The following is a 52694-nucleotide window of genomic DNA, read 5'->3' as shown; positions in this document are numbered from 1 at the left end:
AAAAAGGGGAAATGTTGTGGAATAATCTTTTTGTATACTTTGAAGATGTATCACTCAGATTGGTTTAATGAAAAGCTGAATTGCCATTAGGTAGGCAGGATTTGAGGGGCAGAGAATGCTGGGAAGAAATCAGGCAGAGTTGCCAAACAGATGGAAAGGAAACCTTATGGGCAGTACAGAGAAAAGGTAACCAAGCCATGTAAAAGAACATAATTTAAAGATATAGGATAATTTAAGTTGTAAGAGCCAGTTGGAAACAAGCCTAAGCTAAGGCCAAGCTTTTATGATTAATAGTAAGCCTCCATGTAGTTTTTGTGTGTGTGTGTGCTGGTGACCCAAAGAAACAGCCTGCTACAGATGGGCAGTACTTTTAGGTTTGAAAGGCTTCATTTTAGCACTATTGTGCCTTATTAACAACTCCTTATTAACAAACCTCACATCACCAGCCTGAGGTCTTAGAGCACAGAGGTTTTCTGCAATATGTTCATGTGTGCTTGTCTCCATGCCACAGTTGGTTTTTGCTGTTTGTTTTTTCTATCGCATTTACAAGAAACCACAAGAGCCCTCTTTTAAAAGTCACAATTTAGGTAAGTGTAATGGTAAAAATAATGTTAAAAGCTCAGACATTATGAATTATTTGTTTGTGAAGCTGTTTGAAAAGTTACTGTCCCTAAATTTTTCAGCTCTTTGAAAGGATTTGAAAAGGGGCAAAAAGTTAGACATCGAGGAATTGTTCATATGTATCTCCGTGGTTTCCATTTAGTATGGGAAAGCATTTTTCAAAGTTTTCCATGCCTTTGTTTGATTTAATTTCATGCTCACTGAAGCCCATTTCCATCTCAGTTATTGACACCTTGAACTTGTGATTTTCCTCTGTTAGTAGACCAGATGGCATTTGATAAGACTTTTGGCTTTTAAGCTCCGTGGATCAGAAACTGCATTAGGAAGATTCCATGGCATTCTTCTTACAGATCCCACTAAGCCCCTGAAAATATACTATGACCACTACAATTTTCGGGCCTTAGTCTGGACCCAGAATAAAAGAAGCCAAAGACTTGGAAGACTCTGATGGCTGGAGTACGGAATTTATACATCATTAACCCAGAACAGTCCCACCCCACCCCCACCTCCCAGTCCCCTTCTCCCTCTCTTTATCTTCCCATCTGGGCCTGGAACCAAGACTGCTAGGACCCTGGGAAGGTGGGACAGAGCCATCTAAGATGCCTCCCAGGAGAAGCTGTAGACAACCCCCACCCTTTCTCTGCTGCAGGAATTTAATCCCATCCCTCCCCCTCCTCTCCTGGGGAGAGTGGCCTCTCTTTGTAGCTAGGGCAGACTTTGAACTCACAATCCTCTGTCTCCATTTCCTGCCAGCTGGGATTATAAAGCACTTCACCAGCCCACCACCCCAGCTTCACTTTCTCTTTTGATTCTGTTCCTGGCTTGTTCTAACCTCAGAGTTTAGATTCTCAGTATGGGAAAAGTGATATTTGCTGGGCGGAACAGTGAATGGTGGTAGAGTGGATGGAATTTTGGCTTTGAATTTACTGTTGGGATGCCTAGTTAAGTGTAGTAGTGTTCCTTTTGTAGTGGTGGATATGTTCCAAGCCCCCTAGTAGATATCTAAAACCATAGTGTGTGTACATGTATGTCTGTGTGTCTGTATAAATAAAATAAAATATATTTTATATATTTATATATAAATAAAATAAAGTTTATAAAATAAACTTTGTGTGTATAAAATAAAGTTTCATTTAAGGGAAGTACTTTATGGCTTCTCTCTGATACCTTAACTGCCTGATTGCTGTGTTTGCACTTTGGAATTATTAAGTAAAATGAACTATATTACTACAGTTGATGTGTGATGATCCCTGGCAGATAGTATATACACACAGTGTAGAAATACTGGATTACTGAGTGGCCCATGGGCAGGTAGTATACACAGCTTGCAAATGCTAGATGAAGAGGTGATTCATGTTTGGGGTGGAATGGAATAGGATGGTACAAAATTTTGTTATCCTCAGCCACATGCAACTGGAACTGTCTGTTTTTGAATTTCGTATATCAGAAACTCAGTTGACTGCTGGCAACTGAAACCACAAATAAGGGGACTAGTGTTTTTGTGCCTATCAGGCCTCAGTTTCAGTACCCATCATTTCAGTGGGCTGTTGGAAGGATACAATGCCATGGAAGAGAATGAAGGTGATACAGATGGCAAGAGCTCACCCAGGATTTGGTGTGTGGCAGGTTTCCTTTATATCTGAGCCCCTTGCCTTTGCCTCCATCCTCCCTGCAAAGCAAGTTGAACAGAAAGGCTCTAAAACTGGGGAATAAACAAAAACAAACCCAAACGGAGTTTGACCTCCTTTAGGTATGCAAGCATGGAGGGTTAGGAGCTATTTGAGGGGAGTACACACTCTCTCTGCCCAACAATAGCAGGTGATGTTTTGCTGACCTGCTTTTCTTAAACAATTTGCACAGACCGGGAGGTGCGAGCCAGAGAAGTACTGATGCCAGGAGCCTGCCAGTTGGACCAGGACTTGTATCAACTCTGGAGATCAAGTGGTTAGTGGATCAAAGTCCCGCAGTGTGTTTTCTGTGCCCCATCTGTGTGCTCATGTTTCCCTACCTAGAAAGAAAAGAAGACAGAAAATCCTGGAGGAAGGGAAGAACCACTTCTTACTATTGTTTTCATTCTCTCTACCCCCTTTAGCACCCTCTCCCTCTCCATCCTTCTTCTGCCTTTCCTCACTCTTGGTAAAATCTCAAGCAAAGTGTCAACTTGGAAGGCCTAGCTTCTTGACTTTGTCACTTATGGTTTATATGTCACTGAATTGAATCACTTAACTCTTTTGGCTTTGAAATCTTTGAATTGTTACTCAATTGTGTGTGTCCCACATACATACCTATTAGAGGGGGGGAGTATGTGTGTGTTCTACATGTGTTCATGAGAGAGAGAAAGAGAGGGAGAGACAAAGAGAGAGAGGAGAGAGAGAGAAAGAGAGAGAGAGAGAGAGAGAGAGAGCACCTATTACACATTTGGAGATCAGAGGTAACTTTTCAGGAGTTGGTTGTCTTTCTTCTGCCTTTTTAAATATGTATTTTATTTTATACATATGCCATATATGTTTAAAATACTGTAGGTGGTTTGCCTCCTTTCAGTGAACCACATGTATGTCTGGTACAGCAATTTTTATCAGATTCCTTCTTTTATTCCTACCCTCTTTGAAATCTCTTGCTCAATACAGTATGTACAGTGAATCTCAGAATTTATGACAGTTTTAAAAACATATTTTAAAGTTTTTTACAAGTGTATATTGTATGTTGAACACATTTCTTCTCCATGCCCCAGCAATCCCCTTTCTCCCCTTCCTCTTCCCTTTGTCTCCTAGTGAGCTGGTTTCACTTGTACCCTTATGTAAATTGCACATGTTAAATATCACACAAACATGGGAAAATATACCTTAAAATTGTATTTAAACATTTACTACTTCAGTTTGCTTTTTAACTTTCTTTTTAGTTATTCTTTGTGTCTTTCACATCATGTGTCTCTATCCCATTCATTTCCCCGTCCCTTCTTATCTGCCCTCTGCTCTTGCAGCACCCCCTCCAAATAAAATAAAATGTAAGAGAAAAAAGAAAAATCAAAAGGAAAAATCAGCGTCATCATGGAAGCTGTTGTGTGACACAGTGAGTCACACAGTAAGCCCTTTTATACCTATATCATTATTTGCAAGAGTTCATTGCAAAGAGGCATTGGTCTGGTTTGAAAACTCTGGTTTCTGCTACACTATCTATTCTGGGCCCTCACTAGGACTCCTCTTGAATATCCTGTGCTTGCTCTGTGTTGTGGAGATCCTACAGCTTTGGGTCTGCAGGACTGGTCCCTTCACATGCTCCAGCAGATCAGAGATGGGGTGGATACTGAGGTGGGCCAACTCATAACTCTGGTTTTGGGTCTGGGTAATTGCAAGGTTGGTCAGCCACCAGCTATCCCCTGTCCTCACCACCAGGGGGAGCTCTCCAGCATTGCCCTGGCTAGTTTACCCCTTGCAGCAGGGGCAGGGCCAGTTCTCCTGCTTTCATCCCTCAGGGCCAGCTCTACTGTGTTGCCCTGGTGAGGTCAGCGGCCACTCTCCCCAGTGCAGCTGCAGCTGGAGACGGGCAGGGACAGCTCCCTGAGACTATAAGTTTTAAGACTAGAAGAGACTTTAACTCTTCTTCTCAAACCTTCAGTCTAGGCTGGGTCTTGGCCCTCCCTGTCCTCTCTCCCACTCAGGATACCAGGCACTCGTGGGCACCTTCTTCTAGTCATTCATGACAGAAGATTCTGTTTCATGTAATTACTAGGCTAACTCTCACATCAAAGCTTGGATCAAATGCCACCTTCTTGTAGATGTCTTCAATGTCACCTTATTTAAAATTGCAACCTCCAGTTCCCAATCTGCCTGTCCTTTTCTAGTTCTCATTCTTATCAGGTACATTTTCTAAGAGCAGTATCCCTCAGTTTCCAAGAGGAGACTGGTTCCAGGACTCCATTCCAGATATCAATAGCTACTAAAATGCTTTTTTACAAAATGGCACAGTATTTACATATAACCTACCTACACCTTCCTATGCACATTAAACTATAACTAGATTACTCATATACTTAAGATAAGTATTACATAAGTAATTGTTATACAGCATTATTTAGGGAACAGTGACTAGAAAAAATTCTGTACATACTCAGTATAGAGACAGCTAATTATTTAGGGAACAATAACCAGGAAACAAATTCTGTACTTACTCAGTACAGATACAACTTTTTTTTTCTAAAAATCAATTTGTGGTAGATTGCCCTTTGGCTATAGAACCCAAAGTTGTTTATTGTATTTATTATCTGTTTGTGTGTCTGTGAATGCTTGTTTCTTCTTTATAGAATGACAGCCCCTGAAGGCAAGAAGTTTATCTTTTTCTTCACTGATACATTGTCCAGTAGCTAGGATAATGTTTGAGTTGTAGTAGGTACCAAATATTTGTTGACTATAAGATGCTAAGCTAGATGTGGTCTCGAGTGTTCTGTAATCCTATCACTTGGGAGGCAGAGGCAGGATTATTCAAAGTTTGAGGTCAGCCTCATCTACATATCGAAATTCTATCTCAGAAAACAGCATCATCAACAATAAAACAAGCAAACTAACTAAACAAAAATAGAAAAAAAAACTAGATGAAGAGTTGAAGCCAAACACATTTCTGATGATATCTGAATATTGTACTTAAGGCAAGGTTAATTTAGACTTTCAAGCTCTATGAGTTTCTGATGTCTGAAGTCATAGCTCCCATGGGGAACTAATATCCATAGGGAAAACACAAAAGACCTCTGTGGCCAGTGACACTAAAGCTGACTCTTTCGGGAAGAATTTAAATTGGACAAAGAAGGTGGTGGAGAAAGCCAGTGCAGGGGCCACTCCAGAATGAAAGCTGGGAGCCCTAGGGCAGGCAGGAATTGAAAGGTGGTCACTGAGGCAGAAACAAAATGGAATATTGGTGTGATAACAAGCTAGGAAGTGGACCGAGACCCAGTTACAGTGGCAGGTGGAATTTCTAATGGGATTCTGCCAGCAGTGGGAAATCGTAAGGGTAAGCTAGAAAGTGCCATGACTTTTTCTAGATGATCACTATGGTTATTGTTTGGTTAATGGAGGTGTGTGTGTGTGTGTGTGTGTGTGTGTGTGTGTGTGTGTGTGTGCCTGTAACTATTGTGAAGGAAGGAGGACAGGTTCCAGATAGGACGTTACAGTGTTCAGATATGGGTAGCTGTCATGGAGAGAAACACATGAAATAGGGATGTATTTTGGAGGTATAATCAATGAGGTTTGATAATTGATTGGCTGTGGGGGCAAGGAAGAGGGAGGCAACAAGAGTAACTCACAGATTTTGGCCAAAGTAATGTGAAGGATGCAGGCACTGTTTGCCAGGATATGGAAGAGTGGAGCACGAGCAGACTGAAGAAGTCCATGGTCAGAGCAGCCTGCCTTGGAGCAGTGCGATTTTGGCTAAGCATTGAAGACATTTCCTACCGCACTCAGACATCAACATATCCTATGTTGGAAGGCAGTTTTTTGCAGCATGTTAATCTCTCTCTTTTTTTTTTTTTTTCATGAGGGACCAGCAAGGCAGTGCTGCCTTGTTTAGTCTATTTTTCTCTGCAGTTACTTTGGTTGTAGTAAATTCTCAGTCCACTTAAGAACTGGGCCTTACTGGGATCATGGTGTAGGTAGCACTTGTAATTTTTTTTTAGGATTTATTTATTTATTATGTGTACAGTGTTCTGTCTGCATGTTGCCTGCAGGCCCGAGGAGGGCACCTGATCTCATTACAGATGGTTGTGAGCCACCATGTGGTTACTGGGAATTGAACTCAGGACCTTTGGAAGAACAAGCAGTGCTCTTAACCACTGAGCCATCTCTCCAGCCCAGCACTTGTAATTTTAAAGGAGTATTCAAGGGATAGGCTATTGAAGAGCTTCCAGATGGTACTGTCACAGGAAGACTTGGACTACAGTCTTAGTTTTGTTTTTGTTGCTGTAATAAAAGAACATGGCCAAAAGCATCTTAGAGAGGAAAGTGTTTATTTGGTTTACACATCCCAGGTCACAGTCCACTGAGGGAAGCCAAGGCAGGAACTCAGGGCCGGAACCTGTGGGCAGGAACTGAAACAGAGGCCTCAGGGGAACTCTGATTCCTTGCCTGCTCAACTTGCTTTCTTATACTATCCAGGAACATGTTCCCAGAGGTGCACCACTTTCAGGGGGTTGTGCTCTCCCATATCAATCATTAAGTAAGAAAATGAGCCCACAGACTTGCCCACAAGTGAAACGATGATGGGATTTTTCTCAAATGAAGTTCATTCTTCCCAAATGACCCTGATTTGTGTCAAGTTGACAAAAAACCAGCCAGCACAGACTACATAATCTTTGAAGTCCTTTCAGCCTTGGACCTCTATGATTTAATAGTTCAGCCAGTAGGAAGGTGCTATAGAAAGAGGTCCAAAACTGGAATAGATAGAGGAGGGTCCTAGAGTGAAACAGGTTCTGAAGTGGCCTCTGTGACTTCATTCCTGTCTTTAAAGTGAGAATTTCCTTTCTCAGGGCAGTCTGGATTTTGGAAGCACTTCCATAAGCTTATTCTCTCCCCACTAATATAAAAATGTTTATGTGCCAAAGGAGACTGAGATTTTTGTAGTGGCATACTATTTTGAGAGTATAAGACTATATATATATATATATATATATATATATATATATATGTATGTATGTATGTATGTATGTATGTATGTATGTATGTATATATGTAGTCTCAATGTTGGCTCTGCCTTGCTTTTCCAAAATATAAAATGCAGGGCTTCATAGCTGCTAATTCACAGGACTGTTGTGAAGACAAATGAACTCCTGGATCCCAGCACAATGTTTTATTAAGCCACCAACATTCTTGAAATTGCATTCTCATTGTCTGCTCTCATTCTTAAGGTGGGAGGGCATAAGAGTACTTTATTTATAAGCCATAGACCAGGAACCTATCACAGGTCATGGCTCAACAAAAGGCTCCCAACAAAGACTCATTGAGTGAATGTCTTATATGTAAGTTTGGGAAAATTAAACATGTTCTTTTCAATATAGGCAAGAACACATGTGAGGAAGAACATAGCTAAAGTTGGAGGCTGTAATTAACTCTATTGCTGCATATGAGAGTTCTAGGGAGCCCAGGGCCTCTCTGCAGTGTTTTGTCCTGGTGTCCTCAACAGTTGGTTCTAAACCAATTGAACCAAAGAGAAAGAGATGAAAATATCAGATCTGAATTGAGAATGTCGCCTTGGCCTTTGGCAAAATTGGCTTCCTGAGGCATAGTTGTTCAGTCACAGGTATTCAGTCACTGAGGCAAGCTGCCCCTTCTGAGAACAGCCATTTGCCTCCCAAAAGAGTAGGAGGCAAATATTCTCAGATGGCACAATGGGAAAGGAGGATAGCCATGTGGGAACAGAGGTCCTTGCCCTGACCACTTCAGCATTGCTGGAGGTAATGCTGCAACACTTGCTTCTGGGGAAAAATAGTGTCAAAAAATGCCAATTTTTTCCTATAGTAGAGTGTTACTGTTTAATAACCCAAACGAACACATATGTATGCATAAAATAGATAAGGGATTGTTGTATACATCATATTTGCAGAATATATTATTTTATATGTATATATAATGTATGTGTATCTTGACATGTTGCATATTTTAGTCTCTATGTTTTAGGTAGTTTGAATTAATTACAGTCATCATAATGGGAAGAAAAATGCCGTATTTTGACCTAATAGGCTTTCTTTTATACCTCTGTGGCCTAAGCAGCAAAAATTATTAGAAGCAGTATAATAACTAAATAAAACAAATCAGACATTTTTAATTTTAAAAATACCAAAATAAAAAATAAACAAAATTTAATAAATTAGAATAAACATTTTGGTTCAGCTAAATATAAAATATTTAGTTTAAATATATATTTTGTATATATATTGTTTAGCTGGGTGGTTCTTAGAGCCTTCCTCATGGTAGTTATGGAGGCGGCATTTGGCTCTGGCATCTTTTGAAGATGTCTCATTTGGAGTTAGCACCCAATGGTGGAGTTTGGATGACTCCTCTGTACTGATAGCACCCCTCCTCCCACTGGTTCCTCTACTCTCTCATATGAAGTACTAAGGGCAATCAATCTTTTCTATAGCAGCTAGCTTTCCCTATAACTCATTTTCCTAGGGAGCCAGGTGAAAACTACAATATTTCTGATGACAGCTCTGCCATACCTCAAACATGACTTCTGTTCCATTTGTTTGGTCAAGAAAGTGGCTAAACAGTTTAGAATCAAGGAAGAGAACTAGACTCCATCTTTCCATAGAGGAAGTGGGAAAAAGCAAGTTATTTTTAATTTCCTTTACAGAAGTTTCACCATGGAAACATGAGAACAGACAAAAGCAACTAATAGACTTTTGAAGGATTATGTCACATGTACATTTTTAATATCATATGGTTCTCACAAGGACTCAAAAGAGGTGTTATTATCCCCATTTTAAGTAAAGAATTTAAGCCCCAAAGATCTTGACTTGCTAGTCAATAGACTAAAAAAATCAAATCCATTTATTTCTGATTCTAAAGTCTTGTGTTCTCTCTGGAAACTACACAACTTCTCACTATTATAAAATTTTCACTTATAGAATATAAATTTAGGATCTTTAAATGCCTAGGAAGTAGTAAACTTTGAAAATAGTTTTTACAACAGCTTCAGTGGTCCTGTTTAGGTTCTTAACCAGTATTTAGCAAGCTGGTCTCAAGAAAAACACACCCTGCCTGGAAAGTCCTATGTCCTGGTCTCTGCCTTATTGATGTGATTAAATGCCCCAAGTAAAGCAACTTAAGAGAAAAGGGACTTATTTTAGCTTCCAGTTCTACATATATACAGTCCACAAGGGTGGAGAGGACAAAGCAGAAGGTAGGAAATACTTGGTAGCCATAATTGGAAGCTGGCGATCATACTGCATACACACTCAGGAAGCAAAGAGTAAATGGAAAGTAGAACCAGGCTACAAAGCCTCAAAGCCTGCTCCCACTGACCAGCTCCCCCAGAAAGCCTCTGTGTATCAAAGGTCCTATGATCTTCCCTAACAACACTACCAGCTCAGGACCATGGGGACACTTCACATTCAAACCACAACATCCCACAGGTGGGAGAAGCTGCTTTCAACCAAAGGCTCATCAATGGAGCTTTCACTACTGCAGATCCAGGTGCGTGCCAGACAGCCAGAGGATGTGACTTTAGAGGATGATGCTACAGTGTTCTCATTTGGGCCTCGTAGCATGCCCACTACATCCTAGAGTCAAACCCAGTCTTTTTGTCCACAGCATTTTGTAGAGAGCTCACCTAGCATGCACAAGGCTCTAGGGTCCTGTCCCTAGCACTGATAAATAAATAAGAACAAATAAAATATGTAGCTTAGCAAAAACACTGTATATTTTGTCTTAACTTTGCAGCATCCACTTTCTACAAAATAAACATGTTTTTATAACAAGTATTTTATACCTCCTTTAGGAACCCTGAAATGGAAATCATGTGACCATATGAGACTGAAATATGATCATAAAAGAGAAACAAGAGGAAGGTATTTAAAATAAAACAAGAGCTTAATAAGTATATGCTGGAACACATCTATATAGGATGACTATATTAATTGTTCTCAAACTGTGATGACACTTCAATTCAACCTTAAAAATTGTATTACTAATTATTACTTATATAAAAATACAATGAAACACTCCTGCAGAGGGCAGCTGTTAGAAAGTTCTAAAAAGGTCAGCATCTCTTTCTGCAGGTCACTAATGAAGTGGTTCAGACAACTATGGACCAGCTCTGGCCTCAGACCCCAATTTGATTAGCACTGTTGCATTATCCAGTGTAAGAGCATCCCTGAGGTTTTTCTGAAAGAATATCAAGGCTCAGCTTCAGACCGAGGTATTTTAGCATAGGGCCTGTGCCAGGCTTCACAGGGAAACCCAGTAAAGGTACAGAATAAGGTCTAGTACCATAAAGTGTTGGACGTATTGGAAGAAACAGAAAAATAATGCATTAATCATTTTTAAGATCTTCATAAAATGTTATTGTGAAGTAAAACTTCAGGAGAAATGAGATCACCTCACCGAAATTGCCCCAGCCTCTAAAATTCCCTGTCATTGGATCATAAATTGTCTCACTTTACCACAACACGAACAGCACAAGGTTTCAAGCCTTCCACATCTCATTCTGACTCTTAACTAGACTCAGAGAATGGGGCAAATGGCATCCCCTCATTCCCAAGTTCATCTTTCCAAAAAGCCAGTAGATGGTTCCCTGCTTCTGTAGGAGTCCAGATGGAACATGATGATATAAGAACTTAATTGGTGCAACTGTTCTCCTGTCTGCTGGTGAGGAGCTTGTGATCACAAACAACTCACTCGGGGCCATCAGTAGTCTCCGGAGAGGTACCACCCCCATACCATTTGTGGACCACACACTGGTGTGTGAGTCACCTCCTAGGATGAGTGATGGTTGACTCAGCTTCGGAGAGCTTCCTATTGAGCCAGCAGTTGTTCTGAAGTCTTGGAACGAGAACAGAACAACTTTGGAAGGAAATGATCACCATCCCTCATCAGCTGTGAGGCTGTTAAAGCTGGAAGAGGGTCTCGCTGATCACCAGCAACAGATTCCGGGTTCTAGGGGGTTCAAGGCTCAGATCGGTGTCTGCTGGAGGGACAGCATCCTGGGTTTCCCCAATAGTGCTACCTAGAGGTACTGAGAACTACTTATTCAGGAATGACATCTTTTAATCACTTATTATATACAAAATGACACACATGTGCTATTTCTCAAAAGAAGCATGGAGCATGTTCCCGGAACCCTTCTGGATGTTCGTTACTACAAGCACTACTGAGCCCTGTGTATGCTGTGTCTTCCTATACATATGTTCTTCTGCAAGTTTACTTTATAAATTAGGCACACACAGAGAGACTAGTGATACCACTAATAAAATAGGACAATTATAAGAATACTACAAATACTCTTAAAACGTATGAATTTGTAGGCTTTTCCACTTAATATTTTTGAACTGCGGCCTAATAACACCAAATAAAATTAAATTCTTGGGTAAAGATGACTTCTATAAGAGTTATACTATCCTGATGTCTACTGCATAATTGATTTAATTTAGGTACAGCCTGCTTAACAATCTGTCAAAAATCAGGGGTCAGTAAGCAGAGAACTGGCTTCCGCATACTTGCCTTCAGGCACTGATACTCAATGAATACCTGATGTCAGGCAGCTGTCTGGTTCTTCCATGAGAGTGTTCTTGTCCATGTATTGAAAATGTACACTTGCCTCAGTTCTATGATATGTGCACAGAATGTGACGTGAAGGGTGAGAGGCACCACCAAGCTCCAGTGCTTGGTCATACACCACATTATAATGGGTATTTGATACATCCTCTTAGATTTGAAAAGGGTCCAGAGAAATGCTCCTTGCTTTAACCATGATAGATGCCTGATGCACGCTATCCATCTGCCCTTCTCAAAGCACACATAGGCAATGGACACAGAATGAATACATGCCCAGTAATAATTACAGCTCTCGTGGGAGTAGCTTAGGCTTTAATATGGCACAGGTAAGATTGCAATGAAATTTTAGAACTCTTAAAACGCCACACACCATTATATCTTACGGGATTTCACCCCAACGGCTTCATAAATTTAGTATTATTTTTGCAAGCTGAATAGGTAAAGGCATTCTGTGCATGGTGTTGAAGAAGGACATACACCGTATGAAAAGTAGGTGAGTTTCTTTTGAGACATAATAACAGGTACTGTTTATTAATCATTTACTGTATTCTAGGTTTATATTAATCTTGCTATATGATAGTTCATTCTATGGAGGCCTTATAGTGGGTCACACTGAGGAAAGTTGGAAGGACTTTAGGAAACTTGTCTAAAGACCATGATCTAGTGTTTCAAAGGTATAATCATCATCATCATCATCATCATCATTCTTTATCAGTTCTTTGAGAATTTTACCATATATTTTGGTCATACTCCTCCTCTCTTCCAACTCTTCCAAGATCAATCATTTCTGGATTTGTGGAGACAGGGTCTCTATGACTCTGGCTGGCCTAGTACATACTATGAAGACCAGGTTGGCCTAAAACGCAGCGTAGTCTGTTGGCCTCTCATTCTGGGTGCTAGGATTACAAGCATGAGCCACCATGCCTAGCCTCCAAAATCATGTTTTTTTTCAGGTTGGGTCTTCTTCTTTTTTTTTTTTTTCGAGACAGGGTTTCTCTATGTAGCTTTGGAGCCTATCCTGGCACTCGCTCTGGGGACCAGGCTGGCCTCGAACTCACAGAGATCCGCCTGCCTCTGCCTCCCGAGTGCTGGGATTAAAGGCGTGTGCCACCAACGCCCGGCCAGGTTAGGTCTTAATGAACAGAGTTGCATGATAAGCTTAAATGGGCATGAAGTAGTTTGTAGCCATCTATAATGTTATTTCCGTTAAGTAGATTTTATTTTACTTAGACCTCCAGCTGTGTGGTGTCAAATGTACAAGCATTTCTTCTAGAACTTGAGAATGAAGGCAGCTGTGACATGTATGAATTAAAAAGAGTAGGAATTTGACAGTAGGCAAAATACACTATGGGCCCAGTAGGTCTACTGGATGACTGCCACGCAAGGTGAAGATGGGGGCGTGGTGGTGAGAGGGTGAGGGATCCACCCTTCCAGTGTTTCCAGCAGTCTCACCACAAGTACAGCCCTTCTGAATAATAGTGGGTGAAAATGGGAATTTTCAAATCTTGCTCTCCAGTCTTAATGAAGCCAAAGAATGTTCTCCTCTCACACAGCAGTGTGCATTGGACCCAGTCAACACGCAGAAATTGACCATGTGCAAGTTCTAGCATATCTAGTGTGCAGTTGAATGCTTGTGGCATCACATACATCTGTTACCTGGTTATGGCCATGTTTCTACATAAGTAGAACTTTGGGACTTTCAGAAAAGTCCAAATAAGAGACTTGGTGGTGCTATCAAGTCTTTTTACATAGTCACTAACAATATGGTAGTTAAGCTATGTTGTGGCAGGTGGGTAGATATTTTGTATATGAGTTAAGAATCAAAGGACTTGTATGTGCACATGCACAACAAACAAGGCCCTGAACTGTGAGCTGAAGTGCTGAGAGAAGTGTAGGCTGAACAGATATTGGGAGTGTTTGCAGGCATTGAAACACATAAGTTAGTGCTTGGCAAGGCGTTGGTGGCGCACACCTTTAATCTTAGCACTCGGGAGGCAGAGGCAGGCGGATCTCTGTGAGTTCAAGGCCAGCCTGGTCTCCAGAGCGAGTGCCAGGATAGGCTCCAAAGCTACACAGAGAAACCCTGTCTCAGAAAAACCAAAATAATAATAATAATAATAATAATAATAATAATAATAATAATAATAATAATAATAACAACAACAACAATAAAGTTAGTGTTTGTACACTCAACTGGCTAATTCAACCATTATTTATTGAGTTGCTCCTCTATGTCAGGGGACACATTATCATTACAGATTATCAAATTAATGTGTGGCTGTCATCCAGAAACTCATTGCTAGAGGTTGAAATGTATCATCTGAAATCCCTTTGTGGAAGTCTTGATCCCTAATACCTCATAATGTGACTGAATGTGAGAATGTGGCTTTTAATACAGGTAGTATGAAATAAATTGGGTGGGCCTTAGCCCCCAAATGGTGTCATTATAGAGATTAGGGCACAGAGGCAGGTGGTTTGACACAAGAGAAAGAAAATGGATTCAGAAGAAGCCACCCTACTAACCCCATGATATAACTCTTCTGGCCTCCATGAAAGTAGAAAAAATAATTTCTGCTGTTAAAGCTACTGAGCATTTGGTATCATGTCATGACGCCTGGCTCTAGGAAATGAATGTATGCTGGGAATGTGGATTGTGCAAGATGTAGCTTCCCAGACTTCAAACCCCCATGTCATTGGGAGACTTTAGACAAGCACAAATGTTTCCAGGTTGCCATACGATGATCCAACACTTTGCCTTTAGCTGGGGATGGGTGAGTTTGGGCATGACCCTAAACTCTTTTTACATACTGACTCATTTACTTATGGTTCTGCTTCTTCCTCAGGGTAGCAGAAGCGGGAACAGGGTTCAGAGGACTGTAGATATGATGGAGAGAGCTGTCTGGGAGATGACTTCAGTGAATCAGCTCAACTTCATTCCACAGTATAGAAAATATATAGGACTGGGGAGCTGGGGGACAAATGCTAATTTGCATTACATGGCACACTCCTATCCTAAGGTTTCATATATGGAGGCTGGGTCTAATAGCAAAGCTCCTAATACAAGTTTTAGTTACCATATGTGCAGCAGGAAAGCTTCTAGCAGGAAACTGTGCCAAAGGTAATGATAGAGATAAAGCAGGCATCCAGGCTTAGAGACAGCTTTCAGGTAAGGTCAGTCCTCAGGGCCAGCCCTAGAGACATTCTCCAGAGAAGGGTAGATAGAGAGCAGGAAGTCTTGCTGGGGAGGGAGTCCCTCATGTTGCTGAACTTTGGAGAGTGCTGCCAGGCCTTGATAGAATGCAACCTCTGACCATCAAGGCCTCCCAACAATTTACTTTACTTTCATATCACCCACTGGCATCAGGAACCTGACTCTGACACCTGAGAGAGGTGCCTTAGTATGCCATCTGCTTGATATTTCCTCTCTGGTCCACTCAGGGACAACCTGTTGACATTAAAATACTCCTCCATAGTTTTAACCTGTTCTTCCCTGCCACTCCATCTCTTCTGTCTCCACAACACATGCCATTTGTTTTCTTTCCCTATACCCTATATAGCCATATAGACCTACATGTGTACAGGTTGTTTTCACTCTTCCATTATTGTGCTTGCCTTCTGCACATAAATATCTCTCTCACACTCTCTGGTTTTATACTTCCAGAGCTCAACTTTGTGCCCACCACACAGTTTTTGCTCCAGTTCTATTAGAAGTGTAGAAATTGGAATTAGACCCTAGACCCTAGCTTCTTTCTTTGGTACAGTGCCGTGTCCTCCAAGAACAAAAAGTATTCATCCAGGAGAAAAACAGGAAAAGGAATGCCTCTGCAGGCTAGTGTGTACATGGGTTGCATGTTCATGCACACACTAGCATGAGTAACCACGTTATTTTCAATAATGATTCCTAGCTCTGACACCAGACTACTTCCATTGCTCAATTCAGCCTGCAGTGTGATGACCAGTTTTCCAACTAATTAACCAAATGCCTGTTTTGCTCAGTCAAACAGCACAATAAGAGAGAAGGGTGTTGAGACAGGGACAAGAAGTCTTGAGAGCCGAGAAGAAAGCCTCACTAAGCAAAGGACATTTGAGCTTGCTTCGAATTTTGAGCTCCTCTTTTAAGAGAGATGAGCCCGTGCCTCACTATCAGTAGAAGCCATGAGTATTCCAGAGAGAAAATGGGATAGGCCATGTCATGAGACTTGGGATTGTGCAGTAAAGATGAAGTAAGCCTGTTGTAAGCATCGGGGGTAGTGGTTAAATAGAGAATTAAAAGCTATGACCAAGCAACATCTTTATGTACAACATTCGCTTACATTTTAAATAGCCATAGAATATTTTAGGTTTGAGCATTGTTTACAATACAAAAAAATTGGAAATGGTCAAGATATGAGAGCCGATAAAGTACAATGCCTTTACTAGGAGCAATATTATATGATAAAAATAATAATAAGCACATGATTCATATGATTGTAATAAAGATATTGTCATAACTATTTCTTTTGAATAATCATTAATATGTCAGGGTTTGGAATGATCATGTGTATTTAAAAATATAGTAAAATTCTAATTGGAGGAAACAAGTAGAAGGAAGCAATGTTAGTAATGGTTATCGTTGGGTGATGTCCTTCTTCACTCTTAGAGCTTGTCTGTGCTTGTCAGTTATCTACAATGAAGATGAAAGTGTTTCATAATAGACTTTAAAAAACTCAGCAGGGCCTGGTGGTGCAGGACTGTAGTTCAGGATCAGAAGTTCAAGACCTACCTGGGCTTCACGTGAGTTCAACCTGTCTGTCTGGTTTGCAGAGTGAATTTAAGGTCAGTCTGGACAACTTGACATGACCCTATCACAATTCTCAATTTTTTAAAAGTAAAGCACAAAAATTCTGGTGGGGATACAGTTCAGTGGTACAACATTTGCCCACCAAGTGTGAGACCCCTGGTTCAAGGCCTACTGCCACAAATGATTACAAAAGAAAATGCCCATGTCCTATCCCAAAGATTTTTTATGTCAGTCCTTTAGAAGCTATGGTCAAAGGACAATGTTTTTAGGAATCTTGGGTGGCCAGAAAAGAAAAGGTCTCAGTATCACTGAGACACAAAGAAAGGATCAAGAAAGGAAACCAAAGACCCACAGCTGTAAGTTTGCTTATCCTCTAAGAATGACAGGTGGCATTAGTTGCTGGTCTTCCCAGTGAACTCTGGGAAGGCTGATGCATTGACTATGTCTAGGCCCAAAGGGTAGAAAAGAGGGTCAAATCCCACCACAACCCAGCACCACCTTCAGTCTCCTTGAAGGCTTCCCAGTGACCTTTTAGTTTCCAAGTGGATAGTCTTAGCAGTAAGTGCTGTACACAGGTCAGCCAACCCCTTCCAGACATGTTGAGTTCTGTCCTGCTGTGTGAATCTGCTCAGAAGGTTACTTCCCTATGAGATGCTTGTGCTATTCTCTGACCCTCTCTACAGTAGGTTAAATGAAACCAGATGTAATGTCTATTTCACAGGGCCACACACAAGTAAACAGGCTAAACATAAAAAGAACAGATAAGGGAAGGACTGAATGAATGCATGTTCCTTGAGTTTTCTCCCCTCCTGGTCGTGGGTCCCCAGTTCTGTAGTAGTAATTTCCTTCTGACATGGTTTCTGAACTTTCAGATATCACCCCACACCTCATACTAAAATTCTGAGCTCAGGAATCTGTACAGTAGTCCTCACTCAATCCATGGAGACACAGCTTCCCTAGACTGACCCATTTCAGAGGGCAGGGAGGTTTTCCCTCAGGGAATAGCACACCCATTGGTTGTCCTGTGTCAGACCATCATTCCTGAAAACATACAAGCAAATAACATATATGGACTGAACAAGTTATATTTAGGAATACATATATGTATATACATATACTCACACAATAACAATTAGTGAAAAAAAGATGCCATGAATTTGAAGGAGCGTGGAGAGGAGCATAGATGATGATTTAAAGGGAGGGAAGGGATGGGGGAAATGTTGTAATTATGTAATGATCTCAAAGAAAGAATGACCCATTTCTGTAATGCAATTCAAGGTCTTAACAGCCATTGTGGAAGTCACTAGTGTTCACAAGGTTAGGGCTTGGAGTACATGTGAACAATCCCAGTGTCACTATTTCTCTTGAGGCCTTGAAGACCTTAACACTACATTGTGGAAGAGGCACAGCACAGGGACCCGGAAGCCCAAGTCTCTGCTTGTTACGTAGCTTTGAGGCTCACTCTGGGCCAAGCATCATGCTGAGAGTCCCACATGAGTATTCTCAACTAACCTTTGGGATAGGCAGAGGTTGCTTCTACCTGTGCTTCACGGACAGGAAAATGGAAGCATAGAGAAGCTCAGAAAGGGATTAACACTTGGTTTTGTCTTTTAGTGGACAAAGACGCTGTTTGTCACTTAGAGTCTCTGGCCTTCACTTTCCTTACTTGTCAAATGGGGATAATTAATTGTCCTGGCCCTGTAGAATTATTACAGAGAATTGTCAAAAAGATGCAGTGGGAACAACCACTGGGACCTGCAGTAAATTACTATGTCTCTGATTTTCAGAACGCTGCCTGGAGACCCAGCTTTCTCTCCATGCCTTCCCATTCCAGATTGTTGTCCATCAATATAACAAACATTTCCAGCCTTTTTCTAATCCTTAACTTCTTTTTATAGACCAAGAGTAATTAATTACTCCCAAATGGACACACCAAAGCCTAATTTTGCCCAACATATAGCAAGCCATTCATGAATATGCATTCATATACTATTTTATTTATTATTCTTCATGAAATCTATTTCAAGTGAGAACAGTCACTTTATGAAAGTATTAAATTATCTCAGCACCCTGGCATTGCTCTGCTGCACTCTTCCAGCAGAGGGCACTGTTTCTCTATGAAATGGTTAGCCTAGCTTTTAAAACCAGACAGATTTTTGGAAAGGGGTTTGTTTCACCAGGGACCCTGAAAATAAATGCATACCAAAGTACTAGAAGTTAGTGATAACGATCATGCAATTTCAATTTTACTTTCTGAAGAGAAGTTCTAGTTAATGCAGAAATGCCCATGCTTGTGTCCTGCAAGGTTGGTTTATCCCTTGAGTAGAGTAAGGGCCTGTTAGACAGTTTAGCCCAAAGTACTCAAAGATGAAGCCAAGTTTAGCCCAGTTTCATGTTCTTTTATTGTTGTTTGTTTTGTCACACACACATTTATTAATATTATTATCACTGGGCCAACATATTAACTACAAGATAATAGATAAAAACATAGATTTAATAACAATGCTTTAAAAACAACCCCAAAGTCCTCAAAATGCCAAGTCCTCCAGCCCTCATAGTGACAGCTCCTGGAATTCAGTTAATTCACACTATTTGGGGGGGGGGGCATGGCATGTGCAGGCCTGCTCGACAGTCCCTGTTTAGATCCCTGTATCTACCTAGACCTCAGAACTAGAGTTTGTGACCCAAATGCTCTGGTGCAAACCCTTCATGCTGACACTGGAGTTGAGAAATAAGGAATTTACTCACCACAGATGAGGTGCTGATCTCAGGCTAGCTCCTAGGTCTTCCAAAATATAGGGCTGTGGTGGTTTCTCATGGCTGCGGTTTCTCAGGCACAGAGGCTGGTTCTGATCCCCAGCTATGCCTCAGTCAGTATCTCCAGTCCTTTCTCCTCTTTCCCAACAGACTGGGGTTCCAAGGAGGACGAGAGAGGCCAGGAGAATTCCTAAACAGAATAAGTTAGATGCAAGGTGAGGCTTGGGGAGGGGTGCGGGAGGGGGGCAGAAAGAGAGAGGAGAGGAAGTGGGGATGGAGAAAGAGAGGAGAAGAAACCTACCACAGGGCTTTTCTCCAGGCTGCTATTGTTCTCTAAATTCCAGTTTGGCTTCCCAGCCTCCTAATTTCTTTGGCTGGTAGGTCAAGGAATAGGGAGTCAGGGTCTCGATTTGCTCATCTGTAAAATGGGAGCACTTTGTAGGGATGGTAAGAAAATGGTGTTCTGTGAGTATATTATCCGTAATTCATTCCATCATAACTGCCTGACCAGATGGCAAGTGTTAGGTCACATGTGTGACTGGAACATGGCTGTCCTCAATAAAGGCAGCAATTACTTGGGAGGAAACAGCAGAGTCAGGCTCCTCGTTTCCCTGTCAGTGCTGTGCTTTCAGCATCAACTCTTCAAAGGTCAACAGTTGTCTTCCTAAACCAGTGATTCTGATCTTGGTGATACATTAAAACATCCCGGAGAGCTTTAGAAATTCTTGATGTTCAGAGTTTCCCAGTCTCTGCAAACCAGGACTTTAGGAAGTTAATGTAGTCAGTCCTGATGAGACTGAATTCAAAATGCTATATAGGCAAGAAACACTGTCTTCACCTCTCTCCCTGTTCTAGCCTGGCCCTCACTCTCCCTTATTTGTGACACGCTTTTACTATGATGGCCATATTCCTACCCCTGGACTCTGGCGTGTTAAGTAAATCCTTCTAAGCCTTGGTTTGTTTACCAGAAAACTATGGGTCTAGGGGACACAGTTATGGACCCATACAGCATTCATTATCTCCCCTTTCCTTCCTTAATTCACTTGTTTATCTCCTTTTACCATTCATTAGTTTTGTTGTGATTTTTAAAAAGCAGCATGCGAGAGAAAGATGCCATGCAACATAATTCAGGTGGAGAGATGTTTTATTAGGGAAAGGGATCGTAAAAAAGGGGAAGGGGAGGGGGAGACCAGCCTTCAAGGACAGGAGCAGTGAGAGAAAGGAAAAAGGGATGGGGGATGACACAGACAGAGGTAGAGAAAGAGAGATGGGTGTGGGCAGGGCCCTTTTAAAAGGGAACATAGTGAATAGGCACAGGTGGTGCTCTTAGTGGCTGCAGCTGAGGGCGTGTCCTGTTAGATTTCCAAAAGCAGACCAAATAAATGCCTAAATACTAACAAGTTTTGGGATAAGACTGTGGTCCAACTCTGTTAAATAACGTGTGACAGGAGACTTTAAGGAAATATTTTGGTTCTAAGAACTAGAAGGTACCATATGCTACAGTGATTTGATCATGAGAACGGTTGTTACCCCATTATAACCAGTTGAGGGTGAGGGTATCAAGGGGCCCAAACTGAAAGGTGACCATTGGCTGGCTCACTGGGTGTGTTCAGGTTAAAGTCATAAGGTTGACGGGTAGAAGGGGCCTACTGTCTACTGAGTCCCTGCCATGTGCCAGTCCTCATATTAAGTTGTGTAGACTATTTGTTAGTCTATGTAAGTGAAAACTGCTGTGGCATTATGAAGCAAACAGCCTCTGGGGTTAGACTCTTTTGACTTTAACTTTAGCTTCAGTCTTTAAGCAAATACTCTGGGAGCCATTGTCTTTCAAATCACCATAATATCTGTCTTAGGGTTTCTATTGCTGTGAAGAGACCAGGACCATGGCGACTCCTATAAAGGAAAACAGTTAATTGGGGTGGCTCTCTTACAGTTCAGAGGTTCAGTCCATTATCATCAGGTCAGGAAACATGGTGGCATGCAGGTAGACACGGTGCTGGAGAAGGAGCTGAGAGTTCTACATCTTGCTATGCAGGCAATAGGAAGTGAACTATGACACTGGGCATAGCTTGAGCATAGGAAACCTCAAAGCCCACAACCCCCCCCCCCGAAATTACATGATTCCTCCAACAGGGCCACACCTTCTAATAGTACCACTTCCTTTGGAGCCATTTTCTCTCAACCCAATACAGCATCCTAGGCTGGAACTCCCTTGACGTAGGGCTTTCCATTTTTCCAAAGTGGAGTAGTTCTGACTGCCAGGAAGTTCTGTTTGTAAGTGACATCTGCTGCCCTTGAACTTCTACTTGCTAGTCCTAACCATAGTCATTAGAGATAAAGTACATCCCTTTTTCTTCTAAACATGGACACAAGCCCTTTGGAAATATGGTCCTGGAAGTCAGTTCACCAAGACTCCTCACCTCCAAGCTATTCCCACCTCAGTTTCTCAGCCAATCTACTACTTTCCATGATCCCAATTCCTTTTTTGATCTAGACAAAAACAAAAAACAAAAAACAAAAAACAACAACAACAACAACAAAAAACAAATGAAATCAATATTCAGAGAAGTTAAGATATGGAGCTAGAGACTAATTATATGTATTTCTCAATAGATATATGCGTGTATATAAATTATTATACTTTGAAAATTGTGAATAAAAATTATTCTCTGTGTGGTGGTTTGAGTGAGACCATATATTTGAATACAGGGTCCCTAGTTGGAGGAGCTGTTTGGGAAGCATTAGGAGGAATGGATTGTTAGCAGAGGCGTGTCACTGGGGACAGATTTTGAGATTTAAACAGACTAGTGTCACTCTCAGTGGTCTCTTTCTGCCTCTGACTTACGAATCCAGATATGCACTCTCAGCCATTCCTGCTGCCACGCCTTTGCTGTGACATGGACTCTAGCCCTATGAAACTGTAAGCTCAATAGATGCTTTCTTTTGCTAGTTGCCTTGGTCATGGTGTCATATAACCGCAACAAAAAAAGTTCCTAAGATAGAAGTTGGTACCAGGGAGTAGCCTATTGCCATGACATGCCTGACCATGCAGTTCTTTGGAGGAATGTGCAAGATTTCTTTGGACTAGGAAAACATTTGAATGCTGTAAGTAGAACTTAGTGGACCATCAAGTGGGATCTTAGAAGATAGCAATACTGAGAGCCATGTAGATTGTGGAGGTTTCAGAGGGCATCAATGTTAGCAACTGGGCTAGAGACGATTACTGTGAAATTTTGGCAAAGAATGTGGCTGTTTTCTTTCCTTGTCTTAAGAATTTGCCCGATGCTACATTGAAAAGTAATAAACCAGTTTCTTTGTTGGAGATTTGGAGACATCTTAACATTGATGTGGTGGTCATTTGCAATCTCCTTTACATAGGTCTACAGAAAATGAGGAAGTAGGGTAGAAAGAAATACAAAACAAGCAGTTTAAAGCAAAAAGTAGCACCAAGAAACTAATGCTGGAGCCAGGGTTTGTGCTAGAAAAGATAAGGACGTTAAGCAGAGGCCTGATCTAAAATGAAATAAGGGAAAGGTGCCTTCAAGGCAAGAACCCACCTAAGCCCCCAGCTTGTGAAAGCAAAAGGCCTGAGGAACTTTCTGCTCCTTAGAAAGCAACAACAAACCAAGGGTGCAGCTGATGTGATTCGAGAGCACCAGGGTTCACTCCAATTGCTAGTCAAATTTGGCAGTGTCATCCATGTTATTTTAGCTTTAGAATCACGAAGGGTTACAGGGGTAAAGGCGTTTTGGAACCTTCCTCCACAGTTAAGGAGAGCTCCTGAGGCTTGGAATGTGGCAGGAAAGTCATATTCCTGAGGCCCTGAGAAGCCATTTTGTAAAACTTTGAAAATGAAGCCTGGTTTGTGTTGGGGACCCTAAGATGCTGGGCATGCCAGACCTATGAGACACCTGCCAAAGAGAGCTACACAAAGGGAGTGGAACTGGCCCCCCCAAAAAGAAGTGTGTTTCTGTGAACAAAATTGAAATGGTAGAGTCATTGAAGCCCCTTGACATCAGACGTGAAGCTATAAGATTTAGAGTTGGTCCTGTGGGTTTTGATTTTTGCTTTGATCCTCATTATGCCTCATTTTGGAATGGCAATATATATCCGGTGTCACTGTATGTCGGGAGTATTAATTTGCTTTTATAGAGGGTTACAATTAAGGGATTGCCTTGAATCTCAGAAGAGACTTTGGACTTTAAAATGATGTTGAGACTGAAAGAGACTATGGAGACTTTTGAAGTTAGACTAAATACATTTTTCATTGTGTTACGGCCATGAGTCGATAGGGGGTATGAGGTATAATGTGGTGATTTTAATGAGAATGGTTCCATAAAATTATGTTTGAATGCTTGGTCACCATTTGATGGAAATGCTTGGAAAGGACTAGGAGGCTTGGGGACAGGTTTTGAAGTTTAAACAACTAATGCTATCCCTAGTGCATGCTCTCTCTCTCTCTCTCTCTCTCTCTCTCTCTCTCTCTCTCTCTCTCGCTTGCTCTCACTCTCTTTGTGTGTGTGTGTGTGTGTGTGTGTGTCTGTCTGTCTGTCTGTCTGTCTGTCTGTCTGTCTGTCCGTCTGTCTGTCCGTCTGTCTGTCTCTGCTCCTACTTGTAGATCAAGATATGATCTCTCAGCTATTCCAGCTGCCATGCCTTTTCTTGGTCATCATGGACTCTGACTCTAAACCTTTGAAACCATAAGCCCAATTAAATACTTCTTATATAAGTTGCCTTGGACATGGTGTTTTCTCACAGCAATATGAAAATAACTAATATGCTTGAGTATGGTTGAAACTGTTGTTCATGATATTTAGCATCCATTGCATTTCCTTTGTGACTAAAGTTGGCATATGCTTTGGTGAATGTTTAAGATCCTTTAAGTACATCCCAGCCAGATAGTTAGCAAGGTGCCCTGGTCAGAAACTAGACCTTTCTTGCTCTGGTCAGATCTTTCTGATCTTTCCGTGAAGGGCAGGTGGTGCACACTGGGTACCTAGAGAATTGGACCTACAGTTTCTGTGGCATCCTGTAGTGCTTATTTTTCAGATTCATTTATATTTTACTTTACATGCATTTTGCTTATGTATATGTGTGTGCACCACGTTTGTGCCTGGTGTATGATCATTGCGGTGGAATAATCCTTCTGTACACATGTACTGTGAAAGTGTGTTGCTCTCATTGTTAATAAAAAGCTGATTGGCCAATGGCTAGGCAGGATTTGGGGGTAGGGAGAATGCCGGGGAGAAGAAGGGCAGAGTTGAGGAGATTCCATGAAACATTGAGAGATGTACATACATGAGATAAACAAGCCCTGGGGAAGCACATAGATTAATACAAATGGGTTAATTTAAGTTATAAGAGCTAGCTAGAAACAAGCTTAAGCTATCAGCCAAGCATCTATAATTAATATCAAGTGGTTATGGGGAGTGACTGGTGGGACAGAAAAGTCTGCCTATAGATCATAGGCAGTGAATCCCCTAGAACTGAAATTACAAATGATTGTGAGCCACAATGTGGATGCTGGATCAGAACCCAGGTCCTCTGTAAGAGAAACCAATGCTCTTATTCACTGAGCCATCTCTCTAGTCCTTGGCTGCTGCTTCTGACTTTGCTAAGCCTTGTTCAGGCTTTTCTTTGAAATTTGTGAACTCCCCATGTTTCCCCAGGAAATTCTGTTCTTTACTAGCCAGATGGAATTTCTGTTGCTTGCAGCAAAAGACTCCTGATTTATTAAGTATAAGATAAAGGAAAAATAACTTTATGAAATATTAATAAAATAGTCTTAAAATAGTGAAAAACATAAAATCTACTTTAATATCTATTATAATAATTATCATAAGTGATATACTTATTTTATAAGATACATAAATGTTTAATGGTTTTCATATTAACTTTTTATGATAAAAGAGCATCTACTCAGAAATCTCTGCAAAAAATCATATATATATATATATGTATACACACATACATATACATATAAGTATATCTATATACATAAAGGCACACATACATGCATACACACATATGTATGTGTATGTTGCTACATGGCTGCCAAAAGTGAGATTCTATGTCCAGAAAAGACTTTAAGCAATTCCATCTCAGGCCCAATCACTTGGCTACTTTTGATCTGTTTTTATTTCACTGGGAATGTGGGCCAGTGCTTATTTTCATAACCAAATTAATTAATGAGAAAATCCTCAGACTTTTCATTTATCACTTCTAAACACCCACTTTTGATGAGTCAGTTGCCATTTGAGCAGTATCTGGTGATTTTCAAATTAATTAAAACAGAACAACAATACAGTCCAGTTCTTACTCAAGTGTCTCCAAGGGATTTGACTTCATCAATCCTTCAACCACTACTCAAATAGGGAAAGGACATTAGTCACCATTCTCCAGTGAGAGTGGACAGGACACAGAGAAAGTGTTTGTCAGTTACAGAGAAGCACTGGACTATATACCCAGTTTAGAGCCATATTATTACATTTAGTGGATATCTGTTACATGCTGAGGACTTGGGGGGGGGGTGTAAGCTATGTTCCTCTAAGGGATCTGTTCCAGTCCCCTGACAGTCTGTAGCACAAGGGGAGACAAATCTGCTTGGAAATGAAATGCAGAGACAATATTGTAGTGCTCATTAGTCACAAAGTAGCTGCAGTTGGTTCTGAACACAGTAGAAAATTAACTTTCTTAGTGTTTATATCTTTATTCTATATCTGAAAACATTTGTTGGTATCTGTTTTCAAGGCACTTTGACATACTTCTTTTCTCCCAGGGTTCACACCACCATTGAGGAGGAAGAGCCTTCATCTCATGGGAGAGGGCATGAGGGTCACACCGAGCATTAAGTTCTCTCTCCAACCTCCCCACACTCCTCCTTTCTCCTCTGGTGAACCACCCTGGCCTTGTTATCCTATATCTTGTGATGCTACTTTAGTCCAGCTCTGTCTTCCACTCCTGAACTTGGTAGTCAAATCAAAGTAACTCTGCTTGGCTCTTTGCAGGCAAAAAGAACACAGTATGCCCTAGAGCACTCCATTTTGTCTCCTCCCTGACCTTATTCTTAATCTTTCTCCTATAGTTCTGACAAGTAGAGCTATGCACGGTTATCCCTAGTCAGGACCCTGAGAACCAGCCTGAATGCTGCCCATTTCTCAGATCTCTCTGTAGTCAGACTTTTTCACTGGGACCATCAGTTCCCCAGTAATGACACAGGGGCTTACTGATTATGAAAGCTTGGCAAATAGATTTGTTTCTAACTAGCTCTTCCAACTTAAATTTCTAAAACTGACTTTCTGCCTTGTGGCTTTATTACCTCTTCTCCATAGTGCCCATCCTGCTTACTAAGGGCCTCCTGATATCTTCTTTTTCCTAGCATCCTCTTTGCCCAGAAATCCTGCCAAGCTATTGACTGTTCGGCTTTTTATTAAACCAATCAGCGTGACACATCTTTACACAGCAGAAAGGAATATTCCAAAACACTCTTCCATTTTATGAGCCAATTAATCCGAAACCATACTTTATCCTTATCTCCATGAGTGTGGTCTGTGTCCAGGTTCCTACTTTTATCCATTTTTTATTGCCTTTCTTTTCTACATCCATTGGTCTCCAATCCATATTTTATGCCAAAGGGATTTTCCATAAATTAGATTTTACTGTTCACTTGATTTAAAATCATTCACTGGGGGTGAGGAAGACCTGAGACTTCCTACTACCCATCTTAATAACTGAACACTAGGGAAAGTGTTAAGAGTCAGCAGTTAAGAGTACTTGCTGCTCTTCCAGAGGACCCGGGTTCAATTCCCAGCACCTACATGGTGGCTCACAGTTATTTGTAGCTCCAGTTCCAGGGAACTGGGTGCTCTTTTCTGGCCTCTGAGGTTATCAGACACATGTAGTACACAGATATACAAGCAGGTAAAAATATTCATACAATAAAATAAAATAAAATTTAAGAAAATCCCCAAAATGACACCTCTAATCTCAGTTCTGGAAAGGTGGAAGCAGAAGGATTCCTGGAACTTGCAGGCCATCCAAACCAGCCAATCAATGAGCTCCACGTACAGTGTGAGAGAGCAATCCTGTCTCAAAAATAATATGGAGGACTGCTGAGACAGCTCAGTGGGAAAATAAACTTGCCGCCAAGCCTGATGATCTTGTTTCAGTCCCTGGAACCCTTATGGTAGAAGAGCAGAACTGACTTTAAAAAATTGTTCTCAGCTGGGAGTTGGTGGCGCACGCCTTTAATCCCAGCACTCGGGAAGCAGAGGCAGGCGGATCTCTGTGAGTTCGAGGCCAGCCTGGTCTCCAGAGCGAGTGCCAGGATAGGCTCCAAAGCTACACAGAGAAACCCTGTCTCGAAAAACCAAAAAAAAAAAAAAAATTGTTCTCTAGTTTCCACACATCTTCTGGCAGACGTGTACATGCACTCAAAGACATGCATATAATGAATGAATGAATGTATGGATGAATGAATGCAAATTTTAAATAAAAAATAAGGTGGTAAGCTATAGAGAAAGATACCTAACTTCAACCTCTGGCCCACACATACATATGCACATGAGCCTGCACACATATGTACTTGAGTACATCTTACACAAATGAACTACAGAGTCTTTCAATGGCTCCCAAGGACTTGGTTACAATACCCAAACTTTTATTCATGACATATAAATCTCTTAGGATCTGTTTTAACTCTACCTCCTGTTCATTCAAATTTTCTTCCTGGATCATTTCTCATTATCTTAATCATCTAACAGATTCCAACTCCTAGTCAAATTCAGGGCAGAAGCCACCTTCTATGTGAAGGAAAGACAAACATTGGTAGACTAGTGAGGTAAGGTAGTTGTGCAGTGGTTTGAATAAGAATGGCCCCTAATTGAATGCGTGATCTTTAGGGAGCAGTGCTGCTTGACAGGGATTATGTTGGAGTAGGCGTGGCCTTGCTGGAGGAAGTGTGTCACTGCCAGTGGGCTTTCAGGTTTCAAATGCCAATCCAGACCCAGTGTCACTCTCTTCTTTCTGCCTGTGGATCAAGATGTAAAACTCCCTGCAGCTACTACTTTCCACCACCATCTCTGCCTGCATGCCACCATGCTTCCTGCCATGATGACAATAGACTAAACCTCTCGACTGTAAGTAAACCCTAATTAAATGCTTTCTTCTATAAGAGTTGCCATTATCACAGAAATAGAACATTAACTAAAGTTGCTTCCTTCACACCTTCCTTGTATGGTCACCCTGGTCAGACTGATAGGTCAAACCTAGCACTATTCCTTTCAGGCTGACCTTCTGTCACACTACTGCCTCCCTCCCAACTCTGGTTCTCTTAAACAAGCCACTCCTTATTCTTTTGAACCTAAAAGTGGTAACAGCCCTGAACCCTGTTAGCCCTTGGTTACTCCATACTCTTGATGAGTCCCTTCCACCAATATCCTTGTAGTTCACCACCCCCCTACCACCTTTGTAAAGAAACAGTCTGAATTATTCAATTTAGGTATCTCATCTGCTTCCTATTAGGGCTCATGTCCACTAAGATTCTGTAAGTAGAATCACATTTCTCACTGTTAGCATTAGAAAGCTACATCATCTTCAGTTCAGAATGATCTTTTGCTAGCTTTGGATTGTAACTCTAGCTAACGGCTGGAGGCAAAAGGTTTTCATCCTATTTGCCAAGAGTTTGAAAAACTCTACTGCTACTTTTCCCTCTAGGACTTGAATCTTATTGGAAGGCCCACCAAAAGTGAGATATGTGTCTACATCCCTGTTAAACTATTCACACCTTGGAGCAACAATGGTTGCTTTAAAATTTATTCCCAAAGCCCCGACTGGAGTCTAGAGTGCAGTTAACAAATGGTAAATGCTTACTTTAAAAAAATCACTTGTAATTCTTTAAAAATAGTTGTGAGATAAATGAGTAAATGGACGGGAAAGCATTGATGTTCTCATAGTCTTAAAGATAGCTGTAGATATCAATGGGGCCTCCTATACTAGTCCCAGAAGGGTGAGTACTGGAGAAGAGAAAGCCTGGTGCAGATTTGGTAATATTCTCAAAGGAATCAAAACTATCTTTCACATCCAAAGCACCTTCAGAGCACATCCCCAGAGGGAGGACACTGCCAGAGTAGGAACAACAGCTCAGTTCTCACTCCCATGTGTCTCCATCCCCCCTCCCCCCACTGAGGTCCCTTAGATCTGTCAACTCTGTAGGAAACCAATTTTCTGTTAACTACAAGGGAGGATTATTTACTCTGTTGAAATAATTGAAAAGCAGTCATTTTTATTAGTGCCACAGCTGGTTCTTCCATCATGGAAGAAATACAATTATGTGTCTTCCTATAGCTGAATGCAGACAGCTACAACCTCATTATTTATTTGGGTAGCAAGTGAATCTTTATAATGAGCAGGGGAAAATGCATCCAAACCTCATTTGTAAAAGGAACAAATCTTAGTTTCTGGAAAGACATTCTCCTTGTCACCATAGGGAAAATGCTTTCTTCTTGTGTTGTTACAAAATAGGGTGTGATAGCTGTGGAAGCAGTACCAAAAGAGCAATCATTATGGTATAGTGAAGAGCATAGGTCTGGGCACCAGGCCAACTTGGGTTCAAATCCTAGCTCTGCCTCTAACTACAGTTGACAGGAACACTTTATGTCTTCTGAGCTTCTGATTTTTTGTTTGCTTACTGATTATTGATTGATTGATTGATCGATTGACATTCAGAGAGGTCCCATGAAGTTTTCCTGGTTGACTCCAAATGCCTAGGCTCAAGAAATATTCACACCTTGGCTCTTGAGTAGCTGTGACCACAGGTACATATTTCTTCTGTATGTTTTACAATACATATTTTGAATTCATTGTGGTCACGCTCCCATTCCTCCTATATCACTGTAACTTACTGCTCTCTGGCTTACTTTCCTTATCTATCCCTACATCCTATCCTTACTACCTCTGGTAAGCACTATTTTATTTTCTTCTCTTTTCAGATTCCATGTGTTGAGTCACATGACATTTGTCTTTTTGTGAGTGGCTTATTTCACTTGAAAATGGCAGGAGTCCATCTTTTCTGAAGCTGAGTAGTATTCCATTATATGTTTACTGTCTATTCCTCATCCACTTATCCTGTGAGCCCCTATTGTGTAAAGTGGAACCAGTACTAGAACAGCTTCCAGGGTGGCAGCAGGATTGGAGATTATGTCCTTGTTGTGACATGACCTAATCACTCTCGGGCCACCTTCCACTCTTTAAAGCTTTCACCTCTACTGATGCCAGACTGAATTTTGAGGACTCCTCCAGACTGGATCTGTTTCTTTGCTCCCTCACTTTGTACATATTGGCCACTCTTGCTTCCCTTGTTCATCAGCCAAACTGTTTTATTTCTTTAAAAATGATGAGTCGCCTGTAGAGCTTGTCCCCCAGATCTTCCCTGGACAGTCTCCGGTTCTCTGTTTCCATCACCCTTTGAACACATCCACTATATAAAGTGGCCCTGCATCACAACACTTGTGTGATTATGTTTATTTCTGTGCAAGCACTAGGCTATATGTACTTCACTTCTCTATGTCTTGTGCTGATCCAGTGCCAAGCAAAATGCCATGGCAATCAGTAACTGATTTACTTCATGGGATGGAAACTTAGGTGAAGCACCCATGGCCATGAATGGATAATTAATGATTAGTAAAGTCAAACCATTCTTAAATGGAGTTCTTGCAAGTTCCAATTATGGAGGCATCTTAGCTGTAGGGAGTTAGTTGGGAAAGCCTGCTATCCATTTGGGGCCAGTGAGACATGAAGTCTATTAAAGGCATACCTGAGCTTCTTTTACTTGCCTCAGACATCTTACCTGGGTTTCAGTACAGAGAAGTTAACTCAAAAGGCTGATTTACCTCCATCCAGACTCATCCCTTTATACAATGAGAGTTTACATTTAACCTTTGCCACTTTGTTTCCTATAGGAGGTGGCCTGTCTCTTGGAGTCACACTTCTGGGATCAATTACTGACTCTATTTTGAAGTTATTGGACCTTGAGCAATAATCCAGCCTTGCAAGGTGCTTTGTTTCTTGAATAGAAAACTCAGGATAATACTCGTACCTGTCTCTTAGGGCTAAGAAGGATAATGGATATAAAGCTCTTAGAATACAGGCTGGCTCCTAGTTAGCACTGTAGGAGTGTCATCACTATTTTATTAATAAGACTAGTTGCATAACCAGAGCAATTTCAAATGAACTCTGGATTTTGTTGACACATCCATAAAATGGAAGGTAGAATGCTTATTTGCAGGACTGGTTTGAGAACTGAAACTCAGAGAAGCAGGGTACCAGGCTCTCACCTTCTTTCCTTATTTATTCTCTCCCCTCTTGTTGTGACAGAATAGAGGTCTCTCCTCTTGGAAAGGCCATTTGCCCCTCTGAGTTCTAGACCCAGCTTCCCTTGCCTTGTCAGCAACCTGAGCCTATTGATTCATCTCTAACTGTTTTAATTTTTCCTCTTCACAGATATTCCCTGAAAATATATAAATATTCTGCTCTCTTCTACCTTAGAAAAACATCATGTCTCTGTTTGAGAAAGAAAGAGAAAAATCTTCCATTCCATCTCTTCTTTGGTCTCATTTCCTCCTTTCTCCCTCTTTCTCTCTGTTCACAAGTCAGTTTCTCACAGTGTGTTTATGCAACCTGTTTCTACTTCCTCACCTCCCACTCAATTCTCCTGAAGTGATGGTAAAATCTTTTAAAAGGATGTTGAAACTTGGAGTCTGGAAGAAGGAATAAAGGGCAAGGTTGATTTCTATTCTGAAAATGTGTTTCTGGAAAGTGTTAGTCTTCCAATGGTGAGGCACTGGTCACTCAAACGTGGAGCCTCCCTGATTCCTTTAAGTGGATATAATTTAATATGTGATCCAAGCATGTGCTATATTGTGTAAACTTTCCAGTTCTTTGGGCTCCTGACACTGGGGCATGCAGTCATCTCCCAGATCATGAGCCCTTCACCTGGGAGCATCTGCCTTCTAATCAAGCCTATTCTAGTTAAGGTCAGTCCCTCTGTATCCTTCCAATCAATATCCATCCTTGGAATACAGAGAGGACTGAGCTGTCAACAAGGACCAATGAGTATCTGTAATAAAAAAGGTTACAAAGGCAAAAAAACCCCAAAACACAGAGATGTGTTTTTTTCCCCTATGCTCTCTGTTCATTATGTTTCTTCTTTCTCCTGTTTCAAATCTTTATAATGATGAGAGGCCAAGGGCAGAAGAAGCTCTTGACATCATCTAGACATTGTCCACCTGGGAAAATCTCCTGGGAACATCTGAAATGCCACACCTGACTATCTCAGAAAATCAAAGGTAGTACTTGTGGTAAACAGCACAAAACTCTGCCACATCCAAGAACTTGTTTGATTTTCTTAATAGTTTTATAAAGCAAGGGCCATTACTGAGTCTACCAAAATACAAAGACTGAAGTTCATGCGGTAAGGCTAGGGGTCAGGGTAGGGGTCAGCAAGCAGCATCTGCTGTGTGTGGAGCCTATCATGTGTCAGAGTGGGCACCATAAAGACACTATATCATTTAACCTTCATGGCAACAAACATAGACGCCGATGTTATTTTCTTTCCTTCTTCCTCCCTTCCTTCTCTCTCTCTTTCTCTCTCTCTCTCTCTCTCTCTCTCTCTCTCTCTCTCTCTCTCTCTCTTTCCTTAAAAAAGAGTAGTGTGCCATACTAGACAAGGCTGTATCTTGCTCTTAATGAGTAAATGGACAACCTTTTGAAGATATCTATGCTTCAGCTTGCCATCTATAATATGAAGGCTAGACTGAACAAGCTGAAAAGTCCATTGCAAATGACCTCTTTCACACCTAGTAATTGCCAAACATCTCCTTATAAGCTAGCCTTTGAAGCCAACATTCTGTATTGGAGCAAGAGAAAAAGAGGCCATTTCAGTTTTAGGAGTAGACATAGAGCAGAGAAAGTACTGGATTGTAGGCGGAAGTTTCTGTCCTGTCCTGTCCTGTCCTGCAGCTGTTCAGTCCCAAATAAACACACAGATCATAAACTGTTTGGCTTATTCCTCAGGCTTCTTACTATCAAACTCTTCTAACTTAAATTAACCCATGATTCTTATCTATGTTTAGCTACGTGGCTTGGTACCTTTTTTCAGTATGGCATTCTCATTTTGTTTTCTCTGCATCTGGCTGGTGACTGCATCTCTTCCTTTCCTCTTCCCAGAATTCTCCTAGTCTGGTTGCCCCACCTATACTTCATGCCTGGCTACTGGCCAATCAACATTTTATTAAACCAATATGAGTGACCAATCTTTGCAGTATACAAGAGTATTATCCCACATCACTGGATGGCCTGCAATTGCCATTTTGTTGTCTTCTCACTGTGTTGGTCTTAGTAGGTCTTTGAGACTTTTCAGACTTTGGAAATTGCAATGTTGGAATCAAATGGGAGGCCAAGAAGCAGTCTTGCTTGCAACATTTGTTAGTTGTATCCCTTTAGGAAGTTCATCAACACCGTGTGAGCATCACTTTTCTCATCTGTAAAATGAGTAGATGCCTGGAGGGCTGTGGGGAAGATGAAGCAGGAGAGGCCTATACTAACCTTCTGGATAGTGGCTGAATAATCAATTGTAGCAATTGGTCTCTCTCTTTTTTCTAAAAACTGTTTTGCTTAAGCCATTGTACAATGAAATAACCCATTTTAAGAAGATTCTTAAAAAATGGTTACAAGTCTCAGATTTGGTGTTTGTGGGGATTACTATCTAGTCCTGCTTCCTGTAAACTTCTACTCCTGTTACAGTTCCCAACGAGGCTGGAGGATGTGCAGTCTCCCATTTCCCTTGCATAAGCAAGCTGGGTGTGTAGGAGGGGTGGGGGTGTGTTTTCAGCAACAAGTGAGCAGAGCGGGTGGATCTGAGCAAGAGGCCTGACGAGTGACAACAGAGAGGGAGTGATACTGACACGATAATATTAGAGTACATAGAATAATGCACAGCTGGCAGGTCACCCAACCAGAACAGCTCCGGAGCACTGGTTGCTAAGAGCCAGATGAGCTGGGGGTTTACTCATCCTGCTAATGAAAGTGAAGAGAAAATTTGAGATTTGGGGGAATTATTTAATGAAGTCCTGTATTTACTTTTAGTCACTTTGAAGCCATTTCACATGCCAAACAAGTATGCTGAGTCTTCCTCTGTGTGAGCCTGGCTAGATCTAGGCCCTGGGCAGATGGCATTAAATCAAGCTCTTACCTTCATGAAGCTTATCTTGGATTCAACTGTCTCATTTAGGAGTTAAAGAAACTCACTAAGGACAACTCACTAATTGTCAAAAGTGACTCAAAGTGACCCATTGGCAAAGTTGATCTGAATCTGAGTCTTCTAAACACTAGATCAGGAGGTCTTCATTGACCACTGCCTTGGTTCCTTTTATGCTGGTTTAACAGGGTACCACTGATGAAGCAATTTATAATAGACAAAAGTATTAGTTCACCATCCGGAAGGCTGGCAAGTCCAAGATGGAGGAGGTGGTACTAGGCATGGACTTCTCTTTTACATTGTCTCATGGCGGAAAGTCAAAGAGAGGTTGACAGAAAACAAGATGGGAACATACTTGTCATATAATGAATTCATCCTAAAATAATGAACCCACTCCCAAGATAATGGTATCAATCCATCCTTGGACACAATAACCCTATGGTCTAAACCCTTCCTATTAGGCACCATCTCCCAACACTGCCAGATTAGGGATCAAGTGTTTAACAGATGGATTTTGGAGGAAATTTTCAAACCATAGCAACTATATTTTATGAAAGAGCCATCCATGTATAGCATATTTTAAGTATGGCTGAGATATCATTATGCCAATGAGATAAATACAGTTTCACTTTGGGAAATTCTAGATATAAGTCCATCGATGAGATTTCTTTCATTTTTAGTGTCCCAGTATTCTTACATACTGATATCCAGCTGAATGAGACTTTAGAGTATGATTGGATGTGATAGAATAAATCTAGAAGGACAACTGGGTGGTGGTGGCACATGTCTTTAATCCTAGTGCTTGGGAGGCAGAGGCAGGCAGATCTTTGTGAATTCAAAGCCAGCCTTGTCTACAAAGAGTTCCAGGTCAGGGCAGTTACAGAGAAACTTTGTCTCAAGAAAAAAGGTAGAAGAAAGACATGGTAGCACATAACTGTTGCCAGTTAACAAGATGTAGAGGTGCAGAGGTACAGGTAAAGAAAATTTTGCTTCTCTCCTCATCAATGTGGGCTCTCAATTTCCACTCAGAGAATGAGGGGGTGGAATTAGGATGATTTCAGAGTTCTCAAGATCTGTTATATGATAAATTACCCAACAATTATGCATTTTAAAAGGCCCAAATGCCCTAGGGTGCAATTCCAGAAAGTTCCTGTGGCTTCCCCATGAAATGCAAAGGTTGAAGCTCCCTTTCCTCAGTTTGCCCTGGTTCTGAAGCAGGTGGTGTCCTATTGTGGCTTACTAAACAGTTGGGTCAGTATCTATATCGGCAAGTATCTGCTCCAGGAAGACAAGGGCTCGGTGCCATCCTACCAGGTGGCATTTTTGGAGATTTTCTTTTTTTCCCATCAGAATACAACTACTTGGATGTGGGGGACTGACTTGTTTATCCCTCTGCTTCAATGCTTGTCATCAAAGCTCCAGTCGGTACAGATGTTTCGGGGTGATGGAATTAGAGAGGGAAGACTGAATACTGTACTTTTAATAGTCAATAACAAAAGGTAAAGAAGAGCCTCCATTAACAAGCTCATCAATGATGCCAGAACTGAGCATTTATAGGTAGGGAAGTTGATGCAGCTTGGATGGTTGTGTGCCCAGAAAATAACAAACCTAAGACTACCCCGTTCACCCTTCACTTCTTTCATTCATTGTGTCCTAAGGAAATTGAACACAGGTAACTTTTGACACAATTTGTCAGAACAAAATGAATTTTTAAGAATCTAAGTAGTCTTTGGACTTTGGGGTCTAATATGTGAGTTCAAATACCGCTGGGCTTCCAACCATTGAGGTGATCGATAGATACCTTCGCTGAAACCCAGCTTCTGGTGTGCAAGGTGGGAGAGATTCCACCTCTTACACTTCCCTGCCAGGCTGTTCCCACAGGGCAGGGTCATTTCAAGACCTAGGCCATGGGATCCTTCTTTTTTTGTTAACTCTTTTGAAGTAGCCTCTTGCTCAATTTGACAAGTTGAAACAGTGTGCATTCCCCTCTGGACTTTCTGTATGTACTTCCTAAAGTTGAACAAGCTTGCTCCTTACACAAATAGTTTTATGTTGGCTTGTGATTTTTGCCCTTTCTAATGCTGTAGCCTATGCTAAGGCCTAGTTCTAGTGGGTCTCAAACATGTTATTGCTACCTGCTACCACCACTGACCTTTCTCATTGCAGACACCAGTTTCAGCAAACACAGTCCAGTACAAAGATGGATGCATTCCTGGAGGACGAGGTTTCTTGAACAGTCTTTGGGTAAGCTATAGCAGCCACACACACACCGGCCAGAAAGTTAGAGCCATTAGCAACTCCAGTTGTTTGGCAGACTGGAGAAGAGTCTGAGTTATGGGGTCCATGTATCAGCACTTCTGCTTTTTGAAAGGGCAATTGCAGTGTCACAGACTTTGCACGTACACAGTGGCTTCAGTCACATCTGAATACCCTTCTCCTGACTCACTGAGTTTAGAACACCCCACACAGGAAGATGACTCGCTCTTCCAATGAGATGCGGAAAGCCCTTCTACAAAAACAATTTGAAGTGTTTAAATATCCTGTTTCTTAGGCTGCTTCTCCTCTGTCAAACCCCTTAGCTTGAATAGAGACCTTTATCCTAAAGCTAGCCTGATTGTAACATCCATTGAGCACCTTAGTGGGTTTTTATTTGTACTTGTACCAGGTATAGTACTTCATCTACCACTCAACTCCCTCTATGCTTCTGCTTTGAAAAGGACAGATGTGTCATAGCAGTGGGAGAAAACCTAATGAGCATGCTGCTTTTACAATGCACAAATATAATAAGAAGTGATGTCACTCATTGCCATGGATCAGGCATGAAGACAAGACATTGTGCATCTCTATTATGCCAGAGCCAATAGATGGGTGAAAGCGGAAGACCGAGTGGTGAGCTTCCTCTTGGCCTCAGGCAAATTACTCTGGGAGCAGGGCAGCCTAGCAACATTGAAACCAAAGGATGCTTTAGCCTGATTCTCATACTAAAATACAGAGGTAACTCTCTGCAGTCTCTGAAATCAAAGGGGTCTGTTACCTGTTACCTCTGTCCATCTACAGCTGGTATTGTACCAGCAAGGACAGGCTTTGGATCCTCAGCTCCAAAGAAAAGAAATGGAAAGAGTTAGGCATGGATGCAGACCACCAACCAAAGAGTTTGGGAGAATAGCAGTCCCTGGGCTCAGGGAAGGGATACTTAGGTAAAACTAGTAGTAAGATATTGGTGGAAGGTACCATGGTATCATGGGAAGTCTGTGACTTAGGATCTGATCAAACATACATTGTAATCCCAGTTTGGAAACCGACTCTCTGAGTGACCTTGCATAGACCACTTTACATCTTTGCTACCATCTGCAAAATAATTCCTAGAGAGGTGGCACGTGACAAACATCATCATTAAAAGACAGTCTTGGATTAGAGACCCTGATCAACCATTCCTGAACCTTAAGTTTCTTAATTTCCATACTGTGATGAAAATAATTATTTTATAGATGGGATTAGCTGAAACAGAGCAGGTTAATTGTTATCCGACAGCCCAGGAAACAGAAAACACTGCACAAACTTTTTATGACCTAGGATAGTGAGCACATAGCTTGTTGTTAGTAAAATAATAAGAAATTGGACTCTGGAGATTCTAGGGAATTAAAGCAATTATGGGATATATCAGAGCCTACTGTTGGTCGTCTAGTCTTCTTGATGCCATGCCTTATGGCATGGGTGGGTTACTGTGTTTCTTTGAACTCTGCTGGGTGGTTTGAGGAGATGAATACCGCAACTCTGAGCTAGAAAGGCAGGGCTGAGCTGCTTTACAGTCAGACACGTGATCACCCTTGCTACCTGCAGCATCATTACCATGTTCTCCCTCAACAAAGAAATAGAAGGCCAAAGAGTTTCCCCACCTGAATGTCAGTGCTGGATCAATGTTTTGAACTTGAGCAGAACTGCTAAACCATTCTTTGCACGTGTTGGAACAGGGAGATGGTGATCTCTTCTAAAGCAGTGATCAGCAAGGACCAGCCCTGTTTGATTCTGCAAAGGAGGCTAGTGGTGTACAAACTAGTTCTCCATTATAATCATCATCCTGTGGCTATAACAGATGCCATCTGCTGACCCTCTTGCTAGAGATGCTGTTTTACATGAACAATCTTACTTTTCATTTATAGACAAGAAAGGAAGTTTTAGCAAGACTGTTTAATCTTGTCAGCTAGAGAAAACGCTGAGAGTTAGGTCCCTTAAAACTCCCATCTTCATTCTGCATAAAATTACATTTCTGTTCCTGTTGTGGTTTAAGCCTAATAAATAACATATAACGAATTATGAATTGCGTACAGTGAGATTATAGTGTGAATTTTCCATCTTGATCTCTCAGCAATGATAAAAACTCTTAGTGGCTACATGTGACTAATGGGATTGATCTGCTTGTGTTGTAATTTGCATTTATATCTCCATAATTACTCAAAATTCTAATGACCAGAGCAGGAAGATGTAAATAACACCATCCCCAAGTTCATCTGTGGTTAGCATCTGTTTTTTTTTGTTTGTTTGTTTGTTTTCTTTTTTTGTTCTTTTCTTCCTTCTCATAGTCCTTTCCATTTCTTTCTCTCCTTTTTCTTTTTTTGAGAAATAGAAAGCTATTTTATTAACACGCTTTACATTTACATTCATTAACTAATCAACATGCAAAACTAAGTGCTAGATACAAACCTCTACAATATGGTTATATATGAATTACAATGGTTCATCTGTTCTGAAAACACGTCAGTGCTTATTTTAGCTCAACTATCAGTTTCTGTAATGAAAAGCATTTACACTCTAGGATTACGAACCACCTGGCAAGGCCTCTGCAGAAACTCCGTCCAGTGGCTTTCCTGTGAATACATTCTCAAAGCAGGAGGTAAGGTGGTGCTGGAAGGTGACATATTGAACCTGTGCATAGACACAGCCCTAGATACCTTGGCCATGTGGGCTTAGCCTCCTCAAGCAGTAGCCAAGGCATATGAGGTGCATGGTGCTTTGGCAGCAGCTAGACAGTGAAGACAGGAAAGGCATCGGCACCATGTCACAAGTCACTGCAGCCAACCTGGTGTGGCCAGCAATTTGCCCAGGCTGTGGCCAACAGGAGTTGGCAAAGAACCAGCCTGCTCCTTAAGCTCCCCTGAGTCCCATCACTAGCAAAAGGAAGGAAATGGAGAAACACAGGGAAATAACCGATGAACCAATTCCTACTTCTGAGATGCTGTGGGATTTCCTTGGTGTTCAGGTCACACTGAAGAGAAAGTTTCTTTTGAGAGGTGCAAGAACTTGCAGAGGCATCAGTAGACTTAAGTTACAAAATCCTACCAATCAAACGCTGTTCTCAAGCACAGACATACTAAATCCTACTTCCTCTTTTTCTAAGAGTATTTGTTGTTGCTCATTGATCTTTGATTGCAAGAAACAAACGCCAAGGCAGGCTGGGGTCTGGGGTTAGGGGTCAGGATAGGATGGCATGGCTCCCACCTGCCACAGCTCTGGCCTGAGGTGTGCGCATGGCAACACAGAGCCTACATGATATATACTTTCTCAGCTTGGGAGAAGTGGAAGACTTCTTTGGTTCGTGGGCAAACAACTTTATCATCTTGCGGGATAGAAAGCAGAGAATTGTAGCCATAGACATAGCCATTAGGCAGCATCATGGGTGGGTTGTTGTCATTCATCACGTCACCAGAGATGTTGCAGACCAGGCGGGAGTTGGCACAGTGAGCCATGGGCAGGGACTGTGCCAGCTTGTTCAGAGAGTGGCTGCACACAGGGCAGTCAGGGGCTTGGAGCTGTCGTCCTCCTTGCAGCACTGTGGTATCTTGACTGCCGAGAGCCCAGTGTGCAGGGTGAGGGTGAAGACGGAGCTGATTCCTAGCTGGTGCAGTCGGTAGTTGTCCTATCAGAACTGCTGGATCAGCATTCGCCACCAGGCTGGGTCCGGAAGGTCCTCGCATATGGGGAGATGTGTGTATCTGGTGGGAAGGCCAGCCTGCCCATGACCTGGTGGACCTCGTCCAGCTGGCTCCCTTCAGCCTGACTGAAGGGCTTTCTTGCATGTCTCACAGCATCCAGACGTTTGTTCTGAGGGACAAGTTCAATGAACTCCTAAATCCTGAGGCTGAACTCCAGGCAGTTCATCTTCCAGAGTCGGGACTTGTTATCATGGCACCATGCAAGGCAGGTGGCTATCTCACGCCTCTCCAAGGACTCCTCCACTTCTTGGGCTGTCAGGAACATCTCAATATTCACAAGGTCCTCAGTGCCACTCTGGCGAGCCAACTTCACAGCTGTGTTGTAGTAGCCGCAGCGCAGCAGATGTTCCACCATCATGTGGTCCACGTGCTTCCGTTTCCACAAGCTGATGGCTGATGGCTGGTCGCTGGTCTCTGCTGTGCTCCTTGAAGTGTTCGATCCTACGTTTGCAGAGTTTGGAACTCTCATCCTCAGCCTGGTGGACTCTACTGCCTTCCTCTTGAGAACTTCAGCTTCTCCACCACACCATCCAGCAGGCTGACCACAGAGTCCCCAGCTGGGCAACTACTCAAGGTCGTTTCAAGCTCAGATACCACCATGGTGGCATGGCTGGTCTCCTGATCTTCTGGGCATCTCGGAATCGTTTATTCAGTGTCTCATAGGACACCCTGAGGGTCAGGTATTCCTGTACCTTCAGTGTTATGGATAGCTGGGCCACCGACTCTGGCACCGCCATCTTGGGCCAGCGGAGTGGATTAGCCCCAATTATTTTTTCTGAGTCATGAGAACACTGTGCGCAGGTAAGATGACTATCAATAAAGGTGATTTTCGCCAAGCTTAACAACTGGAATTTAATCTCTAGGATTCACATATTAGAAGAAGTGAACAAATTCCTGCAAATTGTCCTATGACCCTCACATGTGCACCATGGCATGTGTATGTCCACATGTGTCTCTGGGTGTAATATGTAGATAAAGGGCAATAAAATGAACACTTAAGGAAATTAGTCCTATTTATTTAAATTTTACAATTTTAAAGATTCAATTTTCTTTTTATGTGTATGTGTGAGTGCCATGCCTGCAGGTATCCATGGAGGCCAGAAGAGGTTGTCATATCCACTGAAACGAGAGTTACAGAAAGTTGTGAGCCAAATAGATGTAGGTTTAAAAAAAGACAACAACAACAACAAAAAAAAACAAAACCAACCAAACAACAACAAAAATCCAGTCCTTTGCAAGAACAACAGAGTGCCCTCAATAAAGTCTTCAGCCTTCTCCTGTTTATTTTTTTATATATTAGAAATAATTCTCATAATTGTGAATGGCTTACTGACTGTATATGAATTTTTGAGGGTAACACAAAAGTTGGTATTATTTGTAGGAAAGTTTGCACATTGGTAGTAAAAGTGAGTTGTGTACTCATATATGCAAGTTTTATGGATCTTCTAATTTACTGTTTATTCTCTTCTGCTGAATTGTCAGTTCTAAACTGTTGCAATCTTTATAGTTTTAGATAGCAATTTGAACTAACATCTGTCATTTAACCCGCTTGTTTTCTGTCTTTTTGCATATAATTTTTATTTCTCCAAACTCTGGTGCACCCAATTTCATTTAGAAAAAAAAAGCATTACTGGATTTAAAGACACAGATTAATGTCAACCTATTAAGAGTAGGTGATAGTAATTCCCCCACTTTTTCTGATACAAAGGTCATCTGCACAAAAATAAATAAACCGACAAATATCATAATCAATTCATATCATATACCAAATGGACTTAATAGCTATGTACAGAGAATTTCACCCAACACTGAAGAACACACATTCTACTTAGCAGCATAGGGAAGCTTTCTTAAAAATAGAACACCTCCTGGGACACAAAACAAAACTGTAAAAATTCAAAAAAGAGTCAGGCATTGGTAGCTCACACCTTTAATCCCAGCAGATGCAGAGGCAGGCAGATCTCTTGTGAGTTCAAAGCCACCCTGGTCTACAGAGTGAGTTCCTAGACAGGTTCCAAAGTAATACAGAGAAACCCTGTCTTTAAAAACCAAAAAAGAAAAAAAAAAGGATGCAATAACTCTCTGTGTCCTACCTGACAATGCAATAAACTTAAAATTGACAAGGAAGAAAATCTCTAGTAAATACTTAGTCATGTCAACTAAACAACTCATTAGTCAGTAATGAATGGGCCTAAGAAGGAAGAAAGAGAGAAAGAAAGAAATAGAACATTTCCTGGAACTAAATGAAAATGAAACCACAATACAGCTAAACCTCTGGGACACATTTGGAGCAGTCCTATGAGGGAAATTTATAGCTCTGAGTGCCTATGCTGAAAAAAAATCAGAAAGAGCACAAACAAATGGCTTCATTATGCAACTCGAAATTTGAGGAAAAAACCAAACCAAACCAAATCCAAACCCAGTGGTTGGCAAGAAATAATAACAATCAGAGTAGAAATTAATAAAATAGAAACAAAGGGAAAAAAAACAATGCAAAGGATCAATGAATCTAAAAGAAAACTGACAGACTCTTGTCTCAACTAAACAAAGGAAAGAGAGAACCAAAATCAACAAAATCAGAAATTAACAGGGAAACATTACAACATACACCAAAGAAATTCAGAATATTCTAAGAGAATACTTCAAAAACCTGTACTCTATTAAGCTAAAAATAATCTAAAAGAAATAGATTTCTATATTCATCCAAACCACCAAAATTAAACCAAGAATCAACAACCTAAACAGACTGAAAACAAATGGGAAAATTGAAATAGTAATTAAAAGCCTTCCAACTTAAAAAAAAAAAGTCCAGGACCAGATAGATTCACAGCAATAATTTAATTAGACTTTCAAAGACCCACAGTCTATTCTTCTTAAATTGTTTAAAAACAAAACAAACAAACAAACAGAGGGTGTACTCCCACTCTTTTTCAATATGTAGTGTCCACTATCCCTACTCTTTTTCAATATGTACTCAAAGTAATAGTAGCTGGAACAAAAAGACAATAGAAAGAAATTAAGGGAATACAAATAGGGAAAGAAGCCAAACTATCCTTATTTGCAGATGACATGGTGATATACATTAGAGAGCCCAAAAATTCTAGAAAACTTATAGAAATGATAAACAAATTCAGCAATGTGGGAGTACTCAAAAACCAGTTTTTTTAAATACACCAACAACATAGATAAAGAGATCACAAATCTCCCATTCACAATAACGCCATAAAAAGTATTTATGAATAAACAGCCCAAGAAGATGAAGGACCTGTATAATGAAAAGGCACTGGAAAGTGGAAAGACAGCTGATGCTCATGAACTGGTAGAATAAATATTGTGAAAATAACTATTTTGCCAAAGTTATTCACAGATTTGATGCCCTCCCATCTCATTCTTCATAGAAATAGAAAAAAAAAACTGTCCTAAAATTCACTTGGAAACTAGTTTCTTGAGTTCTTTATAAATTTTGGAGATGTGGGGTTGGTGAAGATCTTTTCCCATTCCATAGGCTATTGTTTTGCCTTATTGATAGCGTCCTTTGCCTTACAGAAGTTTTTAAGTTTCAGGAGGTCCCATTTATTCATTGTTTTTTTTTCTGTGTCTGTGCTACTAGTGTTATATTTAAGAAATGGTCTCCTGTGCCCATGCATTCCAGGCTACCTTCTACTTTCTCTTCTGTCAGGTTCAGTGTAGCTGAATTTATGCTAAGGTTTTTGATCCACTTGGATTTGAGTTTTGTGCATGGTTATGGATATGGATTTATTTGTAATCTTCTACATATTAACATCCAGTTATGCCAGAACAATTTGTTAAAGAGGTTTTTCTTTTTTCATTGTACCATTTTGGCTTCTTTGTCAAAAAATCAGGTATTCATGGGTGTGTGGATTGAAGAAACTAGACATCAAAATACAAAATAACCCAATTGAAAAGTGGGGTACAGAACTAAACAGAGAATTCTCACCAGAAGAATCTCAAATGTCCAAAAGACATTTAAGGAAGTGTCCAACCTCCTTAATCCTCATGGAAATGCAAATCAAAACGTCTCTGAGATACTATCTTACGCCTGTCAGAATGGATAAGATAAAAAATATTGAGGACAGCTTATGTTAGAAAGGATGTGGAGTCAGGGGAACACTCCTCCACTACTCTTGGGAGTGCAAACTTGTACAGACATTTTGTAAATCAGTATGGCAGTTCCTAAGAAAATTGGGAATCAGTCTCAAGACCCAGTGATACCACTATTGGACATTTACTCAAAGGATGCTCAATCATACTACAAGAACATTTGCTCAACAATCTTCGTAGCAGCATTATTCATAATAGCCAGAATATGGAAACAACCTAGATGCCCCTCAACTGAAGAATGCATAAGGAAAATGTGGTATATTTACACAATGGAGTACTACTCAGTGGTAACAATGATGACCTCATGAAATTTTCAGGCAAATGGATGGAGCTAGAAAAAAACATCCTGGGTGAGGTAACCCAGACTCAGAAAGACAAACACTGTATGCATTCACTCATAAGTGGATATTAGATGTAACCAGACTAAAATCCACAGCTCCAGAGAAGCTAGGTAACAAGGAGGATCCTAAGAGGGGCACATTGGTAACCTTGGGAAGGGAAATTAGATGAGATCTACAGAGCAAATTGGGGGTAGGGGTGTTGGTAAGGGGAAGGGGAGAAGGATGAAAATAGGAGGGAATGAGATGGCTGAGTTGGGGAGGCATACAGAGGAAAAGCAATGAAAGAGATATCTTAATAGAGAGTGCCACTGCAGGCTTAGGGAGAAACCTGGTGCTAGGGTAACTCCCAAGAATCCATAAGAAGGACCCCAGCTAAGACTCCTAGCAATAGTAGAGAGGATGCCTGAACTGGCCTACCCCTGTAACCAGATTGATGAATACCCCAACTGTCATCATACAGCCTTCATCCAATAATTGATGGATCCAGATACAGAGATCCTCAACCAAGAACCAGGCAAAGCTCTGGGAATTCAGTCGAAGACAGAAAGGAGGGAATATATGAGTGGGGGCAGGGAGGTGTTAAGATCATGATGGAGAAATCTACAGAGACAGCTAAACCAAGCTCGTGGAAACTCCAGGGTACCAAACTATCCCCTCCCTATGTGGGAGACAGTTGCAAAGGTTGAACTAGCTGAGGGGCCCCTGGCAGTAGGACCATGACACAAACCTGGTACATGAACTACGTTATTGGAGCCCATTCCTAGGATGGGATACCATACTCTCAGTGGCAGTAAGACCACAATATTATCCCAGTACACAAGCTATCTTGTTGGAGTCCATTCCCTATGGTAGGATGCCATGCTGAGTCTTACTACATGGGGGAGAGGCTGGGCCCTCCCCTAACCTATTGGCCAGACTATGTTCACTCCTCATGGGAGCCCTTACCTGTGAGGAGGAGTGGGCTGGGGGTGGGCTAGGGGAGAGGTGAGGGGCATAGGAGGAGAGGTAGGAGGGAGAACTGTGGTTAGAATGTAAAATGAAATAAAAAAATTAAAATTGGGAAAAATTCATTTGGAACAACAAAAGAACCCAGATAACTGATCCAATCCTGAGCAAAAAGAACAATGTTGGAGGGATTACTATTTCAATTCTTAAGATATATTGCAGAACAAGAGAATTAAAAACAATATAAGACTGGTCCGAAAACAGACATATAAGTCAATGGGACAAAAGCAGAAACTCAAACAAGAGTATACGTAACTTCAGCTATTTAATATTTGACCCTTATGCCAAAAACACAAGCTGGAGAAAAGAAAAAGCACCTTCACCAAATAGTTCTTGGAAAACTGGATACCCACATGCAGAAGAATGAAATTAGACTGGTGTTACTGGAGCTTCTTGGCCTGGCAGGTCCCACTGCCCTTGAGTCCCAAAATAAACACACAAAGACTTACATTAATTATGAAACTGTTTGCCAATGACTAGGGCTAATTATTGGCTAGCTCTGTCTTAATTATTAACCTATTTTTATCAATTTATGTATTGCCACAAGGCTGTGGCTTACCCCATAATGCCCTGGCATGTGGTTACTCTTGGGCAGCATCTCAATTCTTTGTGGCAGGCTCATTCTGCCTACTTTTCCCAGAATTCTCCTTGTCTCCTAGACCCACCTATCCTCTTGCCTTATTGGCCAACAGCATTTTATTCATCAGTCAATAAGAGAAACATATATACAGAAGGACTTCCCCAATCGAACTGGTATCTATCACCTTGCACAAAAACTGATTCCAAATGGATCAAAGACTTAAAGTGAACCCTGAAACTGCTAGGAGAAAACTTAGGCAGTGCAGCATATGACATGGATGTAGTAAAGGGCTTTTTGACTAGAATTGCATTTGCTCAACAATTAAGGCCAAAAGTTGACAAGTGGGATTTCATAAAGCTAAAAAGGCTTCTGCACAACTAAAGAAACAATCAACTGGTGAAGAGAAAGCCCACATAATTGGAGAGAATCTTTTCCAGATCTATATCTGACCAAGGATTAACCTCCAGAAAATATATAGAACAAGCAGAAACAATTAAAAAATTACTCACTCAAAAAATGGATTAGGAACCTGAATAGAATTCTCAAAACAGGAAAACAATGGCTAAAAAATATTCTGTGTCCCTATAAATTTAGGGGAATGCAAATCCAAATGAGTTTGAGGTTTCATTTCACTCTAATAGGAATGGTAAAGGTTAACAACAATAAAACAACAAATGCTGGAAGGGATGTGGGGGAAAAGAGAACCCTCTTTCACTATTGGTGGGGTTGTAAATTGGTGTAACTGCTATGGAATAAATGTGGATAATTCTCAAAAAGTTAAAAATAAATCTACCCTATGACCCAGTTATGCCACTCCTTTGGTATATGCCCAAAGGACTTGACATCCTACTCCACAGACACTTGCTCAGTCATGTTCATTGCTGTCCTATTCACCGTAGCTAGGAAATAGAAACAATGTAGATGACCTTCAACAGACAAACGGATAAAGAAAATGTGGTATACTGATCAGCTCTACAGAAAAATGAAAATAATCTTTGCAGACAAAGGTGTGGAACTAGGAAAGACCATACTAATGAGGAGACACAGACCCAGAAAGATCAACGCCACCTGTTCTCTCTCATTGGAGGCTCCTAGTTGCAAATTTTCAGATCTGTATACATATCCTGGAACCACTGCAGAAACCAGGAAAGTGTAAAGGGCCTATTGCCAGGGTAGAGGTTGGAGAAGCAAATGGCAATAGCAGGGTATGAGTAATCTGCTCAGGAGAGATGAGAGAAAAGGCAGGGAGGCTTCAAATGGGTGGGGGGAGAAATAAAGGAGGAAAGAGGGTGAAAGAACAGTAAGGATGTTTGAAAAAGTCATCCTATTAGCTACCTTAAAAACTATAGTATACATAAATATGTCATGTATAAGGATACATTTATATACATTAAATGAAATTTTCCCATTTGGGCTAACAGTGCTCCCTGCAAGAACCAAAGCCAACCTAAAAAAAAAAAAAAAACTGCAACACCAGGCATGAGAAGCCCTCTTTTGAGTTGTTGGTCAAGTTGTCCAATAACCTCCCAAAACATCAAAACATTGCAGGCTATTCCTATTGCCTTTGGTTGTCCCCAGAGGTGGAAGGAAAATCCCTTTTGCCAAAAACACCATGTACTTCCCACGGGGCCCACAAGAGGACCTTGAGCTGGAACTGACTTCAGTACTTCCTCCCTGAGGACTAGCTGTCATGGTAGCATAAGGCACCATACAAGGTTGAAAGAACCCAAAGGAGGGAAGCAACCAACAGCCCTACATGGCTATGAAGTGCCCAGCCCCAAGGAATACATCTACAACACAACCGCATATTCAGTTATTCTCTACATTTTGAACAGTGGTGGTTTTCTGCAATGATCTCTATCTTCTGTAGAGAGAAGCTCCTGATGAGAGGTGAGAGTTATGATGTGGGTATAAGGTTAAGAATTTAGGGTGCAGTTAGGCATTATTTAGGATTAGTAAGTGGTGAGAAAATGTTCTCTTTTAAGACCTATGACCTCACAAGTCCCAGGTAGTTGGCCAAGTTTATGGTACAAAGCATGCTTTTCCTTCTGTTGAATGGGCCTTAATTGACTAAGTTATTCTTTTTGTGGGTCCTGGGAATAGAACTCAGGTTGCCAGGCCTGTACAACAAGTGCCTCTATTCCATAGGCCACCTCAAGAATAAGATATTATTTAGCACTTTACTGTAGAATTTGTGAAAATCACATCAGCTTATCAATGTGTATTCCAAGTCTGTTTCCACTTATAGACTCACTGTAGGTAGAAGAGAGACCAATTCATTATAGAACAAGGTGTCATTGTGTTTAGAATATGAAACTTTGAATCAAACAGATCTATGGCTTTGGCTGAAACTCCGATTTTATTTCTATGTCTCTAAAATATGGACAGCAACAGCTACTCAGCTGGTTATGGTAGGGAGTGACTATAGTTACTTGCATAAAGTTCTTGGTATTATGCCAGCACATATGCTCAGTAAATGTGTAAATAAACACTGCGCCCCTTCCCACTCTTCAACCACGGCTGTCTCCTCACTTCCACAGACTACTGCTTGGTAATATAGGCGTAGGGAAGATGAAAATAGTCAGGCTTTATGATGCTGTGCCCTGAAAAGTGTTTTGTCTGGCCAGAGGTGTTTATACATGAAGTCGTGGAAGATGCCCCATCTGCAGCCCTAGGCAGACCAGAGCTTAAGTACTAGCTTTGGAAGCTGTGAGACTGTGTTCAGGAGGCCTTGCAATGACTAATTCAACTTTCTGACCCCAGTTTCTTCACCTGTAAATGTGGATTCTTAAACTATTACTAAGAAGAGCCGTGACACAGCAGGGGGGAGTGTTCAGCACTTCATGGATGCACAACAAGAAGTTGCTCAAATCCCAAGATTTGAGTTTGAATCTTTTCGCTCTAAAATGTGCTTGACTAGTTGCTTCAGTTCCTTTGATTAACTGTACAATGGGGATTTTGATCAAATAACTTCTGAGGTTCCTCCCTCCTTTAAAACTTGGCATCTCTAATGATGGTTTCATTTCATATGTTCAAATCTGAATGGCCACTCCTGGGTAGAAAACATTGAGATGACATCTACCTGCTAAACGACCTGGACTACCTCAACTCAGAAACATGAAAACATGGGCTGATTTTTCTATGTACTAGAAATATTTTCAATCTGGTGGAAAGAAGAGATTCAAGAGAGGTGTGGAATGTTATTAGTTTATACATAATGAGGGCCTATAGTTAGTTGACATACAGTAGGTACTTATGTATGGTGGGCATGGCTTCTCACAATTAATGATAGATAATTAGAAATATCCAAACTTTACCCCCTGTTACCTTTGTGAAAGGAATATAGACACAGGAGATATAGTCAAAGTAATAATTGGAATCCATGAGATAAAAGATATTAATCACAACACAATTTCTCATCCATTTGTGCATTAATCTATATGCTCACCAAGTCTTTTTTTTTTAATTTATTTATTAGTTCGAGTTAGGGAACAAGCTTGTTTCACATGTAAGTCCCTCCTCTCTCTCCCTCTCCCTCCCCTCACCCCCATCCCTCCTCCCCAACCCCCAACCTACCCCCCACCCCATCCACCCACCATTTCCCAGGCAGGGTAGGGCCCTCAACAGGGCCTCTGCAAAGTCCAACAAATCTTCCTGTGCTGGGCCTGGGCCCTTCCTCACGTGTCCAGGGCCAGAGTGTAACCCTTCACGTAGGATGGGCTCTCAAAGTCCCTTCTTGCACCAGGGAAAAATACTAATTCACCACCAGAGGCTCCCTGGAGTGCAGAGGCCTCCTTATTGACATCCATGTTCAGGGGTCTGGATCAGACTTGTACTGGCCTCTCAGACAGCATCTGGGGTTGATATGCTCTCCCTTGTTCAGGCCAACGGTTCCTGTGGGTTTCTCCAACCTGGTACAGACCCCTTCGCTCCTCATTCCTCCCTCTCTTCAACTAAATTCCAGATTTCAGCTCAGTGTATATCTGTGGATGTCTGTCTCTGCTTCCATCAGCCATTGGATGAGGGCTCTAGATGGCATAAAGAGAAGTCATCAATCTCATTTTAGGGGAAGGGCTCTTAGGTTATCCTCTCCACCATTGCCTGGATTGTCAAATCGTGTCATCCTTGTAGGTCTCTGGAGATCTCCCTAGTTGCAGATCTCTTCTTGGACCTATAGTGGCTCCCTCTGATATGGTATCTCTCATCCTGTTCTTTCTCCTCTATTCTTCCCCTAACTCAATATTTCTGCTCCTCCATTTCCTCTTCTCTTGCTCTTATTGTGGCAGCTCCCTCTCCCCTATCCTCATGCTCCCAATTAGCTCAGGAGTTCATGCCACTTCCCATTCCTGGGGACCATTTATCCCCAGGAGTCCTTCATGTTTCCTAGTTTTTTTTTTTTTGGTGAAGAGGATTATAGGCTGGTAATCCTTTGCTCTATGTCTAAAATTCATATATGAGTGAGTACATACCATGTTTGTCTTTTTGTGACTGGGTTACCTCACTCAGGATGGTTTCTTCTAGTTCCATCCATTTGCCTTCGAATTTCAAGATTCCATTGCTTTTTTCTGCTGAGTAGTACTCCATTGTATAAATGTACCACATTTTCTCAATTCCATTCTTCAGTTGAGGGGCATCTAGGTTGCTTCCAGGTTCTGGCTATTACAAACAATGCTGCTATGAACATGGTTGAACATATGTCCTTGTTGTATGAGCATGCACTATTTGGGTATATACCCAAGAGAGGAATGGCTGGATCTTGAGGTAGACTGATTCCCATTTTTCTGAGCAACCGCCATACTGATTTCCAGAGTGGTCTTACAAGTTCACACTCCCACCAGCAATGGAGGAGTGTTCCTTTTTCTCCACATCCTCTCCAGCATAGATTGTCATTGGTATTTTTGATTTTAGCCATTCTGACAGGTGTGAGGTGGTATCTCAGAGTTGTTTTGAGTTGCATTTCTCTGATGGCCAAGGATTTTGAGCACTTTCTTAAGTGTCTTTCAGCCATTTCAGACTCCTCTGTTGAGAATTCTCTATTTAGTTCTGCACCCCACTTTTTAATTTCATTGTTTGGTGTTTTGGTGGCTAGCTTCTTGATGCTCACCAAGTCTAAATTAGTGCCTAGGATGAGATACACTATGCTTGGTATATGGGGATGCAGGGTCAAAGCTTGAATAAAAGTAAATTAGACAATTACAGTATACTCTAACCAGGTGAGACATATATCTAAACAGGTTTAGTCAAGGTCAAAGAAGTGTGTAAGTCATGAACTATATAGGAACATTTGGTTAAAAAGCAAAAGCAGAAGAATTGGCCCATTCTTTTTCTGCCAAATCATATATCCTAGGATGAGTCCATTTCTATCCACATTGGAGGAGCACCTTCTAATACTTTGTGAAAGGAGGTATCTGTGAGGCTAGACAGCAACCAGCATTGCAGGCCTCAGGTACCTTACAGGTTAGGGGACGTAGGAGACTCATGATGGAAGACCAGGATCAGAGCTTCTGGACGGCAAAGTCAGGTACTGCAGAACGGGTGCAATGAACACCCATCTCTGTTTGTTTACCTTGTAGTACTGTCTACGGCCTTTCCTGGACTCTTGACCCCAGGAAGGATCCCGCCAGTGGCTCACCCTTCCTGTTATTTGATTCTTTTGTTGGATGCCTTTGATAAAAGTAGACGTGGAAACCCAAACTGTCAGAGAGCAGAACTGCCCTGAGAACAATTTAAATCTACCCTCTCATACCTTTGGTGAGAACACTGGGGCTAGGGTGATAGAATGTTTGTCTCCGGTCTCCATCCTGGAGCTAGAAGCTTGGTTCCCTCACCCGTTCCCCGCCCTCATCTTTTCTCTAACAAGAAATTGTCTGCACTTTCAGGGGCCACAGAACACACCCCCAAAGGCTCAGGAACAAGTTTGTTAACCTGGATTTGGACCTCTTGCCTTTCTTTGGTGTGGGATCTTGGGAAAGTACTCAGCGTCTCTGAAA

The 52694-nt window shown here is 41.3% G+C and overlaps 1 long non-coding RNA gene and 1 pseudogene across 1 annotated transcript; both read right to left on the bottom strand.

The window, feature by feature from the left end:
- Positions 1–1868: 1868 nt before the first annotated feature.
- LOC118238305 lies at positions 1869–37067 on the bottom strand. The gene is made up of 3 exons (XR_004768198.1): positions 36819–37067; positions 19405–19603; positions 1869–2629 (listed from the first exon to the last, which is right to left on the bottom strand). It is a non-coding gene; the product is annotated as an uncharacterized LOC118238305 (long non-coding RNA).
- A 3054-nt stretch (positions 37068–40121) lies between these two features.
- Positions 40122–41393, bottom strand: LOC100764260 (annotated as a pseudogene).
- Positions 41394–52694: the final 11301 nt, after the last annotated feature.

Source organism: Cricetulus griseus, chromosome 2 (assembly GCF_003668045.3).
Source record: "Cricetulus griseus strain 17A/GY chromosome 2, alternate assembly CriGri-PICRH-1.0, whole genome shotgun sequence".
In the NCBI taxonomy this organism is placed as follows: Eukaryota; Metazoa; Chordata; class Mammalia; order Rodentia; family Cricetidae; genus Cricetulus; species Cricetulus griseus.
Note: the sequence above shows the minus strand (reverse complement) of the source record. Positions and strands in the feature narration are given on the sequence as shown.